We start from the raw sequence: 72,089 nt of genomic DNA, 5'->3' as shown, positions 1-72,089 counted from the left end.
CAAACGTGATGGTTTATGGTGAATGTGGACGATTCCCTTTGTGTATAGAAGCACGTCTGAAAATAATAAAATATTGGATAAAACTACTTAATATGCCCTCCTCAAGATTCCCTAAGAAATGCTACAATATGATGTGTTTGTATGATAGCAATGGCAAAACAAATTGGGTAACAGACTTAAGGAACCTGCTGAATAATTGTGGTTTTGGTTACATTTTTTAATTAGAACATATTGCTTATCCGAAGTTGTTCATAAATGCTATAACACAAAGATTAAAAGATTTATATTTTCAGGCATGGAATGCAACTCTTACGCGTTCACCAAAGTCCCTGTTATATAGCAGTTTCAAGTCATATATCATTGCAGAGCAATACCTTTTCAGTGTTAGTCTTAGAAAATTTAGGATAGCACTTGCAAGATTCCGATGATCATCACACGATCTTTTAATTGAAAAAGGTAGATATAAAAATATTCCGAGAGAAAATAGACTCTGTCCACTATGTGACCTAGGATTAATTGAGGACGAGTATCACTTTTTACTAGTTTGTCCGCATTATGATGAACTAAGAAAAGCATATTTACCAAAATATTTTCATATAAACCGTTGTACATTTAAGTTTAAACAATTACTGACCACTAGCAACATTGAAACCATAAGAAATCTTTCTATGTACATATATCATGCTTTTATACAAAGAAAATCAAGTTTGGAAATTATATGATTGTACCAATTGCTCCTGTAATCATGATTGTACTATAGGCCTGTGGCCTCCTCAGTACGTTGAATAAAGACATTGAATAGAGTGGTAGTACAATGGCAGTATAAAATGTGAGAGCAGTGGAAATAACAATTATAAGAATAGTAATCCCCTCTTCGCAACAGTGGTCAAGCTTCCGAGATAAGCCTAGGCTGACCAACGGGGTGAAACGTGATCTTCAAACGAAAGCTGGTTTTGATGTAATGTCAGATGAAATGTGAGACGAGACAGGCACACGACCGCTCTACTTATATAGCCTATCACTTTCAACAGTGCTAGACCAGTCAAGTGTCGCAAGAACTTCACAGAATATTCCATATGTTTCTGTAACGCTTGACATCCACCCATACTATTCCGGAAATTTACAAATAATTCGAGCATGTAAATATTTTAACTTCCACGCCACTGCTTACAACAAACAGTACTCCATTCCTGACAACTCATCATTGTCCAAATACAATGCAATAAACTTCTACTGAATATCACCAGAAACAATGTCATACAGTTACACTCACTGTTTAATAATAAATTACGCTGCCATATAACAACGTGAATCTGGGCATTCAAGCACGAACATCCACACCACATACATGTGTACACCTCAATCCATGTTTCTTACAGCCACGTTGCTGGGAGTTGCACAGGTTTGATTTACAGTTACAATCGATGATGTAAATATAAGTAAAATGTAAACAAACCCTTTCCATAATCATAAGAAATAATCAATAGAGGGCACATGGAAAATGACGATATGGCACACGGTAAGTAGTGATATAACACATAGCAGTATCGCACAAGAATATGACACATTAATGATAATACATGACGATATGGCAAATGACGATGTTCATAAAATCAACAAAACCCTTACCTTCTTTTCCTGGAATATTTCCCTTCCTTAAGGAAGATGAGACATGACAATGTAGTACATAGTAAATGGCGATCTAAAACATGACGATAAGGCAAAAGGAAATATAGCACATGAAAGATGATACATGACGAATATTTCTTTGGTACAAAAAAGTTTCTCAAATCATTAAAACATGGGCATTTCATTATCATGTGGAATTCATCCTCTAACTCATTTGAATTACAATTCTGACAGATTCTTTTACTTTTCCATCTTCCAACATTTATGTAGATTTTTGCACCTCCAGTTCTTAAAAGAGCTAAGTATCTTCTATGCATTAAGACCTAGCCAAGCGGGATCAGTAGCCGTATCTGTGCTTGTAGACCTCTGCGGCTTGAAACCTCCTCCACAAATTAAAATAGTTGGATTTGGCGGAAATATGTTTGGATTGTTACCTTGTTTCGTTTTGTCTCTGTGTGTACATCTGACTACACTTCTTATCGTTATGACAGAACAGACCGACTGTCAACAACGTCTGACCGTGGCCGTGACGTCTCATAGAATAGGGTAAGAGTAGCTTCCCTTTGACAAAGGGCAGTTACTCTAGCGGACAGACCGATGGATTGCCGCGAAAGGCAATTAAAAACAATTGTTGTTTTGCGTATATGTTGCTTCGCCACTGTATAAGAAACAGATTTCAGTTGGAACTATGTTGGCTACTGTCACTAGGAAAACTCGCAATGTTTCGGTAATGTTTGTGAGAGAGGGAAAGCGATTTTGAAGCACAGAATTAAAGAATGACATTATATGATAAAGAGGTTATCACGCTTGTGTGTTTGGGGATGGTAAATATCCTGTATGAGGAATAAACACTATGTATTTAGTGGCCAAGGCTAGCTAAATACAATGTTTATTCCTAATGCAGGATATTTACCATCCCCAAACACACTCGCGTGATACTTTTGCTTTAATTTTGCTTGCTACTCTTGAAAAGAAATATCTCTTAATCTACATTTAATCATACTTATTAAATAATTAATATTACCAACTCCTTGAGAGAACCAGACTTCTCCAAGATCACATGGAGGTATAGCACATGAAAGATGAGACATGACAATAAGGTACATAATGATATTCCACATGACAAATGGCGATATAACACATGACGATATGTCAAATGGAGATATAGCACATGAGAGATGAGACATGGCAATAAGGTTCATAATCATATTCCACATGACAAATGGCGATATAACACATGACAATATGTCACATGGAGATACAGCACATGAGTGATAAGACATGGCGATAAGGTACATAATGATATTCCACATGACAAATCGCGATATAACACATGACGATATGGCACATGGAGATATAGCACATGAGAGATAAGACATGACAATAAGGTACATAATCATATTCCACATGACAAATGGCGATATAACACATGACGATATGGCACATGGAGATATAGCACATGAGAGATAAGACATGACAATAAGGTACATAATGATATTCCACATGACAAATGGCGATATAACACATGACGATATGTCAAATGGAGATATAGCACATGAGAGATGAGACATGGCAATAAGGTTCATAATCATATTCCACATGACAAATGGCGATATAACACATGACAATATGTCACATGGAGATACAGCACATGAGTGATAAGACATGGCGATAAGGTACATAATGATATTCCACATGACAAATCGCGATATAACACATGACGATATGGCACATGGAGATATAGCACATGAGAGATAAGACATGACAATAAGGTACATAATCATATTCCACATGACAAATGGCGATATAACACATGACGATATGGCACATGGAGATATAGCACATGAGAGATAAGACATGACAATAAGGTACATAATCATATTCCACATGACAAATGGCGATATAACACATGACGATATATCACATGGAGATATAGCACATGAGAGACGAGACATGGCGATAAGGTACATAATCATATTCCACATGACAAATCACGATATAACTCATGACGATATGTCACATGGAGATACAGCACATGAGTGATAAGACATGGCGATAAGGTACATAATGATATTCCACATGACAAATGGCGATATAACACATGACGATATGTCACATGCAAATATACCACATGAGTGATGAGACATGACGATAAGGTATATAATCATATTACACATGACAAATGGCGATATAACACATGACGATATGTCAAATGGAGATAAAGCACATGAAAGATGAGACATGACAATAAGGTACATAATCATATTCTACATGACAAATGGCGATATAACACATGACTATATGTCACATGGAGATATAGCACATGAGAGATGAGACATGACAATAAGGTACATAATCATATTCCACATGACAAATGGCGATATAACACATGACGATATGTCACATGGAGATAAAGCACATGAAAGATGAGACATGGCAATAAGGTACATAATCATATTCCACATGACAAATGGCGATATAACACATGACGATATGTCACATGCAAATATACCACATGAGTGATGAGACATGACGATAAGGTATATAATCATATTACACATGACAAATGGCGATATAACACATGACGATATGTCAAATGGAGATAAAGCACATGAAAGATGAGACATGACAATAAGGTACATAATCATATTCTACATGACAAATGGCGATATAACACATGACTATATGTCACATGGAGATATAGCACATGAAAGATGAGACATGACAATAAGGTACATAATCATATTCTACATGACCAATAGTTATATAACACATGACGATATGTCACATGGAAATAAAGCACATGAAAGATGAGACATGACGATAAGGTATATAATCATATTCCACATGACCAATAGTCATATAACACATGACGATATGTCACATGGAGATAAAGCACATGGAAAATGAGACATGACGATAAGATACATAATCATATTCCACATGACAAATGGCGATATAACACATGACGATATGGCACATGGAGATATAGCACATGAGAGATGAGACATGTCAATAAGGTATATAATCATATTCCACATGACAAATGGCGATATAACACATGACGATATGGTATGTAGAGAAATAGCACATGAAAGATGAGACATGGCAATAAGGTACATAATCATATTCCACATGACAAATAGTCATATAACACATGATGATATGTCACATGGAGATAAAGCACATGAAAGATGAGACATGACGATGAGGTACATAATCATATTCCACATGACAAATGGCGATATAACACATGACGATATGGCACATGGAGATATAACACATGAAAGATGAGACATGACGATAAGATACATAATCATATTCCCCATGATAAATAGTTATATAACACATGACGATATGTCACATAACGTAACACCTTTCAGTGTGTTGAAGCATGGTTTTGGTGAATGCGTTACAGCAATTGTTTTTTCAACAAAGCCTTCTGTTTCGTAAACATGGATATTTGGAAGTGTACGCCAAATTGACAGTATCACAAACTAAGTTGAGAGTGAAGAATCACGTTTCTCTTTAACATATGTTCCTAGAAACTAAATGAAATGAAGGTCATATGCAATGGATAACTTGGTCCTTGGGCTCTTACCCTGAGACTATTACCTTCCCTGTGTTGGCGTCACTGGTCAAAACATGGAAGGGCAAATCTGACACACTAATGGGCCGATTCATTTACACTGAAATCCCGAAGGTAGCGTTCCCACGGAGTTAAAAAAATCACGAGACAAGTTTTGATCCATTGGAATTGTCTTTTTTTGTTAGTTACGGAAAAACGAAATAAAAACTTGAATATTATCAGACCGCAATAAAGCTACAAAACAAATATCTAACTGAGAGCACGTCCATGGCCCTTAAGTGATTTTTTAAAACTTTAGTTGTTTTCCTGTTTTCCTACATTGCCTTAAGAAAAGTAGATTGGGTTAAAGACTTTCTCATGTTCAAGTAATTAAAAGTTGATTCCCGAAAAGCTCTAAGATCAGCCTTCTTGGCTCATTTTAGTCATAAAGGACCTTCCTAATTAAACCGACCTTGTCCTTTCTGGATGAGCTTATCAGGATAAAAGAGCAGTGTTACTTTGTTTGGGCCTACATCTAAGCGTCCCAAACAATATTCGTCCTTAAGCTGGATTTTCCAGCTTAGAGGCTTCACAATATATCTAATTGTTGATGAATTATAAAGAGAGATCAAGGAAAATATATGTTTCTTTGGGGACTGATTCACTCTGGTGTGTCTGGGGCAGACAGGATAAGCCCCACCCATCAACCCCACCCTGGTGCATGCCCCAATGCTAACAAAGTATTAAAACGTTGATCGGATGTTCACAATGGCCGATGAATTATCCAGTATAGAATAGAGTCCTGACTACCAAGAAAAATCAACTGGCTTAGAGGGGCGTTGTGGCAGCCCAGCGGGTAAAGCGTTTGTTCGTCATGACAAATGTCCAGTTTCGATTCCCAACATAGTACAATGTGTGAAGTCCATTTCTGGTGTTCCCCGCTGTAATATTACTGGGTTATTGTGAAAAAGCAGCGTAAATTATACTCACGTACTCAACTGGCCCAGCGGAAAATGGTTGATGTGGTTTGCTGCCATGCCATGGTCCGCTCATCGTGGATTCATATCCCGGTCTGATTATGATAGTTTTCAATGTTGTACCCACACTCCTTGGTTTCACCAAATTGCCTGTCACAAAAATTACATTTTGGCAACGTGTTTTCAGACTCTGTGTACAACCCTGTGATGTCATGGATATTCTCGGGCATGAAACCAAATTCTCTCACTCACTCATTCGGCTGACGTACTGTCTGTCTTCTTGATGGTACAGATGAACAGTGTTAAGGTATCTGGCTCAGGGTGAATAAACTCTTTAAGTCATGGTGACCCATCTATTGTATTGCTGTCACAGCAAAACTCCCAGTAATCCAGTTATTGATCTTCATACGTCAGATTTAGATTTAATTCATCTAATCTCGGCCGTACATTTCCTGTGTAGTTTCAGCGAAGTCCTAAATGTAGGACAACAGCTAGATTGCTATCTTTTTAAGGACAACTTTGAGCGACGTTTATACCCGTGTCATCAAGGAGATCGTCGTACACATTAATATGAGCGAGTACAAGAAGTGCAGACGCAGGGAAATATGTTTTGCCAATCATAACCTCTGTGATATTGATATGGTTTAACTGTTCCATTTCATGGACTTCCGCGGCATTCGGGAACACTCGGCTCTTCCCGTTACTTGCCCCGGATAGCAATGGAGTTTAACCACATACCAATCGATCTCCCTGCCTGTAGTTAGTTTATGTTTCTTGGTTTGTTTGTTTTTTGTTGACTTCAGCAATATTCCAGCTTTATGAGGGCGGTCTGTATATAATCGAGTCTGGATCATACAATCCAGTGATTGACATTTCAGCATCGGCCTACGCAATTGGGATATGATGACATGCTTCAACCAAGTCAGCGAGCCTGACCACCCGATCCAGTTAGTCGCCTCTTACGACAAAGATTGGTTGACGAAGATCAATTCTAACCCTGATCTTCTCTGGGGGCCTATAGTTCGTACAAAACATGACGGCCGTTATTGACAAAAGTTTTCTTTCATGGTTTATAGAAAATTAGAAAATGATTTGATGTGAAGCCACGTCGAAGTTCACGACTGACACCAGATCGTGTCGTGTTATGTGACAGTCACGTGAACTAGAGAAACTAGTAAATTCCTCCCAATGCTAGCTGTGATGACCAATGAGAATGCGGTATGTCAATTAAGAACACAGTGGTCAAGGGGCCAAAGGGCACTTGGTCGTATAATCAATGTGAACCATGTGAAACCAAGCCCTTCGGATCTTTCAGTGTAAGGCGACAGGGAGGTGCACGTTGCCAAAGATTTCAAAGCATCCGCTGGTCTTGGTTTCGAAGTCCCATTCGCCCTGATTATGATCCTTCTTAGGTAAGCACCAGGACACCTTAGGGGCTGACCATTTTGAAAAAAAAAAATATTGCCGCAGAAGATGTACTGGAAATAAATTAGTTTGCTTGACATGTTGGATATCCTTTAACATGTAAAAAAAAACATTCTTCAGCTCTTCCATGTAGAGTTCAACGACCCCGATCACTAACAGATTAAATTTCGTCAATACTATTTCTTCGACCTTTCTGTAGCTGAGTAAACTGTCTGGCAAAAGAAAATGTACACTTGAATAATTAAGTTAACCAAAAAATGACAAACGTTATCAAAATATGACTATAGTCCTCATCACTTGAAATAGATTACTGAAATATCGCGACATATGACTGATTAACATATATAGCTGCATGTGTTCTAATACTTATACAGTAAAACAAGCCATTCCTACGTAAAGAAATATTACTTACATTATGACAGAAAATTCAAAATGCGCTTTTCATGAAATCTCGACCAAAAGCAAAGTCCATTGTACGATTCCTACCAAGTACAGTAAAGTACGTTTATAACGAACACGCTTATAACGAACTGACCTATATAACGAACTTATTTTTTAGTCCCGACCATTTGTTGTATATATGCTGTATATATGCCTATAACGAACTACGGTTATTACGAATTAAAATTAGTGGTCCCTTTGAGTTCGTTATAACCGTAGTTTACTGTAATATAATTCCTTGTCCTTATTAGAACACGTGCATCTTCGTTGATTAATAATCCCGATATTTCGTGATTCTTTTTCAAGTGACGAGGTTCATAGGCTAAAAACAGTCGCAGAAATACTGCAAACACAACTATGATACCCGTATGAAATACAACACTATCGAATAACCATTTCTCGTTTGTTTCACTTTCATGTTCCTTATAGCCACTATATATCTGACATGGGTGTACAATATTTTGCCCGGTAGTTTAGATGAAACTTTATGTAATGGAGGGATTCAAATGTTGTGATAACGGGTTCCGACGCCGCCTTAAAAAACTAATGTTAGACCCTATATGTTTTGCCATACTTGCACGTTATGAACTGATATAGGTAGTATATAGAGATGTGTCACATATGTGTATGTAACGCGTGTTTGTGCGCTTCTTGAATAATTATTAGTTTGGAAGTAGTTGGCCTGGAGAATGAGAAAACTTATTTTTTAAATAAGATAACGGCATTTTTTAGCCAAGTAAACTGCCAAACTTAAGAAATAATAAATTCTTTTAAATTATTATGAAAGTTAACATAAGTTTGACTGAGAACTATGGTTTGTGATTTGTACGTGCATGTTTTGTTCTTAAACAAAACGCAGTCTTGTTCAAAGGGCTTTTATGTTTCAACGTGTTCCGCAGGATAATATCACTGACTGCCTTGTAGCTGAAGGCATTGGGTGAGTGAGTGAGTATGGTTTTACGCCCCTTTTAGCAATATTCCAGCAATATAACGGCGGGGGACACCAGAAATGGGCTTCACACTTTGTACCCATGTGGGGAATCGAACCCGGGTCTTCGGCGTGACGTGCGAACGGTTTAGCCACTAGGCTACCCGACCGCCCCTGATGAGCATTGAAACTGTACACCAGGACACAGGTTAAACACGACCCGATATATGTCCCCATGGGACAAGGACATATTTAAAAAATCTTATTCTGTATCTATATTTTGACAAAACATATTTTGTTAATTTATAAAGTAGCATACACCAACTAGTACTGAAGTACTGAATTAACTTGCAAGATGTTTCGTAACTGTTCCAAGGCACTAGTTATTTGACTCTCAGCCACTATACATTATGGCTATATGTGATCACTAATAATTGTTCATCGGGGATCGGCATTTATTAAAATGAGATGAAGGAAGATTCGACAAGCTCATAATTACTTCTTCTCACGAATACGATTTCTCTTCCTCATTTAATCCCTATTTCTTTACTAGAAGGTGTTATTAGAGAGCATGTTCGATAAATTTTACACCATTTTTGAACTTTTCAAATTTGCTTTTTTTCAGTGTGTCGAATAGGACCTCATCAGAGCACGTCCCTGTAAGACCAATTACATCTTATACTTACAATGTAACTACTGGATTCGGAGTGTCAAAGACTTGGCATGTGACCTTTGGTGCTGTGTTATGTCGCGAACTTCTTGATCAAGATCAATCAACTGTTTACATGAGGTTGTTAATGAGTGAGTGAGTGAGTGAGTGAGTATGGTTTTACGCCGCTTTTAGCAATATTCCAGCAATATCACGGCGGGGGACACCAGAAATGGTCTTCACAAATTGTACCCATGTCGGGAATCGAACCCGGGTCTTCGGCGTGAGGAGCGAACGCTTTAACCACTAGGCTACCCGACCCAGTTGTTAATGCCATTGTTAAGTATACTATTCCAAAAAAGTTAAAGAACACCTAATTCTTTCATATTATAATGACTAATCCGCCATGCCACGAAAGATTAACTAAAGTATTATAAAATGATAGGGGTTCTTAACTTCTATGAGTAGTATATACAGTGTTTCGTGTGTTTCAAGGTCATGTGTTGTGGTGACAAGGGTGTCGCTGTTATCTCCGTCGTGTTGATAAGACAGCGACCCGTGAAGATCCGGTTAAAATATGTCTTCAGCCACCCATATTTGTCGTGGGAGGCGACTCTGCTTGTCGCAAGAAGCGACTTAACCTGTCGCAAGAGGCGACGCTGCTTGTCGTAAGAGGCGACGCTGCTTGTCGTAAGAGGCGACTAACGGGATCGGATGGTCAGATTCGCTGACTTGGTTGATATATGTCATCGTATACCAATTGTGTGTATCGATGTTCATGATATCAACCACTGGGTTGTCTGGTCCAGACTCAATTACTTACAGACTACTGTCAAATAACTGGAATATTGCTGAGTGCGGCGTTAAAAAACAAACAAATAAACAAACAAAGAAAATCATATCACAGCGGGCGATGGGAGAATCCTAGTGGTCAAAACGTTGAGTGGATGCAGTTGTAAAACACGTTCTTGTATCACCTGTCGTGTAGCTAGAATATAGCTAAATGCTAAAGGCTTCACCTCTCAGAGATTCAGTGTTACAATACAATAAATAATTTGCATGGTATTCCTTGGTATTTGGCTGATCAAGCAATTTTTGGCGTTGAATAATGTCGCTGATTTCGTGTCGTCTACAGTTTTTAGTGTGTAAATGATTAAATATTCTGTGAAGGCATTCTTGTTGACTTAAATATTTACAAGGATTGACTTAAATAGTAATGAGAATTGACTTAAATATGTTTTGGCATCAGCAAAAGGTATGCATACAGGTGGGTGCGTTTATATCTCCAAAAACACAGAAACTGGTGAAGTAAATCCGTAATTATTTGCCTTCTTGAATATAAATACCTAACAATACTGCTGCAGGAAATGGGTTGTGAACTATTCCATTGAACAAAAACACAACGAAAGGACCACTTGCTTTCGTCAGACATTGTTGAAAGAATTGTATCACTTCTCATAGGTTAAGCCAGAAAAATAAATATAAGTAAATTAAGTATTCATACTCCATATAGACAAATACGTCATTAGAACACGTTATGGCAACAACAAACGAAACCGACGTTACCTTTTTTGGAAACAGTTAAAAAAATCTTTTGTTAAATTTGTAAGTCGGCTTCCACATTTAGCTGCTATATCACATCTAGAGGAATCATACTCGCTACCAAGATCCTGAAGATCCAAGAAGTAAAACTCTCTATCTATATAAGGAGTGTCTATTCATGGGCAGTGCATTGTTCAATACAGTCTGGGACAAAATACAAAAACGATGCACACACAGCGTCCCAAAGATTGTAAAATCTCCATAAAATCTTATAGCGTTTGATTGAGACATAAATAATGTTCAAGATTTGTTAATGTGCCAAATGTAAAAACATTGACATGGGCACTCAGTAAAAGTTAAACAATTAAATAGTGTTCAATGCTATCTGGATAGACAATACATGGATTCATTGAAATAGGTCATACGTTTTGCCCTGGCGAGAATCGTTTCCTTCTTTGTCATCTGGTGTTGTGCAAAGGGAAATCAAGCTAACATAGATTTCTGCTATTGAAGCATTTACATATAAAAATATTGTGTGAGAAAATGAGCGAATAATTTGTATTGCATATCTTAAATATGGTGTCCCAGCTTTCAAACTGAAAGAAGACATAAAGCTTGGTTGTTTGAAAACAACATGACAACCTTTGGCACATGATTTTATATCAACTGGGAAAGAAAACCTTATGATTTTATTCAGTTAGTAATTGTTTATTTCCGTACAAAGGTCGATTATTCACGTCCGAAAACACCGCAGTATTTAATAAACATGATGACAAGACCATGGTGAAACATTATTTAGCCTTTCAGTAACAATCTTTTTCTTTGCTACAACGTCGTCTTAATTAATTTAGTACAGTTATTTGGTAAAACGAAATTATTTGTGAGAAGCATTTTTTTAACATTTCTTGACAGTAGTAATGCACCAATTGTATAGTGGAAGTGTATATCTTATTGTTGAATTGTGGCCATCAGGGCACTCCAGGAGGAAATGATGTTCCGGTTTTATTACTAGGAAGTCTCATCGTTGACATATTCTTTCTTCATCAGATAGTCGTTTCCACCCTCCTCTATTAACTCTAAGAGGAAGGTCCGATGCTCATAATTGGAATAATAATCGCCTTGAGTCTCTGGCTGTTACATATTCAAGAATATTCTGTGTTTTGTCAAGATCTTAGACCTGTATAAGTGGTTAACCTCCTGAATTCCCACACCATATTATATCATTCTTGTTGAAGAACACGTGTTAGAACATGACAAAAGTATGCTACAACTTCAACACCTTGCTAAAGCAAAAAAAAATAAATTAATACACACTGATTACATGAACATAATTTTCAGAATATACGGTTGTTCCTGACCCACGTTGTTCTGTTTTGTTGCTACGATACCAGTTTGTTTTGATCATCTATTAATAGGCAGTCGTATCTGTTTGCACCAATATTTACTAATTTTAGTTTCTACAATCTCCCAGCGCTGTTGAACAAATTTACAGAATTGAGATTTAAACTGTTTGAAGAAACATCAGATATCCACATATATACTATTCCAACTTCAAATTTCTGTTTATCACTTGATTGATAGCTGTGTTAGTATCATCCCGAAACGTCGCAGTCAATGTAATGAAGAAGTTGTGTATCTATGGAAGTATCTCCCTTGTTTGTGTGAGAAATATGAAAATAAAAGAGACAAAATAATTTCCACATTAGCATGTGTTCGTGAATCACTATCAAATAGTTATGATAAAGATTAGTTTGGACAAATTATTTTATCTTTGTGTATTCATGTTGAAATCATGATTTCCTTTCAGTCAAGGCATACTGTGAACGATGGACAGTCCCATTTCTGTATTGTCTTTGTGATAGGCCTGTACACATTACGAATTATGTTGACATTGTCAGCCAAAAACTAAATTATTACATAAAATATTTTTGGAAAAACTGTAAAGATTTGAATTAATCTTTCCGTTGACTGTTACATCTAATAAAGTGTTATTTGATTGATTTCAAGTGATTTGATATCATATTTGGATACTGAAGTTATTATATATTTGATAGTGATTCATAAACACATGCTCATGAAATGGTCGGAATCGTACAATCTACAGGATTTCTACTGAATATTGAAAGGATTTTGTTGCTTTATTATTTTTTTATAGCCTTGCACTTAAAACAATATCTTTTAATAACTTTTCGTACCTAACGTTCTGCTGCATTTGAGGGAGCAGCATCTCTATACCTGTTTTATTTTATTTCCTTCGTGTCCGTTTCATGACAGACATTCGCATATAATTCTCAATTAAAATATCCTGTATCTCCATAGTAACGAGCCCTCGTGTACAATCTTTCCCCGTGAAATACGTCACAGATATAACTTTTATGACAATTGGTATTAGTATAGATTATTGAGACAACATATCATTCCTTTGTTATATTTGTTTTGTATATTGAACAAGGTATATAATTCGCTGTTCTGTTTGGTTTCCTACCAAAAATATACATGGTGAGGTGAGGTGAGGTGAAATGGGGTTTAACTGCTATTGAACAACTATTTCACGTGTGTGTCTAGTTGTACTAGTCTGTAGTAATGCCAGTTTACTGTAGTAGTGCTTGCCCACCACGCCAAAGTTTAACATGGTTACCCCCCTCGGACACAGTACACTGACATCTGATTTTATCATCTGATGAGGATGCTTAGTGTCAGGTGGGTCAACAAATACCCTCATTTAACGTATTTGGGTATCAATCGTACACAGTCATGTTATTAGAGAACATTGTTTAGCCCCCCTTTTATACTGTTCATTTAAGATCTTTTATTTCTTATTAATATAAAAATAATTATATTATGTCATGTGACTGTTGTATGGAAATTCTGGGTATGGATGCTGGGATTTTTAAAGAACAAATAATTTGTTTCAGATAAAATTTGAAGAAAATAGAATTGAAAACCTCATGTCTTTGCATAAAAATAATATTTGATCCTCTAGATGTCCTGATTTGTTTTGTTGATGTTTATTATTTATTATTTTCATGTTTCGGGGAGGGGGAGAGAGGGCAGGGGCGGCTGCAAAACATTGTGTGCCTCCTTTCAGATAAAAGCATTGCATGTCTTCGATCAATGTCTTAAACAAACACCAAAATTATTTTAAAAGTATCTCAAAATACCAATATTAAGCTAATGATTCTATTTTCAAATGTTTATTACATAACTCGGAATAATATACAACCTAAATAGTTCCTGCATACATAGAAATATCATACTCAACATCTGTTACTGATGCATCATATCGTTGATAACGTACAAACTTTTACACTTAGAGTAACGTATTCACGTTGAGGTTGAAGGTTCCCTGGTGTTAGAACATGGGTGAGGGCATTTAATTTTTTTTCAACATAGGTGTAGATCATCGGCCCATGGTACAACACTTTACAGCAGCCACATGAGTGACGCATGTTTACATATATAGTGTTATATAAATATCAGGTCAACACTATCAATGGAGATCATATTTATGTATTGTATGACATTTCTTAGATTCTTAGAAAATCTTTATTATCTAGGAACATTTTTAAATTCACCAATTGCAATTTCCATTTAATGCAAGATACATTTAAACTTAACTGACGAGACACTGTATTTATTTATAGAAATATGGTTGATATAATGCTCTTTGTATACAACTGTTTATACAAAGAACAACCAAACGTATTTGGATGAGAGACAAATGCAAACCAATCTCAATCACAGATACATTTGGCTCTATCCATAAATTGTGTTGGGAAAGCGTGCCTAACAGATTCTTAGCCCCAATCTGAAAGACACACATTTCAATTTTGATGCCCAAATTACATTTTCCAAATTTCATATCCAACATTAAAACAGTATTACATTTCTTCGGTAGACGTGTGCATGACATGGACAACAATTTTTACCAATATTTTAGGCAAAGCTTGTAACCAGAATTATCCCATGGATACCTCCCACTTTCGCCACGGATGACATGATAAGATATGTACACGTCTGCATCTCTACTCTTTCAATACCACAATTGCAATCAACATATACCCCATATTTCGGCATTATACTTTAATACTGACACAACCTTACTATCAAAAACTGTAAAAATATCATATGGTAAGGTTCTTAATATTGACAAACATTTTAAGATATCAAACAGTGTCTTCTTCAATTGCACAGAGGCAGACGTAAGATGTTGATTCAAATAAATTTCTTGAGAATACTGTTCCTAGATACTTATAAGAAGAAACACATTCAAAATGATTATTTCCAAAATTCCATCTTTTGCTTCTTGAAAGAATTCTCCCATTTCTTAATGCAACAAGCTTTAGTTTTATCCAACTCTAGACACAACTGGTATTCCTCGCAGTATTGTTGTTATATACGTGACACCCTCATCCCTCCAGCATACATCATATTAGTGTTTGTTTTATTCAGTTTCGACAATGGCCAAGACTTACATTATGTTCTTTCTCAGAAATAATAAACGTTTACTTGATGCCAGGTGGTAATCTAATGTTTTCTTTATACGGCCTTATTTTCATGGGTGTTTTTCTTGACAGCGCGGTGGTTCAGAACAAAACACAATCACCAATGTTAATATCAGATAGTTTCATGTGTGTTTCAATCATTAATCTTTTAAGGTTTAAAAGTGAATTCAGACTAGTTATGCAGTGCCAGAAAATTACACAGTTGTTATCATCAGGCTTATTTTGCATTTAGATGTGTTCAAAAGGTGAGTTTAAAAAATATATGCGATATATAAGGACAAGGTCACAGAAATCTGCATACTTTTTGAAATAAGAACAACCTTTATACATCGTTCTGAAATGTATCAGGAATGGTCATTTGTTATAGTCAAATCTTACCTACTTTGGACTTAATCTAAGCGAGTCTTTTATCTCGGGGGATAATCTCCCTAGGAGATGTTGTGTTGCCGAATCCCATGATATCTCCCTACTGGCGTCATGGTCTTTTGTACCAGGAAGGAGACTTCTCTTGCAACAAGTAGACTGCTTGTTTAAATCCCGCGTTTAAATCAGGGTGCCACAAAATTAAATTAAATAATTTAAAGGTAAACAAATTTCATCGACTGGTGAGTAAATGACAATGATGTTGCCGCTTTAACCTATATTTCATCCGGGGGACAACACGGTTTGTTCCCGTGCAGTATTCCGTACGTTTTTTGTAGATAGTCAAAAGTTGAGTTTCACCATTAAATAGATATATGTTGAAAATACAAATAAAAATATTAAAAATACAACAATTGTAAGGATATTTCCACGAAGAATTATGTGTGTGTGTGTGTGTGTGTTTGTGTGTGTGTGTGTGTGTGTGTGTGTGTGTGTGTGTGTGTGACCTCAAAGGTAGTATTTGCAAATGAATCCACCTACAATCAGATAGATAAAAACTACACATGTCGGATAATGATATAAACGTTTGAATATTCGATATATCCACAATATTATCCGATTGCGATAATGTGTCAAGGCTATGTCGTTGGAGACAAAACATATTTTCAGTCAGCGCTTCAAGAAAAAACAAATTGTTTCTTTGAAGGAGGTGCAAACAATTTCTTTTTACTCAAAACACAATATTTTTAGAACATCCACCAAGTCCAGTTTAGGAATTTTGTGTGTGCAAAACAATTCTTCTCTTCAACTCAACTAGAAAGGCATGAAGACGAGTCACTTATTCTGTACCAAAGAAATTATCATATGGTTCAAACATTAATGTCTTTCCGTAACAACGGTAACATCCAGAAAGTCCCGGGTGCGATATTTCTCTGTGCAAAACGTTCCGTATCTTCAACGTTGATAGTGATGTATGAAGAACAGTCACCACTGACCCAAAGTGTTTATTATACGGTTCTAACACTAATGCCTTCCCGTAACAATTGTAAAATCCATCAAGGTCAGTGTGCCTTTTTGTGTGCGCAAAACCTGAGAATGTTTTCTCGGATTTTCGGAGACAGATATTTCTAACAAAAAAATCCATTATCAAAACATTATCAAATGGCAGTAGTCAACGACTGAGATAGACAACAATGAAGATGATGTGAACTCAAGTGACAAAACAAAACCGGTTACCACCGAACAATAAAACACATGTATTCTGTTATTTCAGTGTAACATATATAACGTTCACATCTACATTTTACGATATTTGAATCCAAAGCAGAATGCATGTAAACCAGTTTCCCACACATCGACGTGTACTAATACGTTCAATATCTGTAATAATAATGATAATAATAATAATAATAATAATAATAATAATAACAATAATATTTTTTTAAAAACCCGAATAATAAAGTAATCGTCAGTGTAGTATGTGTGGATTTTGTTTACATACATTTTCTATCCAGATAACATCAGCAAAATAGGCATCTCCTATTGTTTGCCGAATCTTCCTGCTAATTCTTATCAGTTTGAAACACTAATCATGACAACCATTGGTCAGTCACATTTTCTGTTTTCAATAATAAAGTTATGTTTATTCCTGTGCATTTCTTAATCATGGTTGTGTTCCATATCCCTAAGTCTATGGTAGAGATTTATTCACAAGGTAACCTTTTGAACGTTTATTAGAATGTTATGTGTAAACAATGCCGTGCTGAATTACGATTTATTGATACATGTATGTATCGTTGGGTGAATCGTTGTCAGCAGAACATAATAATGTATTCTGATGTCTTTTTTATCCTTTTATAATCACAGAAAATGTCCTGCCTTCAAACAATTCGCACATTCGACCCAGCTAGAAATACATAACAACAGACATAACAGTCACCACTGTTCAATAGTGTCTATGACATGGTTCTAACATAAATGCCTTTCCGTTACAATTGTAAAATCACGTGAGTCCCGTGTGCGAGTTTTGTGTGTGCTAAGTGTGGTTCTAGGATCTTCGGGTACAGATATTTCGTACAAAAAGAATTCCGTTATCAAAGGGTGGTAGTCAACATCTCAGATAAACAACATTGAAGCAGATGTTTACTCAAGTGAAAAAATAATAATTACAGAAAATGGCCTCTCTAAAAAACAATTCGTAGGTGGAACATAAACATGAATAACAGCCACCCTTTATTCTTTACAAGTGTTTATTCAACGGTTCTAAGAATTATGTTCTTCTGTAACTATTGTAAAATATACCTTAATATTCCTTTTACATTTAAGCTTATAGCAGCCATTGTAGAAATTGAAAACTCTCACATCATATCATTCAAGGTTGTATATTTTAACAAAGTACCTCGTTACGAAAGAAGTGTTATTTTGTCACAAGTCATCACATGTAAACCATGTTATTGGTTATACATGTTTATTGATTTCTTGTCCTGGCTAACTGCCCTGATCGTGTATATACATCACCAAACAGGACTCATGTACACTAAAAAGCCTTGAAGGTTCCATGACGTCTCACATGGCCAGTATTTTATACGTTTTCTTCATGACCGAAACGTACCAGCCGGTTACTTTACCCAGTCATATTTATGAACAAGTTGCTGATAAATTAACAGCAATACAGCATGTCTGCGGCGTATTTATTACACCAAAGGTATAATTGTTTTTGTTAGTTTCCAACCATTGTGACTACATGTCAAGCTCCATACATTGATGGGGGATGCCTCAACATTGTGTATATTTGCGTTAATTATCATTAGCAGGAGTTTAAATCAATTAGGACATTGTGACAGTAACCCTTTATCTTGTCGAGGTTCATTTTTACCAGAAGAATAATTCAGTAAAATGGACTTTAGGTGTGAAGGGTGAATATTTCAATTTTTCCCAACGTTTAAGGTCGTGAAATATTTAATCAATATCGAATAATAATTGAGGACTAAATGATCCGTATACAGAATGTTCCATCAACAGGACGCATTCAGCCTAAGACTTAAGCTACAACAAATTGAATATTTGTCTTGTTTTCCAAAAATAACATAGCGGCGAGTATTTGATATTTCAGAAATTTAACAAAAATGCAATTGAAAAGTAATTATTTAGGCTACTTGATGCATAGATTTCTGACTACTCCAAATTGTTTTCAAAATTGCATCAATCACAAATAAATAATTAAGCTTCATAATGTTCTTCTTTGTTTCTTATTATTTGACTTTAGAAAGGAGGTTCTTACCTCGGACATGTTTTTTTATGTACATATGGACAAACAAATAACAATAATAATAAATAACAATGATTGAGCACATAACAAGAAATGAAAATGTTAGAAAAGAGGTGGCAACGATTCAAACCGGCAAATAATCAATGTCTTGTGGCGGAGTCTTCTTAATAACTGAGGCGAATCAGGTTTGCCCAACTCTACCGTCAGTCCTGTATTAAAGCCGCGACATAGCCAACAATACAATGTATCTATATACATAAGATCATTGTAATCAAACGTTGCGTTAGATTACAATTGTACACGTAGAAAAATCTCGAAAATTCTCGGTTTCTGCAATCTCTTGATCTCTACGTGCATATACAATGGACTTGTGTTTTGTTTTCATTCTTTTTATTTCATTATAAATATAGCAAATATAACTGTTTCAAATGTAACAGATCATATATAAAACAATACAATAATATTTCAAATTATCGACTTACTCGATTACTACTAAAATACATACAAAATATTTATGGGGTAACTTTTTGTACAGAGGGGCAGATGGATTGAAAATATTTTTATAAACATTATATTGTTTTTCGTATCATTGTTAAAACTGTTTCAAGTAAAAACTCAGCTCTTTCCATTAATTAATCAACCAGTGTAATATATGTGTCCTGAACCTAGATAAAAGGTATGTCAGTGATAAATGAGTTTTATAAAATGTTTTTCAAAATAGCTGTTCAAAAACCACATTTCTAGTATTTTTTATAACACGCACAACGTTATATTCTGCAAAATTTATGCTCTTTATTATTGTCACCCCGAAGACACGATTACATATATCCAATACATATCTCAGCAAATAACATTTTTAGGTAAGACAGTAAGGCGGCTTGTAGTCATTGGTGCTGATACTTTACCAATGTTCTTGTTCTCTGTTTCTTCTGTGGCGAAGATGGCGAATGTTCCCGACCGGAAGTGGTCGCTGTCTCACGCACATCAGCCATTGACGTGTATGTGCATGCGACCGCGCCACCCTCGATTAGGAAAAGGTCAAGACCAGAAGGGGTCATTGTAGGTCACCCAAGGTTCAGCCAAGTGTGTCACGTGGTAACGACACAGCAGCATCTCAGCATCCATTTCCAAAGAAGTTGTCTGCTGAATCTTAGACAAACGTCCGTCAACACTTCACCAGTTTCTCGATAACATCATGTAGATAAAGTCATCTCTTACTTTAACTGCTTTCTTGTTTTAATCAGAATTTATTAATCAACTATCAGTGTCTTCTCTAACAATATCATTTTTATATATATAAATTTGTTCTCGTCGTTATACGGCTGAAATAATGCCGATGCGACGTTAAATTTTAATTCACTCACTCTCACAATAATGCTAACGATAGGTTTGTTCTAAAGGATGGGCTATTTTATCATCGGGATCTAGGGCACTCGTTGAAGGTTTTTGAAATTATTTTAAAAATAAAAAATACATTTTTTTAATTGAGGACAATATTATTTATTTATGGCAGAACCAAAAGCGTTTTCTTTCTTTCCTTCGTTTAGCTAAAAAGTAGGACGAATATTTGTTCTAACACTTGATCCTGATGTATTTGTTTTGTTAAAACATGTACCGATTTTATATTTTCTCAGCATATTCTCGGAAATATACAGATTAACCTTGGGCTGACCATTCGTTCGAAGTGGTCGTAACACAAAGTCTACATTATTTGTGCACTGTTATTTTCAAATATACCCGAAACATGATTCTTCTGTAACTGGCATCCTTAAAGAATTCATATTCGACATGTTATCTAATCACAGACTTCAACAAATCACGAATCAATATTTATGTCAACAATGCAAGTAATAAAGCAACATAAGGATAATTTATAACTGACAACATTCGGGTCTCATTTTGAAGTAACGTAGAAACATTTAAGACCATGCTGTTAATTAATGACGACATATCAATGGTAACAGCTATGTGTTTAAATATATTCATTTAAAACACAAACAACAGTATCTACAAACAGCCATATTCACCATATATCAAAACAAACAGATGTACATATTCGACAAGGCTCGTCATTGTACAGGATACTAGTTTGATGATTATTAGATAAATATATATTCAAGAGAAACTATAATGGACGACAAAAGGAGTGAATAAACCACGGTTATTAAAACGGTATGTCCGTGGCAATAACAACGTAACACATATGCATCAATGAGTCTGTGGTTTGATAAGCCTACAGCACATTGATTCCCAACACTGGGCATAGTACTGCCAGGTTAAACATAGACGCATTACCTTGTGGGCGGGGAAGCATTGGTGAAGAGATGGAGGTATGGTAGTCATAGTAATAGCGACAGAAGACTATGCAGTAGTTGCTGTAGTGTCAGTGAAAGTAACTGTAGCATCACTAGTTGTAGAGGTGGTAGGAGTAGTGGTAGAAGTAGCAGTAAAAGTTATACCATTATTGTCCGTTATAGCTGTAGTTATTGGCAGTGGTAGTAGTAATAGTAGTTGTAAACGGATGTAGTAGTAGCAGAAGAAGAATGATCAGTAGCTGTAGAAGTATAATTAGTAGAAACTGTTGAAGAAGCAGTTAAAGAAGCAGCAGTTGTAGAAGTAGTAGTAGTAGATGAAGCAACAGTAGCAGTAGTATTAGAAGTAGCAGCAGTAATAATATTGATAATAATAGTAGTAGTAGTAGTAGCAGCAGTAGTAGTAGTAGTAGTAGTAGTAGTAGTAGTAGTAGTAGTAGTAGTAGTAGTAGTAGTAGCAGTGTAAGAAGTACATGTGGTATTAGATACAGATGAAGAAACCGACAGTATTAGGCGGTGTAGTAAATCATATATCAGGATGAGGACGATGTGGAACACTTGTCCGTGTAACAACACTAACCTTGTCGACGTCAACACGGGGATGTCAACAGTGCCACACCTAGAACACAAACATCAGCACAGCGACAATACCTTCAAGTTTACACACATACACACATATATAGATATATGTACACAGAGAGACTCACATAACAACGTGTAAAGACCCAACTAAGTAATTCACATATACACACAATATAGTGCAGGCCCAACAGCAGGGCGGACCTAACTGCACGCATCTTGAAGTACAACAACAAACACAGCAGTCACCATCAAGCTGGTCCAGGGGAAGCTGGCAGGGGAGCTGGACGACTTTCACGAAGGATGCTGGAAACTGATGTCCGAACACAAGTGATTCTTGGACATTGCTGCCACTGATTATATATACCTCCCACTGACAGGGCTTGGAATGTCACAGCTTAAGACGATATTTTGCAATTCTGGGTTACTCAGACTGTTTCGACATGCGCAGTACACTTCTGCACATGCGCAGTGCCCACGTGCACACAGGTGACACCGCACACGCGCGTGCAATCGCGTAAAGAGCGTGGTACGTAGGCATTCGTATCATGTGGGTTTGTCATAAGAAATGAGACATTTTGCAATATTTATTAAGCGTATACTTAAATATTCTAAAAAAAGAGTCACGAACATAGGTTTCGTAAGTCTGTTCGTATCGTGGTCGAGGTCCTCTATTTGAGGTCACTCTGTGGGGGTTACATTTTACCTGTTCTTTGGAAATGCAATTTTTGCGTGGCAGCTTTGATTTGAATGAAGATGACGAACACAATAGTGATGATGATTATGATGCATTCGTATCTTTTTGTTATCTTCAAACAAATATTTACCTGTATTTATTTTTCGAGCTCTTATGTTCGGAAATTCAGTGGAACAATTCTTACAAGACAGTTTTGATTCATGTTAAATCTAAAATTATGGTAAAATTGATGATTTTCTTTTTTGTAGTGCGCTGCACACATTGGCGCCTTAACAATTCTGCCTTTCGTTTCTGATTTTATTTGTCAAGAATTACAGCTTCGATGTTTCCATCTATATCTTTGTTCGTTTTTTTAACGCCACACTCAGCAATATTCCAGCTACATGACGGCGGTCTGTAAATCATCGAGTTTGGACCATACAATCCAATGCAACTGTTTGGAAAGAGACCTCCTATATTAAAATATATGCTGCTCGGAACGTTTGTATTTGTTACGACGACACTTTCAGTTTGCACTACACATCAACTTTTATAAATCCTGAAACTAGATATTACTTTCTCGTGTGTTTTCGATGTCCTTTCACTGAAAACGTATTCCTGTTGACAAATTTCCATGCAAACCTTCATATCGCTTTTCCTTGCACAGCCCTCCTATATCGAAATATAATTTCTTGTTCTGAACGTTTTCTTTTACGACTATTTTTCCTGACATTTTAAGTTTGCACTACAAATCATTTTTCATAAAATCCTGAAACTAGATCTTACCTTCACATGTGGATTCGTTTTCCTTCCACTGAAAAACATGCCCCAATTTTCCAGAAATGCAAACCTTTATATCGCTTTCCGTGATGCATCTTCTAAAATTGAGGAAACTCTTCAGAAACAACGTTTTGTTCATTGGATTTACCGGGACTATACTTGCCGTTAATCTCCCAACACTTCCATGATCCAAATCCTTTGATTGTACATACAACGCTCCTACCTCACACGACTTGTACCTTGGCTGTGTTTTCTTGTCAACTGTCTTCTCGATAATGACTGTAATATGAAGCTGCTTACGTCATAATATATATTCACAAGTGTTATTTGTGGGCACTGCCCTGTTGGTGCTGGCATTAAGCATGATTATGATGCATGTCCACTAGTTGTTGCTCTGCTCTAATAATGGTTCCAGCCAAAAGAATAAAAGTCTTTTTCTGAAGCACTGGGCGTAAAGAAGGGCGTAAAGAAGGACTAAAGCAACAATTGGCTGATTGTAAATTGTACATGATGATTATTTCCCTGTGTAAAGTAAAGTGTGAACGCCCCACGTATCTGCCCCAGTTATATATCCAGGTTTGTCTGCACCATACCCGTGCTCGTGGGTTTCACCACAGTCGTAAACGTCTGAGACCTGCATCACTTCGCCCCCCGACACACACACGCACGCACGCACGCACGCACGCACGCAAGCACGCACGCACACACACACACACACACACACACACACACACACACACACATTAAGCTGACACGCCGTGATACAACTGGAATAGTTCAAAGCGGCGTTAAATCATACTCACTCACTTATCGTGTCCCAAAACAATTTCTAAAAAACGGATTTGTTTTTTCACATAAAAATTCTTCCTTACGATTTTCTCAAGACCACATATGTTTCAACGCAATGATCTCTGAAATGCGACCGAAAAATACTATCCCTTTTGAAAAACAGTTTAAAACAATTTCCTCGCTAACGCTTAGGGACCGACCACTGGATATTCTGGGAGTGGGTAGGGAAAGGAGATAAATTGTCCCCAACCATTCTTGAAACAAAAACAATTATGCTTCAGACTACTGAATAAAAAAATATTCCTGCCATAATATAACATTGCTGCAAGGCGTTTTTCTTTAAGTAAAGCGACAAAACCCTTTCCATATCCAATAGAAATCTCTGCATAAAGCAGAGTCGGTAGTCCGATTCCGACTATATCATGAATATGTGTTTATGAATCACTATTAAATAGTAATGATACCAGGTGTTCGCGACAAGGTGATCATATCCTGCCCCACCAGTTAACGTTGCACCCGGGGGCGGTCGGGTAGCCTAGTGGTTAAAGCGTTCGCTCGTTACGCCGAAGACCCGGGTTCGATTCCCGACATGGGTACAATGTGTGAAGCCCATTTCTGGTGTCCCCCGCCGTGATATTGCTGGAATATTGCTAAAAGCGGCGTAAAACCATACTCACTCACTCACTCACTCCCAGTGGCAGCCGTCACAAACACATGCAAAGGTGAGTCAATTATTCACATAATAAAACTCGGGAACATATGGTACAAGTCAAACTAGAGAATTGCATCGAATTTGTGTTAAAAATTCAGGCTAATAGTTTCAAATAATTGTTTTCTGGTTTTGTAGCTGAAGCTGAAAAATATATAATCTCGATACAAAATCCCAGCCCCCCTACAGCATAAAATGGTCTGTCCCTAACAAAGCTGGTATATACTACTCCAAAGATGATGGGTGTGTGTTGATTTTTCCATGATACACAAAACCGATTCTCATAATATGTCAAGTGTATATTAAATAAATCTGACACTGCTGATTGTCCCTATCAAATATTGAGTAGTATTATATGATATGATAGCACCTAAATTGGGCTGAAGTTTGCAAAGTGTAGTCAATCAAAGGGTTTACCCCTTACCTATATATTCTGATTCCCAGGGACTCGTTAATACATATCAAGGTTCCAGACATTACAATGGGGGTCCCACCTAACACGATGACTACTGTAACAATTTTGTAGTAAATGCAAGAACCCGTGAAGATTCCGGGGTAGAATAGGTCTCCAGCAACCCATACTTGCCGTGAAAAGCGACTATGCTTGTCGTAAAAGGCGACTAACGGGATCGGGTAGTCAGGCTCGCTGACTTGGTTGATACATGTCATCGATCCCAATTGCGTGGATCGATTTTCATGACGTCATTCACTGGATTGTCTGGTCCAGACTCGATTATTTTACAGACCGCCGTCATATAGCTGGAATATTGCTGAGTGCGGCCTTAAACAACATAGAAAGAAAGAAAGAAACAGTAAATGCAAACTACAGTTAACTACGGTTATAACGAACTCAAAGGGACCACTAAGTTAGTTCGTTATAGTGAGTGAGTGAGGGTGGTTTTACGCCGCTTTTAGCAATATTCCAGCAATATCACGGCAGGGACACCAGTAATGTAGTTCGCTATAACCGTTGTTCATTATAAGCATTTATACAGGATGTACACTGCAAATGCCCTGGACAAAAAAAGCAGTACGTTATATTATAAGCGTATTCGTTATAAACGTACTTTACTGTATGCGTGATGCCAGTAGTGCTGTATGCGTGAATTGAAACACTGATTGAGTAAAGAAAATCTGACTTGGACTGTCCGAACATAGATAGTATTTCTTATGAGAACAGAAATATCATTTAAATCTAAATACATGTTTCAATTTCAATCAGTCAACATCCTGACTCTTTCGCGTCCAGTAGACACGCAGTGGACACCATTTGCATCATTGTTAGTTTGACGTTAATAGAATAGGATATTTTCGCCGGTAAGACCCATTCAATCTTCAACGATTTGGGCATTAACTGTTTGTTACTACAGGTGACCAACTGAACCAGGTTACTAGGTAACACATTGTCGAGGCTTACCCTTAATCTCCTTAGATGATTTTAGAAATGTGCCCCAAAGACCTCCCACCCCTCGATTTCTTACTGCGGCAGTGGTTCACTAGTCGGCCTCACAGTCACCAAACCATATTATTTTCCCTTCCGCCCAGCCCTTACTGTAAAATCATAGCCCTAAATGAAGCAAGTCAGATTTTCCACAGGCCATGAATCTCCCATCTCACATATGGCTTCTTTTTAATTTAATTTTGAAATAAAAAATATATATTTTCAGAGACAAAGCTTTTGTCTGGAGGTACACATGTACAATATGAATACAATATACCATAGGAATACAATGTACAATATACAGTGATACTTTGGTAATCCGGAAAGCTGGTATCCGGTCAGTCTTACTGGGAAAGTCTTCACATAATTAATCAGGGTTTTACCGGGAAAATATTGCCTCCCTCAAGGGTGAAATTAAAGAGTGGGAGCAAACAGCATCAACTGCGAGTCCCACTGGACGCAAAGGGTCGTGGATGTAATTAAATTGATTATAAACGGGTTTATGTGATATTTCTGTTCTTAAAAGAAAGACAATGTTCGAGTCGTTCATAGCAGATTTTCCTCACTCAGTCATAAGCTTCGATTCAAACAAGGAATTTCCCCATCTACAATAAGCATACGTCAACACACTTTGACACGTGAAGACGCGGGTTAGAATTGATCTTCAGCAACCCACGCTTGTCGTAAGATTGGTTGGTTGGTTGGTTGGCTTGTTGTTTTACGCCGCACTCAGCAATATTTCAGCTATATGACGGCGGTCTGTAAATAATCGAGTCTGGACGAGACAATCCAGTGATTAATATCATGAGCATCGATCCACGCAATTGGGATCGATGGCATGCATCAACCAAGTCAGCGAGCCTGACCACCCGATCCCGTTAGTCGCCTTTTACGACAAGCATAGTCACCTTTTACGGCAAACATGGGTTTATGAAGACCTATTCTACCCCGGGGACTTCACGGGTCGCTTGTCGTAAGAGGCGAGTAACGGGATCGGGTGGTCAAGACTCGCTGACTTGGTTGATACAAGTCATCGTATCCCAATTGCGAGGATCGATGCTCATGGTGTCAATCACTGGACTGTCTAGTCCAGACTTGATTATTTAAACTGATTGCCGTCATATAGCTGGAATATAGCGGAGTGCGGCGTTAAACAACAAACTCTTACTTTGTATTTTGTGTAATGTTGATACTACGGCCACCCTGCGTACATATTTACTGTCACAAGTCCACAATTTCGTTAAAACCAGATCTTTTACTCCGATACGACATCTCTCTGCGTGAAAATCTGTACACCTCCATAGGAGATCGCTTCAGGTGAATTTTCATATGAACGTCGAGGCTTCTAAATTCTCGATACGAGTTTGTGAGGCTTTCAAACCAGCATACCCGATTTCTGTATCTGGAAAGTGAACTTAAACGGCAAGTTCCGAATGTAGAAAATATAACTGCGTCATTATAGTCTTATGGGTATCTACCCTTCCTCTTGTTTCTGAGCGTCATGGCATCTACACCCAAAAGTGGGATCAATGGAAGGAATATTTGTGTTCTGTGTATGTTTTGTTTTAACCAAACTAACATCTTCGAATCGAGGGGATTACAATAGAAGCCGAAGAGTATTGGAAGGCTGACGACTGATCGGCTCAAGATTCAGCCTTTATTCAGACTGGGAAGTTAGCTCAGGGTTCACACTTTGACCCGTGAAGACCTGGGTTAGAATATGTCTTCAGCAACCTATTTTTGTCGTAAGAGGCGACTAACGGGATCGGGTGGTCAGACTCGCTGACTTGGTTGATACAAGTCATCGTATCCAAATTACATCGATCGATGCTCATGGTGTCAATCACTGGATTTTCCGGTGGAGACTCGATTATTTACAGACCGCCGTCATATAGCTGGAGTATTGCTGAGGGCAGCGTTAAACAACCAACCAACTAACCAATCTGATGCGACCTTAAGCGGGGATGTTAACGCAGAGGGTTGTCGGAGAAAAAGATCTAATTTTAACGAGATTGCACAAACTTATAAGCCACTGTTATTCCCTAATTTAATGCAGCATTTCTCCGCACCTATGATTCCTTAATGCGGACGATTTCACGAGAAGCATTACAGTCCGAATTAACGAGGTCTCACTGCAACACCTGAGTCTATTTGGGATCCGGCTAATGAAAGGCTCTGAGTGTGTGAGGAGTTGGGTTTAACGCCGCTGTGAACAGAATTCCAGTTATATCACGGCGTGTCACGTGATGTGGAAGGAAAGCGATGCAGGTCTCAGACGTTTACCACTTTGTTGAAACCCACGAGTATGTGGCCTAGAAACATCAAAGTTGGCGAACCGGGATTCGAACCTACGATTATAGGTTTCTGACGTAACTCTGCACAGCGAATAGCGGCGCCTTCACTGGAACCCCATGCCTCCCTCCCGCCCCGCCTCCTTCAATCTCAAGACTGACGCCAAGAAACCCCTTTAAAGGATCTACGGAATTTAGTAACATTAGAATTGAAAACCCCCGTCTCTGTGGTGAGTGAGTGAGTTGGGTTTAACGCCGCTTTTAACAGAATTCCAGTTATATCACGTCGTGTCACGTGATGTGGAAGGAAAGCGATGCAGGTCTCAGACGTTTACCACTTTGTTGAAACCCACGAGAATGTGGCCTAGAAACATAAAATGAGGCGAACCGGGATTCGAACCTACGATTATAGGTTTCTGACGTAACTCTGCACAGCGAATTGCGGCGCCTTCACTGGGACCCCATGCCTCCCTCCCGCCCCGCCTCCTTCAATCTCAAGACTGACGCCAAGAAACCCCTTTAAAGGATCTACGTAATTTAGTAACATTAGAATAGAAAAAACCCGTCTCTGTGGTGAGTGAGTGAGTTGGGTTTAACGCCGCTTTTAACAGTGTTCCAGTTACATCACGGCGTGTCAGCTTAATGTGGGAAGAAAGCCCAAAGTGATGCAGGTTTTAGACGTTTACCACTTCGGTGAAACCCACGAGCACGGGTATGGTGCTGACAAACCTAGAAACATAATCGGGGCGAACCGGGATTCGAACCCACAATCATAGGTTTCTGGCGTGTCCAGGGGACGCAACTCTGCACAGCGAATCGCGGCGCCTTAGACTACTGGGCCACCAGTGCCCCCGTCTGTTTGCCCGTAGAGCAGAAGCTCCACCCCCCTCACCGCGTCATACAAAAAGACGTTAAGGGATTAAAACAATGACTGGTCGGATCGGAGTCAGTATTTATTGTCTGAGTGGGGAATCAATGTTAAACTGCGGCATGTTACTTGTCCAAACTAGTAAAAGCACACACACACACTCAGACACACACACACACACACACACACACTGACACACACTTTTAGAATAGGATGGGTGTGGGAGAGGGTGTAAAAACCTGTTTCTATTTTGCCAGAGGGTAACGAACCCTCTGACTGTTTTCTGACAAGAATGCACATCGCTACATCAGTACCAAACTTGAACGCAGCTTTAAATCCCTCTCACCTCATCCCTGGTAGAACCTGATCATATCTTGGACCTAGACAAGTGAAAATCACTTCCAGTGTTTGTATTATACCATCAGACCATCATCGTTATGCTATGTTCAGACCACTGAAACCAGCAGCCACACTCACATAGGCACGTTTAAATAAAATATATCGGCATTGTTTCAGTCAATTCTGAATCGGTAACTTGATAGACTGACATATTTAGTCATGTATCACCAGACAGAGCTGATCGGGGTGTTGAAAACAAACCAATCGACAAGAAAACAGTCCCCACCCTCCCCTCCCATGATATTGGCCACCGTCAATATCACTTCTCATACCAAGCAGCATACAAGACGATGGTGTATGATAAGCTGTGTTTGGGAAATGGGGTGGGGGTAGGTAGAGACGGGAGGGGTCGTTCTGAGGCAGCTACTGCATCAGCCATAACGCAGGGCTTAAACGATTGTATTGCGAACAGAAATAATACTTTGGGTGTGACGCGAGACTTAATCGGCACGAGCATTGACGTCACGATAAAGCGCCCCTACCGGTCGTTACTAAGGGTTGCCAAGGCTTTGACGTAATATCATATCTCATTGTAATTGACACGTCACGATGTTTATTCAATCAAGAAGTTTATTTCTTTCTCTCTATCGAAATCCCTTAGACAAAAATCCCCAATTATTACATAGTTGGTCCGGCAGTCGGATTGTGTCCCGACCCGTCGGGTTCTGGGCGAGAATATCCCCAAAGCTGAACTATTTTGCCAGTGCTAAATGTAGCTATCGACCCAATGGTTTAGCCAGAAATACTATCGGAATTGTGAATGAATCCCACACACTGAGACACGCTGTGTGATTGGTCAGACTGGCGTTGCCTGTCCTCACAATCTTCCACCTTCTTCCTACAAACCAGGTGTCACATCGCTGCCATCGGTTTGACCGGTGTGTAGGCAGACGACAAACGTACGCGCAGACGGCAGATATTGTTGGAGAGCTATGTGAATGAGAGTAGCAGTGCATATAGCCTCAACGACAGCCGGTGCACGTCGCTTCTAAACCGAGAAATCAATCAATGAATTCATTCACTCACGAGAGAAGCACAGCCTATAGTAGAGACAGAAATGTCGTCTGCTCACACAAATAAAAAACACATAAGCTGCTGATATATATCGGATTGCTTGAAAAGTATTTGTCCGTTTAACGAAAGGACCAGAAAATGTTTACTGTTACGTAAGGGTTCAAATCATGGCGAACACAACACGAAAACAACACCAAAATTCTTTACATGATCTACCATGGGCCTGTGGCATTATAGTGTTAGTGAAATAAACGTATCTATCTATCAAAATTTGGCAATCGAGAGTGCCCACCCACATGGATGAGAGGACATAATAGTACCACGGGCTTACATACAGTGATATTTACCAACGTTTCACTCCTACACGTTCCACCCCCGCTGTGCCATATGATCGTAACATGTGGTTAATGAAGATGCCTGACAGATCAGGCCAATTGTTATAGATCTAAATCCCTCCCCCACACAGTGACTTGCGATACTGAAACCTCTCGCCGGAAACACTATTGCATCATATTGAAACCCCGAATGATCCAGACCGTTTCATCCAGTAGACTATTCCCAAGGCTAGTGGTGAATGTCCATGTGAAGACAATACTTCGTAGATTGTTCTCGTATTGTTAAAGTAATAAAACTGGAGGAACTCGGGAATGATTGTAGGTGTGACTGTACTATGACTGTGACGGGAATAACCGACCGCGGAGATTGCCGACTGTGATTGGGATAACTAATAACCAGTTATGACCAATTCGAACCGGAATAACCCACCAAAATTCGTAAGCCCAGAATCCATCTCTTTGTAGCCCAATACAAGATATACGGACTGCAGTTCTTATGTCACTTACACTGGGACCTCGCTCTCAGCCATAAGACGGTTAACAGTAATTCTACTGGATTATATTTCTGATATTGGTGGTTTTTGATACTGTTTATTGTATTATGATGCTCGTCTACATATTACTGTACTTTAAGGGGATGACGATACGTTAACTACTTGTATACCCTTACTTTAGAACGTCTAATCATTGCACATGTTACAGTTAATGTGACGTGAAGGATAGCTCGTGTATATCATTACATAAAGGCCAGAGGGGAGTGATCTTATTGTAAGAATTAACAGAATGAATGCCTCTCGGAGATATGTTAAAAACACAATTGTGAACTTATAAACACCACTGTCCAAATTCCCGACGAACATTAAAATAAGAACGAAACGGGGAAAGTGGAATCATTAACCCTACCTTGTGATCCAGGGTATCTATCATGCAATTAACGGGACACCAAATAGTCCTCAGATCCTGTCTACGTGTTTTATTATAAATAACCCTCTCGGTGTTTTGGCCTGAGGCTGTAGTTGTCCTTTTACTGTTGTAGACTGTTGCTAAATATAACAAGTTGTTTGTTGATATATTCCTAGAATATGTTTTGTTCTTTGATAGTCTTGATGATATATTTTGTACAAAGTTTACCCCCAAACCAACAATTCCCAGTCAACGGTGCCCCGTTTTCCAAGAGTGTCCCATCTTGTGAGAATATCCCGTCCTGATAAACCCTAAGAATGGCCCTCGTCAACAGATTATCCCTCGCGTCACAAATACACCCCGTCATACATCATAGTAACCCTTACCCAAAGAATATTCCTCGTCAACAGAGTGTCCCTTGTCCCATGAATATACCTCGTGTATAGAGTTTTCCTTGTCCCAAGAATATACCTCGTCATTAGAGTGTCCCTTGCCAAAAACATATACCTCACCATTAGAGTGTCCCTTGTCCCAAGAATGTACCTCGTATATAGAGTTTTCCTTGTCCCAAGAATATACCTCGTCATTAGAGTGTCCCTTGCCAAAAACATATACCTCACCATTAGAGTGTCCCTTGTCCCAAGAATGTACCTCGTGTGTAGAGTTTTCCTTGTCCCAAGAATATACCTCGTCATTAGAGTGTCCCTTGACCTAGGCATGTATGTCGTCAACAGAGTATTCCTTGTCCAAAGAAATATATCTCGTCAACAAAATATCAGAACATACCTCGTCAACAGAGTATTCCTTTGTCCTATGAATGTCTCTTATCAACAGAGTACCCCTTGGCGTATGAATGTCGCTCATCAACAGATTATCACTTGACCTTTAACAGAGTATCCTTTGACCTAAGAAAATACATCTTGTTTAGGCTATTCCTTGTCCCAAGAACATACCTCGTCAACAGAGTATCACTGGTCCCAAGAATACACTTCGTCATCATAGTATCCCTTGTCCTTAGAAGACATCTCGTCAGCATAGTATTCCTTGTCCCATGGATCTACCTCCTCAACAGAGTGTCCCTAAGAATATACATTGTCAACAGATTATCCCTTGTCCTAAGAATACACTTCGTGTATAGAATTTCCCTTGTCCTTAGAATATACTTCGTCAACAGTGTCCCTTGTCCTAAGAATGTCTCTCATCAACAGAGTATCCTTTGTCCCAAGAATATACCTCGTCAACAGAGTGTTCCTTGTCCTTAGAATGTATCTCGTCAACAAAACATCACTTGTCCTAAGAATGTTCCTTGTCAAATACGTATCCCTTGTCCCAAGAATATACCTCGTCAACAGAGTATTCCTTGTTCTAAGAATATCTCTCGTCAATAAAGCATCAATACGTATAGCATGTCCTGAGGACGTTCCTTGCCACATGAGTATAGCTTGTCCTGAGAATGTTCCTTTCGACTATTGCTCGTAAACAGAATATCCTTTCCTTAGGAGTGTCCCTGCCTTGATGTACATCTTTCCTCCGTTGTGTTAACGCTCTTGACAAATGACGTTTCCAACGCATACCGTCTTCACCAGATCTGAACTCGTTATTGTCAATCTTTTGATCTGAACTCCCTTTTGGACATTCAGTCACACAGACATCATTCCATACTATGACTGAGACAGACTTCAAATACGAACTATGTACCAAACATACCTCAAATACGATCTATGTATTAGACAGACCTAAAATACGAATTGTGTACCAGACAGACCTCAAATACAAACTATGTACCAGACATACCTCATATACGAACTATGTATCAGACAGACCTCAAATACGAATGTGTACAAAACAGACCTCAAATACGAATTATGTACCAAACATACCTCAAATATGATCTATGTATTAGACAGACCTCAAATACGAATTGTGTACCAGACAGACCTCAAATACAAACTATGTACCAGACAGACCTTAAATACAAACTATGTACCAGACAGACCTCAAATACGAATTGTGAACCAGACAGACCTCAAATACGAATTGTGTACCAGACAGACCTCAAATACGAACTATGTATTAGACAGACCTCAAATACAAACTATGTACCAGACAAACCCCAAATACGAATTGTGAACCAGACAGACCTCAAATACGAATTGTGTACAAGACAGACCTCACATACGAACTATGTACCAGACAGACCTCACATACGAACTATGTACCAGACAGACCTCACATACGAACTATGTACCAGACAGACCTCACATACGAACTATGTACCAGACAGACCTCACATACGAACTATGTACCAGACAGATATCATATCCGAACTATAAATGAAACAGACCTCATATCTGAGGAATATCCTTCTGTTCCTAACATCGGAACAAGCCTAAGTTTCTGTATACACTATCCGGGTACAGTGTACATCATCCATGGTACATAAGCAACATGTCCACAACTGAATTAACCCAAGTTCATGACTTCATCCAACATCTAACCTTGGCGGTTGTGGCCACACTGTGCTGCCCCCGAGGTCCGCCTACACCAAAGCCTTAACATACATTGTTTACATCGTGTTGAGCCGGAGATTCCCGACTCCACGCTTACATTTTAAGCCTACATGAAGTGCGATTGGTAACAGATTCTGTCTACAGGGCACCGGGTATATTTAATGCGCTGCATGAAACGCATGATTATCATCACATAATATTCACAACATATAGAATGGGACAACGTAAATATTCCACATCAAACAACACATTAACAGGATACAAATAAGTAAGTAAGATTGGATAATTCAGTTTCATAATCTTAAATATTGGGATCCGAATGACCAAAGGTTGTCTCCAGATATGTTTGGACCTTTAAAATAGCAACTTCGAACAATGAAAATCGAGCAATATTGTAACATGTTCTATGTTTGTATTCGTCTAAAATCGGATGAAGCTCTATGTATGTAACAGACAAGGATGCTAATGTGCTATGAAATCTGTGGTACAGAAAGGAGATTTAACACTGGAGAGTCAAGTCATGTCAGCTAAGGCAATTACGTCCAAGAGTAAGAACTATGGAAGCATAGAGCCGTGTCTGAAAATCCCTTTAGGCCTTACGTTTGTTTACTTTGTTTACGGACCGGCCGAACTAAAAAATAAACAAAATGGGAAAGTCTATTGAAAGCAGTGTGTATTAGTTTAACCAATCAACAAATATTTTTTGTAATAAAATCTGTAATTTTTACATAAATCTTGAAGAGTTCTGGTAATAAGATCACTTCAGCCTAAGCTTAGTGTTTCGGACAAACCAATCAAGATTCGGGATGGTAGTTACCCCCTCGTAATAAATATCGTGATACCATTAGTGTCGCCGCGGACACGCCCGTGTGTTGTTGATGAGAGCGTGGCACCATCATTGGTAAGACAACACCGGAGCTATATACTTTCATCATGTCCCCATACAGACTGAGGCAAGCAAGATTCTTAATAAATAAATCATCATCAGACGTGTCGTTCACGTCTCGGGTACACCGACGACAGCACCACACGGCGGCAGCAACACGGGTGCGTCAACACGGCTACGACAAGTCTTGGACAGTACCATTCTTATTTCATAACCTGGGTACTCCACAAACACGACACGACGATGCTACACATAACATATAACAGTCCACCCATCGAGGAGATATAGAGGGACGTCGTGGCCCGGTATGTTTACTATATATACACCGTTACTACGTTACATCGAATGACAACTGGATAGGAAAGAACACAAATACTAGAGAATTACTAGACATCTTAATATGTGACAGGTCTTGAGTTAAAATGGTAAGGCTAAAGATGTAGGGACATAACTGAATAGAAAGCACAACACACAGGAGACAACATGATAGTAAACACTGACAATATACAAGGTCCCAGCATACCTGGTCGCCAAGAAATCCGAACACACTGTAGCGAAGTACGTACTACAAATATGTAGTGTCAGTCCGTTTTCCTCTCCATCCTTTCCAGTGGTCGCATTTCTCCTTCTATCTATCGCCCTCTCTCTCCCTTCCGCATTCCTTCTATCTCTTCTGTGGGAGAAATCCTTCTAGTTTCGGCGTCTTTCTAAACACACATTTATACTCCGTTCTGACGTCACAGTGTTAAATATAGTCGACCGAGCTGACGGAAAATACCTGTGACGCGTGAACCACAGACGCTTCTGATTGGCCGGGCCGGCTTCCAGCCCTCTGCCAAAGCTAACACTAGATCCATTCAACGTTTATGTGTACTACGTCATCAAAAACGGGCTCCTGCAATTTTTAGGGGCTGATCTTGGCGTTTTGCCCCGCCTTTTGGTTGAGGGAATGTAGTGATGTTGTGTGACGTCACAGAAATGCCGTTATTTCATGCTTTAGACTACAAACCAACTCGTCGCTCGTGGGAATACACTAGGCTGTATATAGTATTGATTTCGCTATTCTTAGACGATGCTCTGCGTAGGAAGTTCCCACGAATAGCGACAGCAGCGGTATGAGATCTGGCTAAAGCCTCTCTCCTCAAGCCTTCTGAAAGGGAAGAGGACATTTCGAGCGCGTGCAATATTCTGCGCGTGCAGGCGCCAAAATCATGAAATTGGCGAGAATGAAATAGCTTCCCATGAATTAGGGAGTGAGGTCGAGGTGTAGACTCATCTCGACACACATTCAGCGCCTTTGTCGGTGGACGGGTGGATGGATGGACATGGGACGGGTTATTGCAGGTAGGTGCATTTTTTTATCAAAGGTTTTATAAACATGGTTTCCAATATTAATCCAACTTGCATTTGGGTACCATGCTTAAGAATGGCGATCTTGCTGAAGATTTCATTGATACGAACACCCACGCGTGATAAGCATTAATTTCAGTGTGTATAAATACATGGTCTCATTGACAGACGATAACCGAAGGTTTATCAATGAAGCACAGGTGTTTGTATATAGACAATGAACAGATGAAAATACAGGCCTACACTTGCACGGTGTCGTAACAGCTGCGACAGTCATATTTGAACGATTTGGCCTTTGTTTATATAGATTTTTGAACATCAGACAGTGATAACAAAGGGAGGAATATCATTAATTTTGAACATATGTGCAGATGCAGAATATGAAATATTCTTTTGCATGACTAAATATAATTCTGTAATAGGTTTTTCAAAAATGACATTCAATGAAGCGGACACGGTTAGCAAAGGGTTCACTGCACATCAATTTGATGACGTCATAGCTCTATGTGTACTCGGATGTCGTGTTTATGACGGTGGTAGGCGGGGACAATAGGCGTCTTGGTACGCCTTCTCCTACTCGTGATCGTCCCTAGAAAATAGATCCCACTGATGCATTATTCAAGCCAGGGAGGAAAATCTTGCATCCGATTGATGAGCACGTTGAAACAAACATTGTATATCTTCAACACCTGGGTATGTTCCCCAAAGCGATCATAGCGCTAGGACTATCGTAAGCCAGTGTTAAAGTGTGGGAGTTACGATCACCTAAGCACTAAGATGGCTTTGTGGACCGGGCCCCAGGTTGTATTGTTATAACAATCAGCCCACTCATGTTAAAACCTTCAATAATATTGTGGGATGGCGTAAGCACCTTTCACAATATTTTTTTCCGAATATTGTTAAAATTATTATTCTTGGTCTTTAAAGAATCAGTAGTCACCAGGTCTTCTTTCGTCTAAATTTACTCGACACATTGATGGATACTCTTTGAACGTGTTTATTCAGGGATGCACCAGGATCGGAATCATGAAGACAACATCTTTGAAAAATAAACTAAATTTGGTTCAAAATTTCTAGAAATAGACACTGGAAGGTGTTTATACCCATGATTGACACAGAAATGTGCCTGAAAAATGTAACAATAAATCCTGACATTACGGTTTTGCTGGCATTTTGAAATTATAAAAAAAACTTTTCTGTTAACATCTGTGTGTTGAAATATACCTATCTGACACAATTGACTGGAATCAGTAAAAACGTACATTTTGTGCGTCTATAATAGTCACCTGTTGTTTCCAGAGATACCCACGATAATAGCCATGTCTTTCAATCACTAAATACTCAAATTTGAAAATTGTATGAATGGCGGGTGCTACCGGTAGGGCATGACCTGCTTATCCTTTCGCGAACACATGGTGTCATCACCGATATTCAGTTGTCTATTCATATAATTTCCACAGCTATTTTGCCCTTTACGCCAACTGGAATCTGTTTGGGCAGAAAGTTTAGGTTGTTTATTCTCTTGCATTGACAGTTTATATTTTCTTGAACTGGGTCGATGTTTCTTCTGGTGGACCGAAGTCCCCGAGTGTCATCATAAGCTCAGTAACATGTATCTATGCTGAGTCAACTACAACAGAAATGATTCGGCCAAGACTTTAAAACTGCGCCCCACTGTGTTGCAAAAGGAATCTATTTCTTAACGTTTTTCTTTGCTTATAAGCAGACAAATCTCTGCACACAGCAGACGTAATTCAAAATTAACACATCGTTTCTATTAGTTTCAACAAAATCAGTAATTGTACTATCTTGTCAGTGGATTTTCTGGTTTGTCGATCACTGGATTGTCTGGTTTGCTTACAGGCTGACGACGCATGGTTGAGTGTACTTACTTTATTTTTGCAAATTGTGTGAATGGCTGGTGCTACCGGGAGGCAGGACATGTTTGCCCTTTTCGCGAACTCCTGGTGTCGTCACTGATTTCCAGTGGTCTATTCATATATTTTCCACAGCCTTTTTGCCCTTTACACCAAATGGAATTTGTTTGGGCAGAAAATCTAGGCTGGTTATTCTCTTGCATTGACAATTTATGTTTATTGACATTTGAACTCGGTAGACACAGCTTGAATTCACCCAGGTTCTACCCCCTACCACCACTACGTCCTATAGTTTATTTGGGTCACCTATCAAAGATTCCAATACTCCTTTTTCCTATTGCACTGTAGTGATAAATACGTTTTGCTTCTGATAAACAACATGTTATTGTGAACCATATTTGTTAGGAACGCGTCATTTCCAAGCATGTCATGGATCGTAGGTATGGTCATGTGTTTATCTGAAAGAATATCCTTTTTGTAGATTGTGTTTCATGATATTTTGTGTTGGTGGAACCCGTGGAGAGTACGGACTGGATCTGACACCACCCCCCCCCCCCCCATACACACACACACACCTATGCTGATTGCTAGTCATCGTACCCCGACCGCATTGATAGTTGCTCATAATATCAATCATTGGATTATCTGGTCCAGACTCGTTTATTTACAGGCCGCCGTCATAAAGCTGGAACATTGCTGAATGGCGTAAAACAACAAACAAACAAACATATAATACCATGAGTGTACATTATTTGCACTGAGCGAGGAAAAGTATTTTTAAGTTGTAATTATAAATGAAACGGAAGAAACAAAGTGTCACGTCCTCGTGATCGATTGTGCAGCTGAACATTATATCTGTTTGTAAAATGAAAGTTGTTTTCGGTAACTCTATACATTCGTTTATGTCATCATTCCACACCTACATGACATTCCTTGGAAATGTATTGCTAAATAATTAAAAGCAACAAAGAACGTATTTGCAGTGTCGTTAAGATACCTTAGACTTTTCATTTTAAATTAATGAGCTTTGCTTGCTAATGATATCGACCTTTAGCAAGGGTTATAACCAGTAGTTTTCATGTGTTACTTCAATAAATAAAAGCAACAACTTTCCATATTCATAAGCAATCTCTGGCCAAAGTCGATTGTACGATTCTGACATTATCATGGACATGTGTTTGCGAATAACTATCAAATAGTGATGATAACAGGTGTTCGCGAAACGGTGTGCATGTCCTGCCCCACCGATGGCACCCGTCATAAACACATGCAAAGGAAAATGATTTAGCTGTTCAAAATCTTCATCGTCATATTTAGAAAAAAAAACCAGGTCAAGTAATGTGACAGAATATTTTTCTTAACAACCGACATTACCCTGGCGCGGCTGAATGAACCACTAAAAGATCGTTGATCTGGCGTAGCAAAACCACCAACAAAACGTTGCTGTCTTGTCACAACCGCCCAACAATAGACGCTGCTGTCTTGTCAAACTAACCAACAAAACGCTGCCGACTTGTCCAAACCACCAACAAAACGTTGCTGTCTTGTCCAAACCAACAAAACGTTGCCGTCTTGTCAGAACCACCAACGTTGCTGTCTTGTCAAAATAACCTACAACACGTTGCTGTCTTGTCAAAACCACCAAAACGTTGCTGTCTTGTCAAAACCACAAGCCAAACTTTGCTTTCCAAACGTTGCCCCACCAATGGCACCCGTCACAAACACATGCAAAGGCAAATGATTTAGCTGTTCAAAATCTTCATCGTCATATTCAGAAAGTAACCAGGTCAAGTGATGTTACAGAATATTGTTCTTAACAAACGACATTCCCCTGTTTTGTCTTGTCAAAACCACCAACAACACGTTGCTGTCTTGTCAAAACCACCACCCAAACGTTGCTTTCTTGTCAAAAGCCACTAACGAGACATTGCTGTCTTGTCAAAACCAACAAAACATTGCCGTCTTGTCAAAACCACCTTTAAGATTACGGTTCTGTCGTGGTAAACCCACGAACGTTACACTGTTCACTTAAACAGCAAAACGTCTTATAGGACACATGTTTTGCCATTGGCAATTAACTTTTTCAAACGAAGGTGGTGGAGGGGGGCAAGGAGGATTCATAAAATCAGAATCCACCGTAGCGTTCATGCAGAACTGTCACTACCCACAGTGTGTTTTAGCGCCTCTTTGTAAACTATCCCCGTGAAGCTGGATTTGGAAGAAAAGCCGAAAGTGACGCAGATCTGAAGCCTTTATGTTTTTTAGTGAAAACCAGGGGCACTTGTATGATGACTGCATGTTTTCGAAATATGTATTTGAGACCAAAATTATCGTAAAGATAATAGTCTTCTTTGTTACGAAACAATTTAGGTACACCCATTCTCTCGTTCCAGAATAACTGGTTAGTGGAGCTGAAGTGAATTGAAATACAAGCTTCAGTGTTCAAGTCCAACATGATTAAGATGTTCAAAGTCTTCAACGTCATATTCAGAAGAAATAGTTGTTTACAATCAGATCATAGAAGGAAGTAACCCCGTACAAGCGTTAGCGTGTCCCTGATTGGTCTAAACGCTCTACACGTGTAATTGACGTCACGAAAGCAGTTTCACTGTGTACTTGGAGACGGAATAACGTCTTTTATAACTGTACTCAATCGGCCTTGGTTAACCTGTTTCTTCAGCCCTGTTTACATTTACGTTAAGTGGAACACATACAACCATAACCAACCCTGCTATAAAATACGGTATTAATATTTTCATTGTGTTTGGGTAACCAAGTTGTTAAAGCGTTCACTCGTCACACCGAAGGCCCGGGTTCGATTTCCAAAAAGGGTACAATTTGTGAAGACCATACCTTGTGTCCCCGGCCTTGATATTGCTGGAATATTGTTAAATACGGCGTAAAACACAATTCAAACTCACTCATACTGAAAGCTGATTATTCTCTAGCCAGGGCTCGATTGGTCGATTAGGCCCCAGACAAGAAAAAATATCAAAGGACTGCTTGTTTAAAACTATTTTTTGTTACATAGACCAGAAGTGTGAATTTGGAGGTGGACAGGTTGGATTTGATTCAGCCAAATAAGTCATTGATGATTAAGTATGTCAATCATATTGATTAGGGGCGCCTGGGTAAGCTAGTGGTTAAAGCGTTGGATGGTCACGCGGAAGACCCCGGTTTCGATTCCCCACATGGGTACAATGTGTGAAGCCCGTTTTCCGGTGTCCCCCCGCCGTGATAATCCTGGAATTTTGCTAAAAGTGGCGTAAAATCATACTCACTCCCAAACATATTGATTAGGTGTCTCGTACATTGTACAACGTCAGAACAACAGCTGTTTCAGACGGGCTTCTTTTTAATTAGAAGCTGTTCTGCTACTAAAGATAAATACGTCACGCTGGAGGCGCGTAGGTGATGTGTTTTCTACACCTACACATGTCATATTGTTCATGACCACCTGTGTACTTACCATCAGATTCTTTATTAATTCTGGGTCATAGATAGCAGAGAACATGGCCCCCATACGGTCACGTCTTGACTACCGGATCTCTCGGATAGGTCATTGGTGGTGTCGACCATGTACTGGACGTGGCAAGAGACACACATGTTATTTTACGAGGGGGGAGAGTGACGGTAGAGGTGAGTGGGGTGTGGCCTGGTGACAGAATATTGTTTTAAGTCAGTGCTACCATACAAAAAGCAACCGATGTGATGAATGCGAACAAGAGATCGTCTCTCTGCGGTAAGGGATTCTAGAGATCTTTTCTTTATCATTAGTGGGAACAACTAATCCTGTCTTCGTCGTTAGTAAGTCTAAAGTCAAAGAGATCCTGTCCTCGCATTTAGAGAGTCCAAGAGAGCCTGTTCTCGATGTTTGTAACATCCTGTCTTCATAGAAAATGGAGATGTTCTATTTGGTCTTGTCATTCACATGAGAGTTTCTACGAGGGGTAGTCGAGACGTTCTCAGTCTAACATAATGATATAGTTTTCAACATAGTACCGTTTTGCCAACGATGTTGGAGTTATTTTAGCACAGTTTCGGAAAAGTCCTTCTCTTGGTTGTACACACAATTTCAACAGCTACTATGACGTCATCGTTCCGGACGAAATGGGTTACGACAAGAGCTTTCTTCATGTTTTGGGATCGGATGTAAGTCCAGATGAAGAGAATAAGGTGGTGCCGAAGGAGTTCAAAGCCACACTCGTTGATTGTACCCATGGCAATGACTGATTTGTGCATTGGTGTATTGTCCTAATGGAAGAACACTCTCTCACCACGCCTGTGAGTTATAATGTCATACCGTAATTGCTCAGAAGTTCAATGCATGACGCTCAGTCAGTCGACAGTCGTTCATTACCATATTGTGGATTCTCTGGATACGTTCTGGTAGTGCTGACGTTGCAGACCTTCAAGGATGGGGTCCGTGTTCAAGGCTGTCACTGGCACGGCTGTCTACCTCTTTTCGGTGGCATAGAAAGGGGCATCCTTCCTTAGTGATGTATTCATATTAACATGGATCGCGTTTGGTATTCAGCCCTGTTCTGCAAGTACCTGATAAATGCACAATCCTCAAGTATGTCAAGTTTCTAAAGGTCACATAATCTTCCTTATTGTTTTGACTGGTCACAGCGAAACAATTATCTCATTATGACTGATGTTTTGTTGTTGATAAACCTCACGTAATGTCCACAGCAATATAGTTCACTATTACGCAATTCCTTCGAAGTTGGGTTCACAAAGCTCGTATGTGATTGAAGTAAACAAATGTCAGTAAACCGTAAAATAAATGTCAGTAAACCGTAATGTTCACTCCCATCGCCCTACAGATACTTCTGTCGAACACTCAGATAATGTTCACTCCCATCGTACTGCAGATACTTCTGTCGCACACTCAGATAATGTTCACTCCCATCGTCCTACAGATACTTCTGTCGAACACACAGATAATGTTCACTCCCATCGTACTGCAGATACTTCTGTCGCACACTCAGATAATGTTCACTCCCATCGTCCTACAGATACTTCTGTCGAACACACAGATAATGTTCACTCCCATCGTACTGCAGATACTTCTGTCGCACACTCAGATAATGTTCACTCCCATCGTCCTACAGATACTTCTGTCGAACACACAGATAATGTTCACTCCCATCTTTAGTATAGAGTGGAGTTGAGTTGTGGAGAGCGGGGTTGAGTTTGGTCTAGAGTGAAGTTGAGTTGTGGAGAGTGGGGTTGAGTTTAGCATAGAATGACGCTGAGTTGTGGAGAGCGGGGCTGAGTTTAGTATAGAGTGACGCTGAGTTGTGGAGAGCGGGGCTGAGTTTAGTATAGACTGGCGTTGAGTTGTGGCGAGTGGGGCTGAGTTTAGTATAGACTGGCGTTGAGTTGTGGAGAGCGGGGCTGAGTTTAGTATAGAATGACGTTGAGTTGTGGAGAGCGGGGCTGAGTTTAGTATAGAATGACGTTGAGTTGTGGAGAGCGGGGCTGAGTTTAGTATAGAATGACGTTGAGTTGTGGAGAGCGGGGCTGAGTTTAGTATAGACTGGCGTTGAGTTGTGGAGAGCGGGGCTGAGTTTAGTATAGAATGACGTTGAGTTGTGGAGAGCGGGGCTGAGTTTAGTATAGACTGGCGTTGAGTTGTGGAGAGCGGGGCTGAGTTTAGCATAGAATGACGTTGAGTTGTGGAGAGCGGGGCTGAGTTTAGTATAGAATGACGTTGAGTTGTGGAGAGCGGGGCTGAGTTTAGTATAGAGTGACGTTGAGTTGTGGAGAGCGGGGCTGAGTTTAGCATAGAATGACGTTGAGTTGTGGAGAGCGGGTCTGAGTTAAGTATAGAGCGGCGTTGAGTTGTGGAGAGCGGGGCTTAGTTTAGTATAGAATGACGTTGAGTTGTGGAGAACGGGGCTGAGTTTAGTATAGACTGGTGTTGAGTTGTGGAGAGCGGGGCTGAGTTTAGTATAGAATGACGTTGAGTTGTGGAGAGCGGGGCTGAGTTAAGTATAGAGCGGCGTTGAGTTGTGGAGAGCGGGGCTTAGTTTAGTATAGAATGACGTTGAGTTGTGGAGAGCGGGGCTGAGTTTAGTATAGAGTGACGTTGAGTTGTGGAGAGCGGGGCTGAGTTTAGTATAGAGTGACGTTGAGTTGTGGAGAGCGGGGCTGAGTTTAGTATAGAATGACGTTGAGTTGTGGAGAGCGGGGCTGAGTTTAGTATAGAATGACGTTGAGTTGTGGAGAACGGGGCTGAGTTTAGTATAGACTGGTGTTGAGTTGTGGAGAGCGGGGCTGAGTTTAGTATAGAATGACGTTGAGTTGTGGAGAGCGGGGCTGAGTTTAGTATAGAATGACGTTGAGTTGTGGAGAGCGGGGCTGAGTTTAGTATAGAGTGACGTTGAGTTGTGGAGAGCGGGGCTGAGTTTAGCATAGAATGACGTTGAGTTGTGGAGAGCGGGTCTGAGTTAAGTATAGAGCGGCGTTGAGTTGTGGAGAGCGGGGCTTAGTTTAGTATAGAATGACGTTGAGTTGTGGAGAGCGGGGCTGAGTTTAGTATAGAGTGACGTTGAGTTGTGGAGAGCGGGGCTGAGTTTAGTATAGAGTGACGTTGAGTTGTGGAGAGCAGGGCTGAGTTTAGTATAGAATGACGTTGAGTTGTGGAGAGCGGGGCTGAGTTTAGTATAGAGTGACGTTGAGTTGTGGAGAGCGGGGCTGAGTTTAGTATAGAATGACGTTGAGTTGTGGAGAGCGGGGCTGAGTTTAGTATAGAATGACGTTGAGTTGTGGAGAGCGGGGCTTAGTTTAGTATAGAATGACGTTGAGTTGTGGAGAGCGGGGCTGAGTTTAGTATAGACTGGCGTTGAGTTGTGGAGAGCGGGGCTGAGTTTAGTATAGAATGACGTTGAGTTGTGGAGAGCGGGGCTGAGTTTAGTATAGACTGGCGTTGTGTTGTGGAGAGCGGGGCTTAGTTTAGTATAGAATGACGTTGAGTTGTGGAGAGCGGGGCTGAGTTTAACATAGAGAGGGGTTGAGTTACAGCTACATATGGCCGTCCAATCAGAAAACACACATAGACCGATAGACTTTCTGTACGAAGTGAACGGTAGCAGATATGAATGGTGATATCATTTTCGAAAGACTTTTAAAATTTATTTTTTTTCTTTGGGAAGTGGTGTGAAATTTTGCTTTTATTCTAAAATCGTTAAAAATATTTTTTTGAGCTTTGGAAGTAACTCAATCATTAAATGCCTACAGCTTGTCAGGATATGGTGTTCGTGGACAGAAAACAGAAGTGATATATGTTGTGAGGAAAGTAGAAGCGAAAAGGACGGATGCATAGGCGTCAAGTCGTGACTGACTTCTGTATGTATTAATTTGTTCTCTTCGGTGTATGGCTGAAATAATGCCGATGCGACGTTAAATTGTAACTCACTCAAGCATTGGTGTTAAGTGACAATGAAAGTAGTTCAGGTCACTTGAATGCAACAACTGAGTATTTAGCCGCATGTTGTACCTCGGTGTAACACACCTAATAATACGGTGTAACACACCTAATAATATTCCATTAATGCACGCGTCCTGCTGTGTTATCAACAGTGTCCCTATCCAGTGAATGAGCATAATCCTACTATATATCTTAGCCAGTTGAGTATTTGCGTTAACTCGTGTTTGTTACCAATATTCTACTCCTTGAGTTTTCGAGTTTGCTAGTATCCATTTTGTTACCAATACTCTGCACCTCGAAAGTCTGGGTCTACCCGTATCAAGATTGTTACCAATACTCTTCGCCTAAAATGTCTGGGTCTACCCGTTTCCAGTTTGTTACCAATACTCTTCGCCTAAAATGTCTTGGTCTACCCGTATCCAGATTGTTACCAATACTCTTCGCCTAAAATGTCTGGGTCTACCCGTATCCAGTTTGTTACCAATACTCTTCGCCTAAAATGTCTTGGTCTACCCGTATCCAGATTGTTACCAATACCCTCCGCCTAAATTGTCTGGATCTACCCGTATCCAGTTTGTTACCAATACTCTTCGCCGAAAGTGTCTTGGTCTACCCGTATCCAGATTGTTACCAATACTCTTCGCCTAAAATGTCAGGGTCTACCCGTATCAAGTTTGTTACCAATACTCTTCGCCTAAATTGTCTGGGTCTACCCGTATCCATTTGTTTTATTAACAATTTTCTGCACATTTTACGTCTCAGTATACCTGTACCAAGTTTGTTAACATTTTGAATACTCAGTATTCTTTTTTTTAACGCGGAAGATAATATTCCAGCCATATCAAGCCAAGTCAAACACGATGGGGCTTCACACATTGCACCCACGAGGGCAATCGAACTCGACAATTCAGTATGACGAGCCAGTTATGTTCCCACTGGGCTTAGAGGAATAGCATTGTGTATAGGATATATCAATATACCGTTGATAAAGCTTTCCCACGTATCACTTTTTCCTTGAATAATGAGCAATGGCAATGTGGTGACTACTCGCCATATTTCTGAAAAGGCTGTAGAACCATACTCACAGATACTGTTTACATCGAGGGTGATTTATCGCTCGTGTATATGGACTAACTCTCTTTTGCAATTTGAAAAGAAAACGCTGAATATTCTCCATAAGAGAGATAGAGAGAGAGAGAGTCTATATACATGTGGATCATATCGTGGAATATCAGCACATTTCCAGTCATATTCTCACAACTATTTATCAACAATATAGCACACAAAAGGATGATACGACCATATTGTGTAAATATTGAATGCTATCTTCAGTTATTGAAAACATTGTATAGTGCATGATCTATCATTCCTTATGTTAATATGTTGTGTCATATCGCAGAGTGGCGTCAACATTTCAATACAAAGTAAACGATGGTGCAGAAGGAGAATGCTTCCACCATCAATGAGGCTGGTGTGACTTGGGATCTCATCTCTCAAAACCAAAACCACACAGCGTTAACCGCCATTGATTTCTCCCTAGCCTCATTCATGCAATGAGTTGTAAGCTTCCAGTGCAAGCTAAAACAGGTTGCAGGACGGGATATTTTGGGAAGATGCATTTAGAATTGTCTTACAGGGAATTCTATATTTTGAAATGCTGACTATTGATCGTCAAGGAGAACTGTTATGGAGCTCGTGAATCTTATTTAACGCCATTAGTAAAGATATGTTATGTGAGTGATGCATGTGAGATACGTATTGACAAATATCCCTAAAATACGCCATGCTCCTCGCATACGTCACTAAGTCGTTCGTATACATGTTATTATTCAAATAGTCATATTTACGTAGATATCGGTTTGTATAGCTCAACAAGGTGGTGTTGGTTCTCTATAAACAGACACGTGACGCGAGAGACAGACAGGTTCAGTACATTAGGAATGCACGTTGCATTCACGTAGGTCTGACGTTGGCAAGGAACGGTCGCCATGGATACATTGATTTCGTTTAATGACGTCATAGGTCCGTGGTCTCCATGTCAACGGAGTTTGTTGCGGGATGCGACGCGAGGCGCCGATCTGGTGTTCAATGTATCCTCCGTAACATGCATCTCTCTCAGAGGTTTAACCGACCTCAAGTTGAGGTTCTGTATTGCAAAAAACGACACAAGCATAAATAGATGATAACAAGTATTCAATTGCATTATTGCACCATTGCATAAATCCTCCTTTGTGGGTACTGATTTTGGTTTTATCTTGTGTTCAGTAATGTCCATGCGTGTCCTTCATGGCCCAGCCGTCTGTCTCACTGCCCGCTGAAGACCTCTTCTTCTGGCGCTAGTGGCTTAAAGAACAAACATGGCGTCTCGTTGCACAATGTCCCGGGACAACAGAACATAGACGTTCAGCATTCAGCCCGTGTCCCCGGTGACAGAACCTCACCCTTCACCCCCACCTATTTTTCTCTTCTCTCCCTTGGGGCCTGGTGTGGTATCCATACGGTTACCAAACGAAACCGTAGTCGGTTTAACCTCCCAACACGATGCTGTCAACCAATGTTAAGTGAATGTATTTAGATGTCTTCTTCGTTTATTTAAAGGCGGTTAAAGAATTATAGGATTTCATTCTTGAGTAGAACGAGAGAAAAGAATTTCCCCGTTATTTTGTGGTTAAAAAAATGCGATTATCCATTAAGGTTAGCGGAATTTCGATGACCGAGAGGGGTTTTGAGTTGTAAGCATGGGTAAACTTTGAGATAACCGGTAACAGGTAGGGGTGGGGGTGAAACCATTGGTGGACTTTGAGATAACCGGTAACAGGTAGGGGGGTGGGTGTGAAACCGTTGGTGGACTTTGAGATAACCGGTAACAGGTAGGGGTGGCTGTGAAACCATTGGTGGACTTTGAGATAACCGGTAACAGGTAGGGGTGGCTGTGAAAGGGTAGGAGGGGGGTGGGTGAAACCATTGGTGGACTTTGAGATAACCGAGCACCCAGAAGGGACGGCTTTGGAACCTTGGGCGGACTTTGAGAAAAAAATGGTGTCAGAGAGTTAAGTTGATGGTGCCTTGAAACCATGGGGTTGTGGGTGTTGACTTTGAGATAACGGATGGCAACACTTCACACGATATTGAAATTTATCTTTCGTGTGCTTAATTTTACTGACTGTTCAAATAACTGTTTAGTAAGTACAACACATTAATATTGAGTCAGTTTTACACCGAGAACCACCAACTTCAGACATTTCGCGTGATCATTGTTGATTGGTCCATTCATTTTATTAACTAAATTCAAAATATAAACCAATGACGTCATCAGCATCATGAATTGTAATGATAAAATCCCTGATAAGAAGGGTGAGATTTGTGCAGCCTATTAGGTTTGCAACGTCATGAATACTTCTTCATGCCTTAACCTCTGCATTTCATCAGACGCTCCCGTAAAGTCTATGACAGCACTTCGACACGATGGCAATAACTCTTCATTACTTTCAAGTATGCTAGTAGTGTTATACTTCAAGCCTCAATACGTCGATAGTCATTTTTACGATCCACCAAACGCAATATGATCTCCCTGGTGACCCCGTAAAGCTTTCATAGAAGATTGTTTACGAGGGCAATTGTCTTTTGGCGTCAATTGCGTAAAAACCTAACTTTATGTGACGAGTGTGTCCCTGTCGACTGTCGCATGCAGTGACGTGGAGCTTTCACTATACCAAACAAACAGCCCTAGGGTCTGGCTTGGTGTGAGGGGCAATATTGGTATTAGTGATCCACGTCAGAGCGCCAGGCTCCCTCTGCCCCTCCCCACTTCCTTGCCCCTTCATAACAAATCTCTTGACGCTCAAGTTCCATACAGCGCGACGAGGCTTCAGACATAGACACGGCTTTTCCGTTCTAAAGCGATTTATTCAATGTCGTCATACGAACCTATCGTCTAATAAAAATAATTATAAGTGTTTTGTTTGGATGTTTCACAGTTTTTTCCATATATTTTTAGAAGTGACCTACTTTTTAACATGCACTCTAGGCTTCATTTTGCAAACCTGTTGATGTTTATGCTCTAAATGAAAATATTGACTTAAAGAGAACGGAACTTAGTCCTTTTACATTTACGTTTCAGAATGGGTTTTGCGTAATTGTTACCTATATTCTAAGATTTCAAACTAAATGTTTAAAAGGTATAAACCTCAAATCTCTTTCATCTATGACGGGGTAACTAATTTCAAAGATATCAAATTACCAAAACATGAAGTGTAATATAAATTTCAAGAAACACATCACAGACAAAACGCCTGGCTGGGAGATGCGCGCACCGGCTGCACCGGAGGGAGGGAGGGAGACAGCTATTTCAAGGTGCCGTTATTTGGATGAATGCCATGTGTGTGTGTGTGTGTGTGTGTGTGTGTGTGTGTGTGTGTGTCACGGCAGCTATTGCTCCTCTTATTTAACCCGAGACTGTATTTCTTTTTTTAAAAAGTAACGGGTTTTTTTCGGATTTTATTTGGGTTTTAACATGTGTCGGTACAACGATATACGTCTTCCCTCGCGTAACTCTCCGAAAAAATTAACGGTTTGTTTCAATTTATATTTTCTGCTTTTCTCCTCCGTTTGTTTCGATAAGCCTAACATACAAGAAAATGTCGCTATATAAAGTATTGTCCTTCGCATTCATACCGCATGAATAATGTACCAGAGTATTCGTCTTAGTTTTGGCAAGTGTTATTTCCCGGGTTGGTGATTTTCTTATTAAATATCATGTGTTGTGTGTCTTAAATCGAATCTGAAAATAAATCATTCATATTACAAGATGTTTATTTTGCATATGTGTACTTATTGTCGTAGATAACACCACGTGTGGACAATTATCCATTTTAGACGCAGTATATTCATATTGATTACCGTTATTACTGATATTTCCGAGTATTTCCTGTTTTATTTGTACATGCATTCTGTTGACAGTGCTACCCAGCAGATGCACGCACCATTCTTTAGTCGTTCAGTATTTTTATTATTTTTTTCTGCATACCGTTTTCCATTAACTGTTCCATTTGGCACCACTCCCTACCGTCACCACCCCTCGCCTCTCTCCTCCCCCTCCCCTTTCTTTATCGATCTTTCGCTTGCTTACGTCACGCGCTCTAACACTCTATCTTTTCATTTGAGCGCGAGAGAGCGCGTGCATCCCTTAGTGACGTAGGGCAACATACCAAGCTCGTTCATCGCGTCATTGGCAATTGACATCGCTTAACGTCAATCATATTTTACAAATATTAACCCAGCAAAATGGCCACGGATTTATTGAAAAGAAAATCTAACCAGTAAGAAAAGAATACAGCTATTAAAACCATACTTCCAGAAAGTGAGGTTGGACCTTTTCTTTTCACAGACCTCTACCATCAACATCTCTCCCATAAACATACACTCGCCGTTTGCCAGAAAACGAAATATATAGGTTATGTAAGTCTTTAAGAAACTATTTTTAAAAATGAAAATGTTGTCATACTATTACAGGATAATCATCTCATTCAGAAAGAAATCAGAAAGAGAGGTTCCTAGCCACAAGCCTTGATTCAACAGAATAACATGGACTGTAACAGCGCGTTCATCATTGCGTGAGTTTTGAAACAAGAGCTTGCCTCCCTTCCAGCCATAACCATCGCCTATCTATTTGTACGTTTCTCCGCTCAGGAATAGCTGTCCGTGATCTATATATAGCGCAGAGACCAACCCGAAATCAATGATGGAACGCTCTCGCCTATGCCTCGCTCACTGTTTGGCATATTGAACGGCCGCCGTCGGCCGCCGTTGCAGCTTTCCCGGCAAGGGAGATATTGAAGCAGGCTATTATATTTTTAGCTTGCTGATCATTGAGCTCGAGAAAAAAGGTTTATTGGGCGAGAAAGGATGAGACGTAGCTTGGTTTAACCAGGGTTCTACGTCAGGTTGAACATTTCAAGAAAATATAATACAGTTTGAGAAAATTTATAAATGGTTATTTCTTGTAAGGAAAATGAGATTTCTTTCCGAGAATAGAATCAACAGCTAAGAATACATTCTGAAGGCATCTACGTGATCGAGAAAATGCGAACAGCACCTTAAGCGGTAGAACTGCATAGTAGGAGCAGGCGTTTACACACGCAATCTTGTGAAGAAATCACCCTTAATGCTCGAAGAGGAAATATAAAAAATAGTGTACTATTAGGATGAATATAGATGATAATTTTTGGAAGAAAAACGGGATTAAATGTTATTGTATTTATTTTATCAGTATTGATGTTTGATAAGAGACGAGAGTGTGAATAAATGATTGGTGAGTGGGTGAGAGAATGTGTTGTTGAACAGGGAGATTATTACATGGTTTCTGGGTGGATATGTCCTTAGATTCTTGCTATCCTTGTTGGGCAATGGATCAGTTGCTGGAACATGCGTGCAGCAGGGTTGGACACAATTTGGGAAAATAATAGTCCGCAAGGACAAGAGGATAAAACGAGGACTGATCGGCTCGGGGTGATATGTGTCTGAGTGTTGTACTGCCGCATGGTGTCTCAGTGGGCTAGCAAAATTTAGCCGGGCCAGTCTGGACTAGTACAATGAGCCACACATACACACATGCATCCAAGTCGCTCTATTGGTGCTTTAATCTTGACCGCGATGTTGAACCCCATTTCCCCTCATCTCAGCCTTGGTGTAACACTTGTTGATGTTGAACCCCATTTCCTCTGACCTCAGCCTTGGTGTAACACTTGTTGATGTTGAACCCCATTTCCCCTGACCTCAGCCTTGGTGTAACACTTGTTTATGTTGAACCCCATTCTCCTGACCTCAGCCTTGGTGTAACACTTGTTTATGTTGAACCCCATTCTCCTCATCTCAGCCTTGGTGTAACATTTGTTGATGTTGAACCCCATTTCCCCTGACCTCAGCCTTGGTGTAACACTTGTTTATGTTGAACCCCATTCTCCTCACCTCAGCCTTGGTGTAACACTTGTTGATGTTGAACCCCATTTCCCTCACCTCAGCCTTGGTGTAACACTTGTTGATGTTGAACCCCATTTCCCTCACCTCAGCCTTGGTGTAACACTTGTTGATGTTGAACCCCATTCTCCTCACCTCAGCCTTGGTGTAACACTTGTTGATGTTGAACCCCATTTCCCTCACCTCAGCCTTGGTGTAACACTTGTTGATGTTGAACCCCATTCTCCTCACCTCAGCCTTGGTGTAACACTTGTTGATGTTGAACCCCATTTCCCTCACCTCAGCCTTGGTGTAACACTACTGATAAGAAGACTTAACCAGCCCAGTTGTACAAACTGATTGGTTGAACATGGTCTGACCCAGTGCTGGTCCTGACCCTGTCTAAAGTCATCTCTTCCTTCACAGTATATATCATTTGATCGGATCTTTATGTCGTCTCTCGGCCTTGATCAGAATACTACTACCACTACTGTCTAAAGTCATCTCTTCCTTCACAGTATATATCATTTGATCGGATCTTTATGTCGTCTCTCTCGGCCTCGATCAGAATACTACTACCACTACTGTCTAAAGTCATCTCTTCCTTCACAGTATATATCATTTGATCGGATCTTTATGTCGTCTCTCTCGGCCTTGATCAAAATACTACTACCACTACTGTCTAAAGTCATCTCTTCCTTCACAGTATATATCATTTGATCGGATCTCTATGTCGTCTCTCTCTCGGCCTTGATCAGAATACTACTACCACTACTGTCTAAAGTCATCTCTTCCTTCACAGTATATATCATTTGATTGGATCTTTATGTCCTCTCTCTCAGCCTCGATCAGAATACTACTACCACTACTGTCTAAAGTCATCTCATCCTTCACAGTATATATTATTTGATCGGATCTTTATGTCGTCTCTCTCGGCCTTGATCAAAATACTACTACCACTACTGTCTAATGTCATCTCTTCCTTCACAGTATATATCATTTGATCGGATCTCTATGTCGTCTCTCTCTCGGCCTCGATCAGAATACTACTACCACTACTGTCTAAAGTCACCTCTTCCTTCACAGTATATATTATTTGATCGGATCTTTATGTCGTCTCTCTCGGCCTTGATCAAAATACTACTACCACTACTGTCTAAAGTCATCTCTTCCTTCACAGTATATATCATTTGATCGTATCTTTATGTCCTCTCTCTCGGCCTCGATCAGAATACTACTACCACTACTGTCTAAAGTCATCTCATCCTTCACAGTATATATCATTTGATCGTATCTTTATGTCCTCTCTCTCAGCCTCGATCAGAATACTACTACCACTACTGTCTAAAGTCATCTCATCCTTCACAGTATATATCATTTGATCGTATCTTTATGTCCTCTCTCTCGGCCTCGATCAGAATACTACTACCACTACTGTCTAAAGTCATCTCTTCCTTCACAGTATATATCATTTGATTGGATCTTTATGTCCTCTCTCTCAGCCTCGATCAGAATACTACTACCACTACTGTCTAAAGTCATCTCATCCTTCACAGTATATATTATTTGATCGGATCTTTATGTCGTCTCTCTCGGCCTTGATCAAAATACTACTACCACTACTGTCTAAAGTCATCTCTTCCTTCACAGTATATATCATTTGATGGAATCTTCATGTCGTCTCTCTCGGCCTCGATCAGAATACTACTACCACTGCTGAGAACCGTGAAGATCCGGGGTAGAATAGGTCATCAGCAACCCATGCTTGTCGTAAGAAGCAACTTTTCTTGTCATAGAGGCGATTAAAGGGATCACGAGGTCAGGCTCGCTGACTTGGTTGATGCATGTCATCATATCACTATAGCGTTGATCGATGCTCATGGCATTGATCCCTTGATTGCCTTTTCCAGACTCGATTATTTACAGACCGCAGTCATATAGCTGGAATATTGCTGAGACCGGCGTTAAACAACAAACAAAAAGCAAAGCTCCTAAGATTTGGCGTTAAGTCTTGTGTTGCCCTTGTCGACTGCCTCAGCTGAAGCATCAGCAGCAACAACATACTCTACACCGTCCTTGATCAGCCTATCTAGGTTTGAACTTGTGTTCCATTTGCAGGCTCTCCAAATCAAGAGTGCATCCATATACATGTCACATTTCAGCCTGTTTCCCTGATCTTTATCGGTTGCTGCAGGAGAACACAGATATAGACACTACTTGTCATGTCTTACAGCCTGACTGCATAGATCCACTCCCACACAATGCCCCTAAGAACTCCACCCTTACATACCACAGACTGGCGCATCTCCTAATGAGGTAGATTTGCCTTGGGATCCACCTTTGGCAAGACCTTGTCTGTTGTATATCTAAGGTTTGTCAAGGTGGACGAATGGGAGCAGAAACAGTGTCATCATGTCTTGATATGTTCGTGTTTCTGGTGGTTATTTGCAATACATCTCTTCCATCAGTATGATTGAGTGAGTGAGTTTGGTTGAACACACATCGCTTTGAAGAATATTCGAGTTATATCACGGCGTGGCAGCTTGATGTTGGAGGAAAGCCCAAATTGATGCAGGTCTCAGACATCTACAACTATGGCGAAACCCACGAGCACGGGTATGCCGAACTGTGATTCGAACCATAATCATAGGTTTCTGGGGTGCCCAAGGCGCGCAGCTCTGCATAGCGCATTGCGGCGCCATAGACGACTTGGGGAACCAAGTCCGTCGTCCTTATGAAGCAGCATAGGCGGCAAATGCTCATAGCATGTTCAGGGTCTGCTTCTCTGATATGAGACGCATTTCAGGTTTGAAGGAAAACGTCGAGATGCAGTATTTTCAACAGTCCACATGGAAACTGCTTTTTGTTTAAGTTCAACATTCTTTCCTCAAGGTTTTGACTTCAAAACAAACGTTGAGGGGAAAACCGTTGGTCAACTAAATTTGTTCTATATTTATTGTACAAGCTTAAATATTGTGAAATTACCCTGTTGATAGTCATCATATTCACTGAGTATCTAAGCCTCCTGAGATGCTGCTGCAACATTAGGCCCGTGTTGCTTATCATTTGGCCCGTTCTGACTCCAGACGTTCATGTTTGAGAAACGTCTGCCAGCAGTTGTTAGTGGTCATCTACGGTTACATTCACACTACTTCCATCATAGTCATGAATACCATGGGCTTCTTCCTGGAAATGGGAGATTTCGTTATTTTACCAATTTCAAGAATGCAACGGATCTCCAAATACCGGTTCTTGAAAAGACACGTCGCATAAATGTTACATATGGACCTGGTGTCACTAAACGAATACCTAAACATCCAGAAACTACGACAGATTTCAGAGTTTAAATGATACCATTTTCAAGATCGTCCACTTAAACAGTCATTTCCAAATTCGTTATGAGTGAATGAGTTTGGTTTTACGCCGCTTTTAGCAATATTCCGGCAATATCATGGTAGGGGACACCAGAAATTGGCTTCACACATTGTACCCATGTCAGGAATCGAAACCCGGGTCTTCGGCTACCCGACCGCCCCAAATTTCATTATGAAGTCCGTTGGACCCACTTTGTCTCTGACCCGAGAAGATCCGGGGTAGAATAGGTCTTCAACAATCCATGCTTACCGTTTAAAGGCGACTATGCTTGTAAGAGGCGACTAACGGGATCAGGTGGTCCGGCTCGCTGACTTGGTTGAAGCATGTCATCATATCCCAATTGCGTGGATTGATGCTCTTGATGTCATTTACTGGTCTGTTTGGTCCAGACTCGATTATTTACAGACTGCCGACGTTAAACAACGAATGAACAAAAAAAACACTTTTTGTCTCGCATCATCGCAACATAGTCTTTCCAGGACTTGGCTTCCTAGTGAATCGTCAAAGTCCTCTGTCATCAGTTCATTGCCAGGGTTCGGATTTAATCTCGTAGATGTAGTTAGGCAGTTAGCAACCTTTGCCACTGTAGTCAATGAAACTGTAGTCATGGGTCCAGATGATAGATAGTTGATGCTGTTAGTCCTGGCGGAATCTTTTCTCGAATTCTGTTCTGGGCCAAAAGTGGGATCCTCACTTTCATTGGTTCAGTGACTATGTACAGTGTCAGAATGCAGCCATTGCCATTTGTGCCCAAATTGGCTAACAAGATGATCACACTGTGTGATAATACATCCGCAGTTGCTTTCCTGAACGAACACTTGTGTCAGAGAGCTGTTGAAAGGGTCTCAGGAAGGTTCAGTCGGCATTATGGGCTGATGCTGATAGCTCCTTGGCAGCCTCCTCAACCATAGTCTCATCTCCTCCCGGAACAGATGCTACAGATGCTCTTCCAAGAGAGACATAGCCAATATTTTTGTCGTACCTTGTACTTGCTTTTAGACTATCATACGATGCCACCAAACTCAAAGCTTTAAGATCATAATTATCTCCTTTGTCCCTTTGACTGAGTGAGTGGGTGAGTGAATGACGTTTAACATTAAGTCAGCAATGTTCAAGTTTTATCGAGCCTTGTCTGTATATCATCGAGTCTCGAACCACCTGACACACAATCAACCATTCCTATTTAATCATCTCTTATGACTAGCATCGTGGTATTAGGGACTTTCAACCTGGGTCCAGACGGAACATCTCTGTTAGATGCGAATGGACACAGAAAGTTTGGTTCTGGTGTTATTGGTTACGATGAATGTAATGGATATCTATTCTCAACAAAAGATATCGCTTGCGTGAGATCAAGCTATGAAGTTGCATTACATACCATGACATCACATTCAAATGACATCACTAATCACTGTCGCTGAAGCTGGTTAGCTGTACTGATAACACTTAAAACATTACTGTTTACAGACTGAAAAAGTTGGAAGAATGATTTTGGAGGATAAATAGACTCTCGACATCTCTCTGTCCCATGGTGTTGGTCACAGAGGGGATTCTGGCAGAATTATTGCTCAGACCATCTCTTCCTGATCGCTGTTTGCGAAATGATTTAGGATAGCGGCAGCCAGGATATAATGAAACTATGGACCTCGAATTCTAAATTATTTTACATGGGCGGATACAGAAAAAAATATTTATTTCTGTATAAATTACCACCAAAGACAATAAATAGATCTTAATTGTGCACCCCCCCTTTTCAAAAAAGCTGTATCCGCCCATGAAATATCCTGGTTAAAGTGAAATTGAAATGTGTTAACTCGTTAGGTACAATTCGGGCCTATGATTTGGTTTGGTTTGTTGTTTAACGCCGCACTCCGCAATATTACAGCTATATGACGGCAGTCTGTAAATAATCGAGTCTAGACCAGACAATCATGGCCAGTGATTGACATCATGATAATCGAGCCACGCAATTGGGATCAATGTCATGCATCAAGCAAGTCAGCGAGCATGACCACCCGATCCCATTAGTCGCCTTTTACGACAAGCATAGTCGCCTTTCATGGCAAGCATGGGTTGTTGAAGGCCTATTCTACCGCGGATCTTCACGGGTCTTGGGCCTATAAAATCAGCATAGCTGTAGGTAAAGCTTTGCAAACACAATCTTCATACGGGCCTATGAAATCAGCGGATATGAAGATTGTGTTTGCCAAGCTTTACCTACAGTAATGCGCGAGGGTGAACTACATGCATTGGCAAGAGGACTTCGTTTGACAACAGTAACAAGTGTATTGGAGGTTTGTGACTTAGCATGTCAGCCTGATTTGGGAAAACGTTGATGTAGGTCTTAGACATTTACATCTTTGGTAAAACCCATGGACATGGTCCTGACAAACCTCGAAACATTATCAGGGCGAAACTTGGATTTGAACCAAGGATCATATGTTTGTGGCTGGCCTGAGGATCGCAGTCCAAACCGGTTTCCGTGGGAACACAGACAGGAGGATATTGTTACCTTGGACGTTGTTTTGGAACGTGAGGACTGCGACAAATCTTAGAACGTGAGGACTGCAACAAATCTTAGAACGTGAGGACTGCGACAAATCTTTTGGAAATAAGGCGTATACTCTGTACACATGAAATAATGCGAAGGAACATAAGGAAATCTCCGATCAAGAGTCAGATGTATTTGTAAATGATTTATGTTGCAGGGTTCACACATACTGGTGGGGGCATTTGGTGGCCATACTGTTAAATGATTGTGAACACCATTGACAATATCCATTTGAGCTCACAATATCAAATTGTTATGAACGAAGTTTTAATGAAAGCAATGTAAACTGGACTATTGACATTTCGTCTTCGTGATATGATTAACGGCATTATCACAACCATCCGCCATGGGGCACATTAGAATTGTGTTTGTTGATATAGTAGTGAACAACATGGAAGTTAATGTTAACTATAAAAGCAAAGAGTCCTGTATATCCTTAAGAAGATATGGGCACTTGGGTGGCTTTATGTTATGAAAAATCTGATATCGAGATAAGTATCGTTTAGATAAGTTTAGCTCGTGTAGCTGCAGTAGTTTCTGAGAAAAACGTTCCAAACTGCAAACACAGTTTTGAACTTGAGTAGTTTTCTTGAAAACTTGTCTCTCTTGCAGACACTGCACTACTTAAAATAATATCGTTGTAAAAAAACTTTAAAAAAATATTTTGAGCACCAATTTTCGCAATGCAAACTTTCGTTCGTATAGTAGTTGAGAAAACTTGTTCCCATTGCACACAGTATGCAATAAGTTGAAAAGCACGATTATAGATATCATGCTTTTGCTTTTGCTGTTCGCGGATGATGTTGCTCTGGTGTCCTACTGTGTGGTAAGCTTGCAGAAACAGCTTAATGTTTTGCAGTCCTTTTGTATTAAGTGGGGTTCAGAAGTAAACCTTGACAAAACCAATGTTATTGGGTTTTTTTAGAAATTGTGGAATTGTATTGAAACATGAAAATTGGATATATGGTTATAAACATTTAAAGATTGCTATTTATTAGAAGTATTTAGGACTGTTAATGTCATCAGCACTAAATTGGTCCACGGCTTGTAAGACCTTTGCGCTTCAGGCATCTGAAGCAATGTTTCCTGTTTATAAATTATTCAATGAAAACAAATATACCTCATTTTCAACAGCAAATTCGATATTTGATGGAAAAAAATTCTACCCATTTAGTTATACGGCTCGGAAAATAGGGCATTAAATATTTTGAATCCATTGAAAAAGTTGACATTTTGTATTCTGAGCAATATTATGCAGTGGTAAATATGCTTCAAATAAGGCAGTACTTGGGGAAACTGGTGGCTGTAGTATATACGTACATAGCCAGCTGCGTGTCGTTAAATATTGGATAAAATTATGAATAATGGAAGCTCACTGGTACCCATTTCAATGTTACTAAATGCTGAAGCAATAAGATGATGAAGGGAAAACTAATTGGGTGTCTGGTGTAAGAAGCTCATTATTTAATATTGGATTTTCCTATGTATGGATCTCACAAGACACCGGTAATGAAAAACTATTTTTAAATATATTTAAACAAAGATTATTAGATATATTTTAGCACAACTGGCACCAACAAGTTTCCTCTTAACACTTTCTTTAGCATTAAGCTTGTATCAAATCATTGTTACAACCAGAAACAATTGAACATTATAACAAGATAAATATCTATTGAGAGCTCTTTGTAAATTTAGAATATCGCTCCATAACTTCAATGTTAATAAATATCGTAGAAGCAAGGATATTGACTTTGTAAATTGTATATGTACTAACTGTACCAACCAAGAGATTGAAGACGAGTTTCGTGTTCTTTTTATATGTGAAAAATATAAAACCTTGAGATCAAAGTTTCTACCTAATTTAGATATTACACACAAAGACAATCAATTAATGATCAATTTGTTGAATTCGACCAATGAAGATGTTATCAAATCTTCAGCAATGTATGCAAAATATGTATTTAGACTCTGGTGAATATATTATGCTATGTTCAAGATCACGTTGATTTCTATGTATCTGTTAAAATTGAATTGTACTATGGGCCTTATGGCCACACGTATGTTTTTGTCTGAAAAGCACGAGCAAGAGCCATAACTCTTTACAATTTTCGACCTCTTTTAAGATCATGACCTATAACATCAGTGTGTAGTTTTGTATTTCTCTAACTGAAACAGTTTTTTGAGAAAATGTGTCCCCAATGAAAAGCGGCAGGCCGGCCGGCCGGACGAACGAACGAACGAACTTGTAGGATTACAATAGGGTTCCAAGTACCTTCCTTCGGATTAAGGAAGCAATGGCAATAATTTGGACGATGTTGTAAAGCAATTTGGTGCCCTACGGAAACTACTAAGCTCAACATATTTAACAGATGGTTTGTTGAGTTTATGTTTTGTTACTGAGGGCACCTGTCTATCAACTTTCCTGTGGTCAGAGTGAGTTGGGCCCCGTGAAGATTCGGGTTTGAATTAGTTCAGCAACCCATGCGTGTCGTAAGAGGCGACTAATTGGATCGGGTGGGCAGGCTCGCATATTTGGTTCATGCGTGTCATCGTATCCCAACTAAACTCCATGTTTATGTTGTCAACCACTGGGGTGGACTTGACTTGAATATTTGTACAGAACACCGTCATATAGCTAGAATATTGCTGAGTATTGCGTTAAATATCAAAAAGAACCAATACAAACAAAATGAGTGGGTTTCCACGAGGGTTACCGCTATCCAGCAACACGGTGACACCACGAATGGACTCCATACATTGTTTCCATGTCGGTGTTCAAACCCAGTCATCTGTGTGATAAGGACCGTCTCCATGGTCTAGTGGTAGAGCGTCCGCCCGGAGAGCAGAAGGTCCGGGGTTCGATCCCCGGCCGCGTCATACCAAAAGACGTTAAAAGATGGTACTTGTTGTTACCCTGTCTGGCGCTCGGCATTAAGGGGCTAAAACAAGGACTGGTCGGCTCGGAGTCAGAATACTGTGTCTGAGTGGGGTATTCATGTTAAACTGCGGCATGGTATCTCAGTGAGCTAGCACTATAAATCGGCATCAGTCTGGACTAGTACAAGCAGCCACACACACACACACACACGTGCATGCACGTTGCTATATAAGTGCAATAATCTTGGACGCGACGTTACACCCAATTCCACCTCACCTCACCTCACCTCACCTCCGTGTGACGAATGAAAGCTATAAAACCTCCCCGCGTGTTCCTCTTATCAGAACCCTATGGATATTAATTTTCTGGACAGAATAGGTCCACAGTTCCCGATGGTGTCACCGTGGTCCCCGTTTGCAACGTGGCTGGGTTGCACGTCATCAAATCTGGACAGAGTGGAGCCTTGCTCAATTTATCAACGGATTTGCCCGATCAGGACACAGTTATTTACATGTCGTCGTGATATAGTTGGAATATTGCTGAGTGCGGCGTTATACACCATTCACACACTCTCTTGGACAGAAATACGTGTGTCATTCCTTGCTATAAAGCAACCAGTAACATCACACTCTGTTATATACAGTTACTAAATATATTATCAGTGTCCCTTTAACTTGAACAAACATAGCCAGATCGATACACAGAATTCGTTGTCGTGATGGAAATAGCAGGAGATGCAGCAGTACTATCATCAGTATCGATCAGTCTAAAAATAAACCACTGGCGTAGGTCTCAGCTTCAATGAGCTGGCAGTGGTATTGATAGTCACGTGACAAGAAGAGCCCTGCGCTGTGTGTGGTTCTCGCTTCACGTCACTGCGGTATAATTGTGCCGACCGAGCTGACAATTATGGGTGAAATTTGGTAACAGTATATTAGATGTGACCATAAATAAGACATTTCTGATTAATTTATGCATTTTTTCTGCTGCATAATGGTGGCATTTTGTCCTTGAATCTAAAATATACTGTAGTGTGGTGCTGTTGTGATGATACAAGAGAAAATATTTATCATTTTAGACGCCAAAGAAGAGTTAAATATATGCCTTTGCGGATAAAAAGATCCCCCTTGTGTTGAAAACATATTTAATGATCTGTGGCATATAAATATGTTTATGAAAACACGCTATGAAGGCGTTGTTTTCTATGGACATGTGGGTAGATTTGGTTGGATAGAAAAATAATAAAATTAATAATAAACAATAGAATATCAAGGTTTTTCCGGACACAAGACATGGCGTCCTATACTCATTCAAACCAAGAATAAGTGCAAATGATCGACATTCTGATTCCTGGGGAACATACATGAGTATGGGTGTGTGAACCATTAAACAGATCAAAATTATAGTTTCTATGATACATATGACCAACATTTCTACTTTTGTAAATATTCTGACAGTTCAGAGTGTCAGTGGTAGATTTTCTTCAGTCTGAAATCCCCATCTACAGACCTACCAAAGAAAAACAGCAGAACTATACCAAAATATGGACTATGTACGCACGTTAAATACAAATAGGCACACAAATAACAAACAATTCGTTGTGATAAGAACCCGGCATGTTTTCAGTGGAACCTGAAACAGTAACTCATGCAACGTGGAACCAGTGTGTACATCGCCATAGTTTGGGAGCCGTCTGTTGGTGTTGGAAGGACTGATCTTGAATAGGCCTAAGGCTTTTGAGTATGTCCAATTATGTACATCAATGTATTAGTGAAATGTCGCATGTCGCCATATTGGGCCGCCTTTTTCATGCATTGGACTAATAAAATCATTACCAGCGTCCCCTGAATAGCAACCGATTCACCTAACGGATGGTCAGGTTCGCTGACTTGGTTGTTGCATGTCATCGTATCCAAATTGTGTAGATCGATGCCCATGATGTCAATCACAGAATTGTCTGGTCGAAACACGATTATTTACAGACCCCCGTCATATAACTGGAATGTTGCTGAGTGCGGCGTTAAACAACAAACAAAGAAACGGGCCAGGAATAGGTGTTGTAATTATGAAGAATAGGAAACAGGGCGGAAATTAACGATGTTATTGATGTTTGTTTGTTGTTTAACTCCGCACTCAGCATTATTTGATGAAGAAGATTGAAGCCTAGACCATTACCTCATCCCGAGTAGGACTCTATCCATAGTGGTCTCGCTGGAGAGTAGGATGTCGGTGGTTCGCTTCCCGGTCGCGTCATACTAAAAGACGTTAAATGATGGTACTTATTGTTACCCTGCCTCGAGCGCGAAGCAGTAAGGTACATGAAACAAGGACTGGCTGGCTCGGCGTCTCTAGAATGTGTCTCGAGTGGGGTATCCATGTTAAAACCGCCATATATCCGGACAATTAAAGACAGCCACACTTACACACTTGCGAGCATGTCGCTATAAAACCCCATTTCACCTCATCCCTAGTAGGACTTGTGCTGGCCGTGTCCATGAAACTGACTTCCAATTTCTGTATGAACATCATTAGACAATATCTTGAGGAAATGAAACAAATCTTACACGTTTGCCATCTTTACTTAGTGTTCAGACCATGCGAACTGAAACTTTTAATCAATGAAATAATTAACCACATATATTGATAAGGTGTTTGTTTGTACTTTGCCTCAAAACTATATGACGTCGGACTTTAAATAATTGAGTCTGGAACAGACAATCCAGTGATTGATGTTGTGAGCAACAATCCACGCCGGATTACATTGACACGCTATTATCGAATACGTACCATACCTAATGTTTTAGTTGCCCATAGTGAAATTGATGTTTATGTTCAAGAGACGGCTAGCATTAAGTAAGACCACATTTATTTCTATTCTGACACACTCTACCACAACACAGGACGACATGAACTCCCCTGCCATCAACGACGACGGTGTCAACGAGTAATAATGCTATGAAGATGAGGATGTATTAACAAAGTGCTATTCATAATCAGTATATCCATCGACCAATGCTTCCATCTGCTTCCATCACAAAGACCATTTCCATTTTCAACACAAATATAACTTTAAAAAGTCCTTTGTCAGGAAGAGAATTAATGGATGTGAACTGCTTTATTATGAGGAACACAACGTTTCGGTGTATATACTTACTCCTTCATTAACCTAATTAATGAAGGAGTAAGCATATACTCCGAAACGTTGTATTCCTCATCATAAAGAAGTTGACATCCATAAATTCTCTTCCTTGTGTGTATCACCTCTAAGTGCCTTTCAAAGTCATTTGTCGTTTTTAAGTGATTAATATATTGGAATAACCACTATAGTCTCGCTATTGATAGGAGCTATTTCAGGTTCAGATATGATCTGAGATAAAAAAAAAATAATACAGGAAGAAAACGACTGCAGATGTTCAGTATAATGATACGATTACCTAACAAAGCAAGATACGATCCATAATCAGTGATTGGGTATTGTACCCGTTGCCCATGGCAACCAGACAGTAAACCAGGAAGCAGGCTAGACGCACACATCACACAAACATAGTATTAATATCGTCTAGAGGGTAAAATATATGTACAACATGTTTGTCTGTTGTGGTAACGTTTTGAATATGGGTATTTTAACAACCAGACGTGTCAAATGGTTGACAGGTCGCCTTTTTCGTCCTTATACTTTTGAACTTCTGACATGATCAAGTACATAAGAATGACAAACATGAGTGGAAATGGACGTTTCGAGCTCGATCGAAAACCAAAGTATCAGCAAATTCGTGACTCAAATGTTTTACCATATATTTGAACTAGTTTAATCTACACCTCCTCAGAAAATAAACTTGATTCCTGAAAGCCTCCATACTCAGCTATTTAGACACAATGAGACCCGTGAAGATTTCAGAAATCAAATGATACAATTTTCAAGATCTTCCACTTAACCTGTCACCCTGTACATTTTCGGTTTCATTATGAAGTCCGTGGGACCCACTTTGTCTCGGACCTGTGAGGATCTTGGGTAGCATAGGTCTTCAGCAACCCATGCTTTCCGTAAAAGTGAGTGAGTGACTCCCGTTAAATTTCTGCAGGCCCTTAAACTGTAAACATGGTAAATGAGATTGCTTATGCTTCAGTCCAGCTTCAAAGTACTCCCCAAGTTACCTCTTTCAACACCACAGGCAGGTGTACCAGCCACACCGTAGCCACGTCAAAAAGTTTCATGAACCTACCTGTCATATCATTATTTTATCAAAGCTGTCACTTTTCACAAAATCAGAAAATACGTATTTCATTTCAATTAATCATGATTTATCAATATATTTAAAACTATGAACCATTTCCCGCAATATTATTGAAAAACATAATCAGGGACACATGCTTTGACAACGAGCGCATATCGAACATGTCAATGAGCAATATACAGACGTTTCAAGCAAACCGTAAATAAATTGAAGCAATAAATAAAATCAATAATATATTTCTCAAAATTGTCAAACTTACATCAAAGTTACTATTTCCATCTGTTCGTGCAACCTTGTATAGTAAGTCAAAAAACATCTCGCCATTAGTCGCCTCGATTTTCAGGCTTGGACATGATTATATGCATGAGCAATCTTTGTTACAGGTCGTAACCTAGCACTTTATGGCCACGAAGTTCCATATTTTATACACAGGTCGCGATTTCCTGCTTAAAATGTTCAAAATAATACGATTTAACCAAAGACTTTCGTCCGAGTCTAAAACATCACACACGAGGTATATCCATTGCTGTATTTGATTGGCTGACTTAGGTGATGTGCTTGAAATTTTCCAATCACGATCCTTAAATTTTTAGATCACGTCAAACGCGTCATTAGAAACCAATTTATATCCAATAAAATCGTAAACTTCGAAAATACTCATGGCGAGGTTATTGTTATAGTATTGATGTTCAGAGCTTTCTAACGATTCCAAACATCGAACCCATCCTCGCACGTGTCCTGTTTACAAAGCTTCAAAAACGGTGGTATTTACCGGTGTTTTCTCATGTCACTGAGCGGAAAGCCACTAGAGTCGTGAAATATGTGATGATAGATCGTACTTAAAATTCTTTTTATCATCATTTTACGATTACTTTAACAAGGAAAATAAAAAAGAAATAAGTTAGTGTTTTGGTCTGTATTGTAATCTTAAATTTGCCGAAACTCGCCGTCATTTTCGCTTCCTTGGTGCTTAATCTGGACGTTAGGAACATGTTAGCTTACTTTAAAAAAATTAAAAACGAACTTAATTAAGCTATAAATTCATTATTTAGATAATGTGGTGAATATAACCTTCATATTTATGAACAGTAGGATTAGACCTTTTAAATGCATGTAGTCGTAAAGATGATTTACAAGCTGATAATTTCCTAATAACTGTAGGATTCATCTATCACCACAAAGTCTCTGGGAACTCGGTGTGGTAGCAGTAAAGCTTCTGGTTGACTGGTTCTGTTTTGTAATCTATATTGCACGACTATGTTTGGGCCTACAGGTTTTTTTCCACGGGACCTACAGTTTGGGAAATGCGCTGGCCATTTAGGCTCTCAGTTTACTCTGCTGAGTTTCAGGCACTGCTTCGCGTCGAGCAGTATTCCAGTAGATCCAGCCTTTGGTGTTTACATTTCACGACTTTTGAGATACAACCGAGCATGCTCTTTTTACCAAGATTTCAAAGAGCGTCATAAATTCTTGTTTGGAAGTTTGATCAAGATTACAACATTTCAGGCTTCCAGTTAATCTTTCAAAAAGTTTTATGGTAGACATGTGGACATTTCTAAGTTTGACGCATCAATGACAAAAATGATGTCCGATGCAATTTCCTATTTTAACTTGTACAGTCCCTTGTTTTTCTGGTGAACGATTGCCTTGCCTTGGCATGTGTTTGTGACAGGTGGCACCGGCGGGACAGGATACGCTCACCTTTCCGCGAATACCTGGTATAACCACTATTTGATAGTGATTCATAAACACATGCTCATGATATGGTCGGAATCGTACAATCGACTCTGCTTTATGCAGTTTTCTATTGGATATGTAAAAGATTTGGTCGCTTATATTATACAAGATTGTTATTTCGATTACAATGACGCAACAACACACATTGCATAATTTATCGAAACATGTGTTTTTTTACTCTTTTACAGAAATCATGAACAGTCCGTGGTCAACCACACCTATCGTCCCTGATCTCGTGACCTTGAATCGTGACCTTGAACCATGACCTGGTATTCAGCTGACGTCATCGGAGGTCATAAGTATGGAGAAGTGGCACGATTGGCAAGTCGTTCATTCGTCACCGTATGTGTCATGCCAATAGCAGATGGAAGTATGCTTGTGGTCACCCTTACCAAAACCACTCCCTTTGCACCGACAAGCCTGAGACAAAATGAAGCAAAAATCTTCTTTTAACCGAGATCAAAATCAACAACATACATTCATTCAATGAGGTGTTAAGAACTCAGGTCGCCTTCCTAAGAAGCGTCTCCCCCTAAAGTCCTCGCTTGACCTTGTCCAAGGCCGCGCAGGTCATATGCAAACAGATCTCAGATGACCTCCACCAAGAGCCCGAGTAACCTCCCACAAGATCTCGGAGATCAGGTCAACATCCCTTACGACAACAGAATGTAATCATCTTTACAGACCAAACACTCAACACATGCTCGACCGAAACCGTATCCTGCTATGGAGCTCACCAAAGACAGACATGCCGTGGTTCAGTTTGGGTATCTTGGGTTCGCTTCTGCGGATGCATCTAGTCCCTATATCGCATGATCACGTGACCAATACAAATATGATCTCGTCTTGTCCTGTACTTTGTTAAAACACGAGTGCAAGTCAGACCCAGAACCATGACTTTGGGATTTTCAAATGTGACTAGTAGGTTACAAATCTTTTAAAGTCTTCTATTAAAAGTTCCCCTCGGCCCAAGTATGTAGAGACGATTAAGATTCCCTGGAATGGCATAGCGTTTGTAAAAAGTTGGAATCTGGTGCAAAAACTAATTTTGATTTCGTTTCTTTTTTCTGCCTTACAATAAGAAAATATCAGGGGCGAGGGCAATATTGTCTAAAAATTGTCAAGCCCCTGTTTTACTGAATTATTTTTACATATACCTCGCATTGTAGGAAAGAAGATGCTGTTTCCCGTTCTTGCAGTGTTAAAAGGAATACCGTTCGTTATTTTTCATCAATTTACAAACAAATAATTGAGCTCCTTAATATTAAAAAATATGTGCTGATCTGAAAACAAAATCACTTTGCGGTTCAAATAGTCATGGCTGAAACTAACCAACCACCCACCCCCCCCCACCCCCACCCCCAAAAAATAAAATAAATAAATAACCCCTTTCCATCCCACCCCGGCCCCGTGTGTAGTAATCTCTTAATGTGTTTATCAAGGTGATGTTCCAATAAAACATTTTTTGAAAAAAAAATCATGTTTATTAAAGCCGTTGAGTCACCAAAATAGTAGTATCTGTAGAAGTATTGTATTTCTATAAGCAATAAATGAAAACATTCAAAGATGTCACGCTCATTTATGAGGAAACGTGTATTTTTAAGACTATCCTGATAACACACGTATTCATTGATCTTGATGAAAACCGAAATAGATGCAAAATAAGTCTTGATTTGTAAAAACACATCCATCAATCTAATATGACGTGTCATGAGGCAGTTATACGAATACCCAATACACAGGTTTTCAAGAATAATTACATCTGAAGAATGGAATGTAAAAATATGTTTTTAGTTACCGATGACACGAATCAACAATCTATTCATATCGTGTGGTTCTTTATGATAACTCTTAGTTGGATCCTTTTGAAACAATAAATGCCATCTACTTTACTTGATAAACATATTTTCCAAATGGTTTCCCAATTGTGGTTGTTTGTTGTTTATTTGTGAAATATGTTTGGCACTATGCTGCTGGCCTGACTACGAGATGTGTATGTCTTTATTCTGACAGGAAATAATATCGTTTTGAAATATAGACAGAGATAACAGGTACAAGTATCATTGTCAGATACTGACATCATTGTTAGATAATAACAGCATTATCAGATTCTAGTATAATTATCAGATTGTGACAGCTTTGTCAAATACTGACGTCGTAATAAGGTAATAATTTCTAGTATCATTATCTGAGACTGCAATCGTACTCAGATAATTTAAATAATTCCAGAATTACTATCAGATACTGACATCGTTATTTCATAGTTTTAGAATTACTGTCAGATACTGAGATCGTTATTTGATAATATGATTATAAACAAGTATCATTATCAGATAGTGAGATTATCAGATACAGATACAGAAACCGTACCTAGATAATACCAACATTATAAACTTTCTAGTATCATCAGACAGACATCGTTACTAGGTACTGACATTTTATAATTTAACAACTGACAGTTATGTTGAATATTATGTAGCTCGTTATTAAAATGCCAGGGGGCGCGGGTGGCCCAGTCGTCTGAGGCGCCGCGATTCGCTGTGCAGAGTTGCGTCCCCTGGGCACGCCAGAAACCTATGATTGTGGGTTCGAATCCCGGTTCACCCCAATTATGTTTTTAGGTTTGTCAGCACCATACCCGTGCTCGTGGGTTTCACCGAAGTGGTAAACGTATAAGACCTGCATCACTTCGGGCTTTCCTCCCACATTAAGCTGACACGCCGTGATATAACTGGAATACTGTTAAAAGCGGCGTAAAACCCAACTCACTCACTCACTCACTATTAAAATGCCAACGATATTTACCGTCTCCGGAGACGGACTCACACACTCACCCTACAGTCGAACTCCGTATATCTCTTAGATGTTATCTAACGAATATACGGCCAAACGTATCCAAATGGGTTGCAATCAAAGATGATGTTATTGTCTATAACGAACTCGGATGTGACGAAGGAGTTGACCTCGAGTAAGATCCACGCTGGACTCGCTTCTGTGGTTGTCCTGCAATCTGGGCCACGTTTCCTGTCCCTGGTGGATCTTACTGTGGTATGTCCACCAACGTAAAGATATATGTAAAAGTTTTCTTTTGAGTACATAAAGTTATAATTACCCTGAACATGTAACTGACCCTACAACTAAAACGGTGGTCAGGTTAAAATAGTAACGAGGGAAACGGAATGACGTCACGTGTATCTGACGTCATGTGACAGTTGCTGTGTTTTGTAACATTCCAAGTCAATTTGTCATCGTTTAGCTACCTACCATGCATATGAGTCATGCATACGCACATATCCGATAATTGTATATCCCAACTTTCTATATTATATTTAGTTGTTAATTAAACTCGTTTATTACATGTGAGTATTAAGATTGCAGGCGTGGGGTCGGGTGGGCCCAGTCGTCTAAGGCAACCCAATAAGCTGTGCAGAAATGCGTCCATTGGGCACCCAGAAACCCGTGATCGAATCCCGATTCCTCCCTGATTATGTTTCTAGGTTTGTCCGCACCATACCCGTGCTCATGAGTTTCATAGTGGTAAATGTCTGAGACCTTCATCACTTCGAGCGTTCCTCCCACGTTAAGCTGCCATGCCGTGATTCAGCTGGAATATTGTTAAAAGCGGCGTTAAACCCAACCCACTCACTTACCTATGTTTGGATCACCATGACCGACTGCTTCAATGTCAGCACAAACGCAGGTCCGTCTTTAAGGCTGAGTTAACAGTTACGTGGCGTCGGTCCAAAAGCGATCACCTCCTCTGAGTTTTGTCATACCTTTATCGTGTACAAAATATAATGTGTCTATGCTATTCCATATATGTCTACATATAGATGGTACATCCTGCTTACCGTCATGGATATGGTCGCATATGTATTTGGAAGTGTCATGTACATTTGCCGATACC

The 72,089-nt window shown here is 39.7% G+C and overlaps 1 long non-coding RNA gene across 1 annotated transcript; it reads left to right on the top strand.

Annotated features, from left to right (window-relative positions):
• Positions 1–36,826: 36,826 nt before the first annotated feature.
• Positions 36,827–69,529, top strand: LOC139462000 (uncharacterized). Its single transcript, XR_011653011.1, has 2 exons — positions 36,827–37,131; positions 68,371–69,529. It is a non-coding gene; the product is annotated as an uncharacterized lncRNA (long non-coding RNA).
• The last annotated feature ends 2,560 nt before the right edge of the window (positions 69,530–72,089 follow it).

The sequence above is a fragment of the Haliotis cracherodii genome, unplaced genomic scaffold (assembly GCF_022045235.1).
Source record: "Haliotis cracherodii isolate W230 unplaced genomic scaffold, xgHalCrac1.p SCAF_15, whole genome shotgun sequence".
Classification (NCBI taxonomy): Eukaryota; Metazoa; Mollusca; class Gastropoda; order Lepetellida; family Haliotidae; genus Haliotis; species Haliotis cracherodii.
This window is presented reverse-complemented; position numbering and strand designations above follow the sequence as displayed.